Here is a 57,961-nt window from a genome sequence, read left to right on the forward strand (position 1 = left end):
TCCTCCCCCTTGGCCGACCAAACCGAGAGGGACAGAGAGAGAGCAAGAGAGAGAGAGAGAAAAAAAACCGGGCCGAGTTATCTTCTTATCGCGTCAAAAGCGGTGGTGTCTCGCTTCTTCTCTCGCGCTTTTGTGAGCGAGTCTTATCGCCGCCAGAGGGGGAGAAAAGCCGCTTCTCCGTCGTCTTCTTAGTCAACAAATATTAGACGTTTACCATCTGCTTTTTAGAAATTGGTGATTAATGCCAATGCGTGGGTGTTTTTTTTTTTTTCTTTTTCTTTTCTCGCTTCCGGTACAAGTTTCGCTGTCAATAGAGTGGGTTGCGACGCCGATCCACCGACTCTAATACGCAGCCGAGCTTTCATTTTTTTGATTTTACAAACAGTTTTGTAGGCGCAGGGGGTGATTACAATGACATTGGTAATACAAAAAAAAAAAAAAAAGAAAAAAAAAACAATTAAATTGTTACCCGGTGCGTACAGTATATAATCCGATATCATGTTTACTACAAGTACAAAGTGTCAACTTCATGCTTTATTGGTTTATCGTGCTTGTACTCACGTGTTTATGACGATTGTTTTTTCAAATCTAACGTAGAAACTAGTTGCGAGAGTAATTTACTTTTCATATTTACCTCGTTTTTGTAGGCATGAAAATTTTCAAGCGACTGATGGACGATAATTATTTTCGGTTAATCATTAATGAAGATGACAATCGTAACGTGGGAATAAAAGACATTGTCAAGTTAGTTCTCAAAATCACGGAATTGGTTCTCGGGTCAATGGAAAGCGTGGGCGAATTTGTACCCTATAATCATTAGGAATCACAGTCAATTTGGTTTACACTACATCAATTGAATAATCCGGGGCACTGAATTTTTTACTGGTATGTATCTAAAAAATAACATTAATGTTTTAACTACTAGTTTTTGTTCTCACTAGAATTTATATTAACTCTGGTTGAAAGAAAACAATAAACTGAAACTTTTAAAAGAAAATAAGCGGTCATTGGTCTCATGATCCTTCCATTCGAACAGTATTTGTTAGTACCAGTACTATATGAGAAAAAACTGAGAAACTCGAGATTTTTCTTCTAAAATAATTTCATTACTTCGTGTCAACGAACAGTAATCAATTTTTTTTTTTTTTTTTTTTTTTTAGCGCGCTACCGTAAAGGGCAAATGACATTTCGAAGATCGGATAAAGTATATCAGATAAAATATTGCACGAAAATATGGCCAGAAAAAAATTTGACTATGTAGGTATTCTAATGATCCAGAAACAAATTTGATTGCGTTTATATTTACAGAAATGATCAAGGAACTGAATTAAAACTTCCGGATTCGAATTTTTATAGATCGGAAATCGCACAAAACCTTTTGAATGTTTTTTTCAAATAAGCAATTACAACCTTTATTGAGTCATCGTGCATTAAATATGAATTTACAGTAATAATCTACTTTGGTAGATTCCTAAATCATTTGTCAAACGATTGATTGCGTGGAAAAGAAAAATTTTCCATTCACCTCCTCCAGGGACATTAATATTTTTTTTTTCTTTCAAACCCAAGTCGTTATTTACTTTGAGTGATTTTTCAAAACTAAGACGCGCATGCGAGCACGCGGTGTCAAAAATTCCACTAGAGCTTGCTGATAAGACGCGGAAACGCACGTACACCTAAATCGTCTACTAAGTATCAATTGTAAAATCACGTGAATTGGCTATAAACACTTTAATACCACTGATATAACGCGAGGTTCTTTTTCTTGTTCAGAACATTTTTTTTTTACACATTGGCTAGACCACATGTCATAGTTTTTTTTATCTACTTTGGATAAAAAGTTCTTTCGTCTTGTTTGGGTTTGTAAAATGGTTTCATTCACCGTTTGCTTTTTTCTCAGGACTGTTCCGTGGTGGTGTTTTACATCTTTGAGGGGACAAATAGTGTAACTACCCACAAGTTTATACTAGTCGTAAGATAACAAAATTTTCTAGTACATCGTAAATGTTATTTGATACTTTGATAATTATGATGTGTGTTGGATGTAGGTAATGTAATCAAGTTTCCGGCTATTTCGGGTGATTTACATCCAATTTAAAATTGGTGGACAATTTTCTTTTTATATTAGAACCTGATGTTTTATCAAAGAAAAAAGAGTTGACAAAACTTTTACATCGACTTTTACTGCTGCGATTCGAAAAAAATAAAAAGTTTTTTTTCGCTACGTCATTGTCGATGGAACTTCTACAAATATGTACTATGTGCAAAAGTTTTGAAACCTAATGAAATATACCTGTAGTTCATCAATTTTTCTCTGCAGTGTCACTCTAAAATTTTAAATGGTAAAATCATTTTTTATTTATCCAGAAAATTTTTTTACTGCCTTTTTTTTATTGGATATTTTATGACAAACGCAACAATTTTGAGTTACAAGAAATAAATAAATTTTTTTTCGGATAAAATATTATGCAGGCTGTAACTAAGTATTTACATTTTTAAAATCTAATTAATTAAAAATTCATAAATAATCCGTTGAGTCGTGTTAATTTAATTTTAATTAAAAATGTACATATTTGCCGATTGATAAACCTATTTTTTTAGAGATTTTATTTTCAGTTTGAGCTACTTTATCGAAATTGTAATGAGGAAAAAACAAAAAATACACAAATTTTCGTAAACATCGTCACCTCGAACGAGTTTTGATAGTGAGCGAGCTAATCGATGTATTAGTGACGTAGGTATTATTGAAACAAAATCAAAATCGCCAATAGATGGAAAAGTAAACAAAATCGGAGATCATGCACAGATTTTCAAAATTCACAATTCTTAGCTCAACGAATTGCGTTACGTATAGACAATAATCATAAAGTCATATAATTAGCGCGGCGTAAGATTGTGACTTGATCCCTGCAACGATACGTCGATAGGCTGTTCCGCGCGTGAGCATCTCATGATTAATACGAGTTCCACCAAGTGCACTACTCGCGGGACTTTTTTTTCTTTTTTTAATTTTTATTTTCCAAAATGAAGGAAAGAAGAAGACAAGAGGGGAAATGGCAGGAAAACTCGCGTTCGGTATCACAGAGTTCAGGAGTTTAATTGCCCAGCATGTAACGATCGTTTTTTCATCAGCGTTCAGGGAATCGTGAGTCAAGAAGTGATATAATAAAGCTAGATGGTACTTGAAAAGCAATATTGCACACGAGCGATCGGTTTTATTTTTTCTCCCTGAAAGTGGATGACAAGAATAATTTAATATTCCTCAAATATGTGGAATATAATTTTATCACTTGTGTGTCTGACACAAAAATCTCGACAAAAATGTTGACACTTTTTTAAAAAATCGAGAGAAAACAAAGCAATTTTGATATGTTTTCAAAAAAATGTTTAGACCTTGCACGGTCATAAACATGTGCTTGCAATAAACGCGTTGCCTGCTTTGATCTATTCAATATAATCTTCGTAACTGTATTATACAACTTATGAAGGAAATTAATGGGAGGAATTTTAATAATTAAAAGTATCATTAATAATAATAATAATATTAACAACAAATACTGATAAATAATAAAAAAAATTCTAAAATTAATATTGAAATTTAATTTACTGTGGGTTACGTTAGCTAGTAACCTTGGGGTTATACGCTCAAGTGTAGTTCGCCTAATTAACTAGTAGTCTGTAAAAATTAATTCGGTGCAAATGAGATTAGATACTACAGGATGAGTTAAACAAACTGACAATAATCGATTCTGAACTCTATTAAACGCTGGTGAAATCGTTATGTAGAGCGTTTGCTCTGAATATCATTGCTTACTACCTCGTATTGATAAAAAATAAAAGTCTCAGATTCCGAGTTACCAAATCTTTTTAAAAATCTGATTTTTAAACTCATCATCCAATAAAACCAGTAATTACTGGGATTGGTTTTTGAGAAGAAGGTTCGAATTTTGTTACTAATTACAGACATTTGAAACAATCAAACCTTAACGAACAGTGAACAGTAGTACGAAGACGAAAATTTTGAACGATATTTTTTATTTGATTCAAGAGCAAATTTTGGAATTCATTGGCGTTAATCGCAGATAATTACGTAAGCAAGTGTATAATTTCATCACGCGATGATTACGTAATTTGTTACAGTGTAACGGAAGCTAAACCGATGGACAAAGTTGAGAATTGTAATATCAAATAAAACAATTACATCCATTATTGTTAATTTAATGATTGGTGGTACACATTAGTATTGTGACAGATTACATTTGACGGATACGACGGAGTGCGTACTTATTTGATAATCAAACGTAATAACTATGCAAGACCATCTTAACCATAGATAACAAATAAATATGAAGCATTACAAATAAGATGTGGAATTCCAAAGTAATATTGGAATTCAAAACATTTTTTTACAACTTGACTGCACAAAAAAATCGAATAATTATTGAAAATAAAGTAATAATCATTTTGATCATACCAATGCATTTAACACGAAAAAATCAAAATCGAAAACGTAATAAGTAAATACGATGTGTGAAAAAATTTCTTTTTTTTTTAGTTACGAGTGTGTTTATCTATATTGAGATTACACTCGAGTACTTACTTGTCTGCTCAAGAGTAACGAAACGCTGCTCAACATTGAGAACGTACCTGGGAGTTTTTCCTATTGTGCTTCCTCATCGCTCTCAACAGATGATTTGTCCAAACATAAAAACTAGGACAAATATGCTGGATCTTTTATTTACCATGTTATTTTTTATGCAGAGGCACAAAAAACATTGCTCTTTGTTAAATTTACCAGAAATTAAAAAATTCAAAACTAAATGTTATTAAAACAGGTAGGTGAAGGAATGAATGAAAGTGAACGCTACTTTCACGATCGGAAATTTATGAGACATCTACGGTTCGTTTTCTACATAAATCTTGACTCATATTATATCGTAGATATTTAATTTCATGGCACTCTGCCATTAAATGATAGTTTATAAATATTCTTAAAGTCTACTGATTCACTGTTAAGAGTGAATTTCATTGTGCAGATTTTAATCACTTGGAAAAATTTGAACTAGTAATTAAATAAATAAATAAGTTTACCGTTACTTTATCACGAATGCAAAAATAAGATGAAATGTTGCTTTTACGAAATGTTTCTTTAGTTATTTGATTTGGTCAGTTTCATAAATAAAGTCTATATCCACGAAAATGGCTTAAAATATCGATAAACAGCCTTTTGTCCGCTAATGAATGACTAACTATTTTTGAATCATTTAATCCATGTCCATTTAGTACTGTTTGCAACGAAACAATATTTGTATTGTCCTTAGATTCGAAGATATTCATATATTAATAATTTTCTTTAAAAAAAAAAAATCTATAAAGTGATTACACAAATTTTTCCGATGGAAAGCTATGTGTTGCAGAAATATGATAAACGGGCGTAAATCGCAGGCGATACGAACGCCAACACAGCAAAATTCAACAAGTAAATTCCAAAAAAAATTCCGTGATTCGTAGGTGCAGTAAATTATTGGTAAGCTATTGGAAAACGCAAGTTATGCAAAATGGTATAAAACTGAAAAAACTGCACATGCAATAAAAATAACATGCTTACAACAGCTGTTCTCATGGGAATTATTATTTTTCAGACATGAGTTTCCAAAACATAACTGCCATTAATTAAAATAAAAAACAATTTTAAAAAGTTTTACATTAATTGAAATTTTTCTGGGGAAACAACACTAAACCAGCATAACTGTTGGACGATCGCCAAATTTCTTGTGAAGAAAATATTAGAACACGGTAAAGGGGAAAATCGAGATCGGAAGAAAAAGTGTGTGGGTGCAGACGTATATATACTTATTTATATTCAATACAGGAAACATACACACTATTCTCCGACCAGCTGTTAACTGTGACGTGTAACGTCATCGATTATCGTATGCGTGTAAAATGTATACGAGGTGGTAAGTATGTACGGATAAATACAACAATTTTAAAGTGTTGATTCTAACGAAAAATTGAAACGAAAATGTCGTCATGATGAATTTCAATTGTCATAAAAAAATAATAAAAACGTTATCTTCGTTAGAAATTGAAAAAAAAAAACGAGTTATAGCACATTGTTATTGTTCCCACAGCAGCGGCATTGGCTTAGAAAACACGCATAAACCTATACCCAGCGTGACATACACTCGAGAGAAAGACGGGGAAAAGGGACTAGCCGGCTTTTCGCCCCCAAAACCCCCCGTTAGCAGCTCCTGCGCGCTACACATCTCTCTTATACATTATGTCACATATCCATGCCGTTGTCGCTCGAGATTCGCTTATAAATATCCGTCTCGTCACCTTCGTAGACGAAAATAATAATAGCCCCCTCCCCCGTTTGGACAAAGAACGAGATAACACCGGCTCTCATTGCTCCGAAACGTGTACCAGACGTTGGAGTGAATCAAGAAGGTTTGAGGGAGTTAAAAGCCGAGTTGTGGTAAACGTTTATCTACGTTTTACTTACTTGCGTGTACGGGGGAAAGATTTGCGTCCACCAACTGTATGGCACTTCTTGACTGGAGCACGCCTTTGTGTTATTGTTGTTGTTGCTGTTTGCTAAACTTGATCACAAATAAAAGACGTGCAGGTGAAATATACTCGTGCCGGCTTTTGCTTTATTCGAAAATTCGCACGTGTGCCTGATAACATGGACACATGCGCGATCAATGTTTTATTTTTTTTATTTTTTTATTTTATTTTTTTTTTTCAGGTAAGTACGGCAAGTACCTACATTTTTAGTCGCGATGAGAATATGGATATTGCCACTGAGCTCCTTTAACCCTTCCCTCTTACATCGGAGTTTCCGATGTGCCAGCAGGTGAGCGACAAGTGATCATTCGCGTGCGTGACTGTGTTTAGTTTAGTATGAGCAGAGTAAGGTATAGACAGAGAAAGAACGGCGTGTATTATGTATATGGATGTGTGGGTGTTGATTGTGCGTCTCGTTCCCACACACTTCTCGAACGTTCTGCAACTCCAGCATTGCAACCGTGGCTCCCAGTTGCCCGTCCAATATTTTTTCTCATTGGGTTTCGTACCTTAAGACAGTAGCTATAGCTATTTTTTGTTTAACATGATCCTTGTTCCATCGGCAGGTTTTATCGTGTAATATGTTCCGTAGTAGGATGGATTTTTAGTAATGGTAAAAATGGTATTTTTTTGCATTCATCCAACATTATATTTTACGTTCCAATGCAACTACGTTTTGTCGTATTTTTGTCACAATGAAGAAAAAAAAGGACAATTTTGGGTTTTCCGCGGTCGAAGGGCTTAAATGTTCGTTGAGCTTCAAGATAACTTTGATTTTAAACAAATTCACGTTGGTTCTGTTGTTTAATTATTTATTTTTGTTGAAACTCGAAATGCAGATACAAAAATACGTAATAATTTATCAACATGTTAAATATAGTTTGTGGGGCGTAAAGTGACATTTTTTATTTACACGAGGACGTTTCAGATCTTATACTCCAAAATGGTTTTGTACTAGGTATCTCAATTTGAAAATAAGTAGTGAAAAAATTATGAGTTAAACTGTCTAAAATTTCACATCGAAAAATTTAATTTTTTACAGTATTTTGAAAATTTGTTCGAAACCCTACGGAAATACCTAATACTACTTAGACTTACGAACTTGTGTTCTATTCAGTACTTAAGAAAAATACTTCAACTATTGTTAAGTAAGATATACATGAAAATACACTTTGCTAATACTGAACATTGTAAATTGAACCACTTTGAGTAGTTAATCTTTCAAGAGTTATAGTAACCATCATAAAAAAAGCTTTTTATCAATAATAATGAACACAAGTTAATCAGCTCTTCCTCGTTTCTACTTATTCAAGATGCTTCTACCGTTATACCACGTAATATCAGTATCCATATGAAAAGTATAGTTTTTTCTAAATTGTACTGAAGAAATACGTAAAACCCCTACAAGTTTTTTTTAAAACCTTTTTGGCGCGATAAAAAATGCTCTCATAAAAAAGAAGTTTTATATATATTTGAAACCAATAGTTATTAAATTCTAGGGTACGCCGAAGAAACCAGTTTATCGTCATTTGCCTGTTGAACGTAAGATTGAATCCGGATTTTCTCACCTCCTAGTAGAACATCGCAGGGCTTACTTGGTCTTGCGTAGAAGCACAGTGTATAGAGAGCGAAATCGAATTCCGGTGGAGTTCCAACAAACATGGACGATAATTTTATTTTATTCATGTAGGAAAGATAGAACTTCATCACGGCTGCTTTCTGATGAACAAATAGAAGTAAAATTTTTAAAAAGTACTCGTGAACCGATCGTGAAAATTACGCCGATGAACTTACATCAGCTAGTCGTTTTATTTTTATGAATCCCAAGTAATTGGCTTTGTTGTCGTATTCCCGAGATGCGAAGAATATCCAGTTGTGCAAGCCAGTGATGTGGTGACGATTTTTCTCTACCACAAAAACGTGTTCGAAGCCAGAGCTTCCCACTGCCCTCGTAACATTAGATCTTGCATATGGGTGGAACCATATTTTCTTCAGAACATTTCTGTACACCTCGTGATTTTTTGAAAAATATTCTTTTTTAGCCAAGAAGTCCATAGTATGCATCATGAGGTCAGTTTCGAGCAAAGCATCGATAAATTGATCCTCTTCTGCTGTTTCGCTTGACGTTATGTCTTCAGCCTTCAAGGAATCAATTTCATAGTTGTCATACAATTTGCACAGTAAATCTATGGTAAGGCTCATTTTAAACAAGTCCTTCGGTGCATTAAACAACCTACAACATATGCAAAATGAAGTAACATTAACACTAACAATTGAAAAATAAGAATAGAAATGATGATAATTTATTACGGTTCTGGAGCTTCATCCTTGGCATCTGGAGCATCCCTTTTGTTTTGTACATTGATATTTGCATATCGATAGTAGTTATTGGAAAATTTATTAAATATCTCCTCCGACACTTTCCTTAGTTCTTTGGTGCTTATGTTAGTAGGATGTATTTCTTGATGATGATGACTCTTGTGACTGTTATAATGTGTACTACCTATTACAAATCATTATTTTGAAATTATTTTCAAAATTTACTAGATAAACAATAGTTGTATGATACTCGGTAGACATAAAATATAATTTATTACGTAAACAATTTTGCTTGTCTAATGAAATAACATGAAACTGTATAATAAGGATAAAGGCAATAATTACAAACCTGTCACGATATAAAATGTGAACCAGACAGAGATTAAAACCATTAATTTTATCGTGATCGTTGGCTTCATAATGGGGCCGAAAAGTTATTTTTAAAAAATTTTATATTTGTAAAAAAATGTCAACTCTCATTTTTCATGTTTGTTTTACAAGTGAAAACATACAGGACATTGAGAAAGTGGTTATGTTTGCCAAAACACAATATATTCAGCACAAAAACAAATGGCACTTTAGTTGGAGTTTAAATCCAGCTCATACATGGCTGAGGATTTGAATAAAATTAGCCCTGCCTATCGCTAGCCTTTAAAAACTGATTGTTACGTACGATATGCAGGGCATATTATCATACTGACCCCCCTTGACAACAACAGCGAGGTGATCTCAGCAGGAGACCATCGACAGGAGGGGGACGAGGTTATATATAAGGCCCAGCGAGCCTCTAATCGCGGCTCTCGGGCAGCAGTCGGGCAACCAACGATTCTGGAATAAATAATAATTAAAATTTAATTTAAAAGATTAAAAGTAAATTAATTTTTTAATTAAAATGATTTATTTTTCAAAATAAATGCTGTACAAACATTTGTGTTATTTGACATAAAAATAGTTGTAAATTTTATGAATAAGTACAATACACATGTTACCAAAAATTTACATATTTCTGAAAGTATTTGGTTTGCAACATGTACTTGAATTGTAAAATGGAATTGGAAGCCATTTTGATATAAAAATAACTTTTTTTTCTTATATTTAACTTGTAGCTTTCGTTTTACATTCATTATATTTTTCTGTAACATCGTGAGTATTCAATCAAACTATAAAACTAAAATGATTCATAAAACTTAAAAAAATAAATCAAATTTTATTTATAATACAAAATATGTGTTGTAACAAGTTTATAGTTACAATAATGATTTAATTATTTACGCCAAGTGTGAAAAAGGCGATTTCTCGCACGTGTAGTATAAGTTTCACACGAGTAGCAACGCCTATATTTACCAAAATACACTGGTATTTGTGCAAGAATAACTTGAATATTTGTAAATAACTCTGTAGATTTAAAAAATGCACTCTTACATTTGTGTGTAAATAGTATTTTACATATTTTAGTTCATACACATTAATAAACATTTTATAACTTTTTTTCATAATAAAACAGTGTTATTTAACATTATGTGATTAAAAAAATATGTTACAAGTAAATTCACATTCCACAAAACACGTAATCCAAGGTTTAAAGAATGTGAATATTTAGGCACTATTTGGACACAATTATTACTCATTTAGAAGTGCATACGTATAAACATTAATATAATTTTAGACAATTTTAAGAGTACTTTAAATAACAGTATTTAAAGGCTTATACAATAGGCATGATGTTAAAAAAAAAAAATGTTATTTCAAAATATTACGCTATGCATGCTTCAACAGTCTTTTTCACAGCGTCCCTTGCATAGGGTATATAGGATAAGGAATACCACAACATTGCCAAAGTCTGGATGATAATGAACAGTAAAGAAGTTATCGCTATTCTTCGCTGTAATAAAACAATTAAGTAATTTAAGGAAACATAATATTTTTAAACGATAAACATAAATTATGAACAATACTCACTATTAGTGCAAAATAAAGCGCTAGACCAAGAGAAACAAATACCAATATAGTTGCAATGATTCTTGTTGGCGCAAACATTTTTTTGAGTTGGTTTATTGGTCCCATTAGAAAACAAGTACTGTAAAATTAACACTACACTATGAAATTTATCTATAACAATATTCTACAGTACAAAATAGTAAAATTATTACCTAGCAATCAACAAAATGTTTCCAAACGTATAAAATATAACAAAAATTTTAACACCTCCAGGTAAGAACAGTGGAAACGAAGCAAGTATAAACAGTAGAAAGCCAATGACAAAGCATGCAACGAATCCTTTGAATCTAGTACTGTTGCTTAGTTGAAAATTGTCGGTGATCTAATAAACATAATAGTGAATTAATATTAAAATTTCTTCATTCTCAAGTTTTGTACAATAGTTTGAAATCTTACCACAAAATCCACATCAGTCTTGCATTAAAAGTTATTATAACATATTATCAAGCGCATACTATTGTATTTTTAACCGAGTATTTTAATATACAAATGAAGTTTTAAATAAAAGTTTACCAGAGTTGTTTGAAAAATCCTCAGTATTTACCTGATCGATAATTCCATTTTGTTCATCAGCAGTATCCTCTTCTCCATTAAAGAAATTCCTCAGTTTGTCCATTTTGCACACTTATTCAAAGTTCAGCAAATGAATCACGGCACAATCAACAAAACGAACCTGTCAGAAGCCACAAGTACGAATAAAGCAAAAAATATAGTTATGTTGCCATTTGCACCCATATACTTAAGTAAATCTCAGAGTACTTACCTTCTTGTTAACATATAGCACAACAGCACGTACAAGCTAGTCCAGGTTCATCCTTCAAATTAGCATTTTAGCTATCGCCCAGAGCTATTACTGACGCTGCAATCAACAAGTTGATTGATACTTTGTAGGTGCAAATATACTTACAATAGCGATTTACAGATTGTATACACTGGTTGATGTGTGACTAATCATACGATGCGTACGTACAGTTATTTTTATCACGAACAGATGTGATGAGTAACAAATGCACGTGGCAGAGTAAAGTAATACTTTGGAGGTGGATCCGGTGGGCGTTGTAAAATCGAAACGATCAACATTGCAGAAGTTGTCACACTGCACTCATTGCAAATTCCGGGGTTAGGTTGTTTTTCTGTTTTTCAGCTTTTCCTTCTTTTTTTTCTCTTCCACTTTCCACTTTGATTGTTGTTATTTGCACATACGATAGATGGCGATGCAATGCACTTTTCAAAATTTGCTTCCTCGTAAGACTCAAAAAACTTTATATTTAGCGCTCATTAGCATTGAAAATTTTTCATCGTTTGCTACTCAGCAAATTATGAGTTTCACGTTTATTTATCTAAATGATTATAGTATTTTTGAATTTCGCGGGCTTCAACATTAGTTCTACTTTTCGCCGTTTGTTTGGCAGCTGCGTTGGTATCGTTCAGTTAAAAAATGCAGTCTGCTACACTCAGCTCTCGCGTCTTCTGCTTGTGCAACAACTGCAGTTGTTGTTGTGCATTGCAGGTTTAATTGTATATTTTTAATTCAAAGCATGGCGTTGATATTGATGTTACGATGGTGAATTTATTACTCGTAAATTGTCACTTAAAATAGTTTTGACATGCTGCGATAGTGGTAAGAGCGTTTTCTTTGAATCGTGTGCACAGTTATTTCACGCAAAGCTATAATGTTGAATCTATAATTTTAGAAGATTAATTTCAACTGGGAAAAGTATGTCACCCTATTTATTAGGTTTACTGTGTTTGGAATATATAAATGGACAGAGACCCGACGCTTCGTCACATATCAGCTTACAGCATGAGGAAAATCATGATATTATGGCGGCAGAAAGTTACGTTCACAGGGAGAGAGTGTTATTTGTAAACATGTTGCTTGTATGGACCGTCCTTTATCCAGTCTATAAAAAGTGCCTTGATGTGAGTGTTTAAGTACCAAAAAAAAAAAATTGTTACTGTAAATCACTAATGTTTACGTTCGACGTGATTCTAGCATTACTTGCGCAGTGAACGCATCGCACTAATATCTAGGAGCAGATATGCTGATGGGTTATGGAGCCTTACATTTAATGCTATTAATATTTTATGCATGAAATTCCTATGGAACTCGTCACCCAAGGATAATCTGATGGAAATAATCATAAAGAGTTTTTACATTCATTACAGTGGAATCATGATACTTGTAGATAAAAATTGGTTTCAAGGGCTCTTAAATTTTTTCTTAACTTTATCCGTTTTTGGGATCAATAATAGAAGGTAAACTTATTTTACTTTACAAAAAGTTTAAGGCCTTAACTGTCATACTAATGTCAACTAAACTTTACAGTTTGCAGTCAAAAGCAATAGAAATATTTTCAGTACACGCCATTCATTTACTCTTATCGGATATCTTTAGATTAAGCTACTTGCAGTTCCTTATGCATAATAAAGAATTTAAAAAGGTTCATCCTAGATTTCCTTACTTATACTATCTTTTAGTATGGTAAAGAGTTTTACATTATCTACGCATGATTGAAAAGTTAATTGATATAAAAATAAAAAAAACTCAAGCTCATGTCAATTTACAGGTCCTTTTTATGCTTAGCACATACGCTATTACATGTGATATCAGTTCCTTTCAATCAATTGTACTTAAGATACGAAGATTTATTTTTTCCCGTCATTCTTCTTGAACTACGTTTAATTTTTGTGAGTATAAAAGAAATTTCAGTTTACCGCACGGTTTATGTTACTAAAATAAATCCAAACTGATTTTAAACACTGTTCCAGTTATTCATGGTACTAATAAAAAATGTGATATACCCACAGTCATGGGAGTTGTGGTTATTTCCCATTCCCTCATCGGAGTCGCTCCACTTGAAAAGTATTCTAAGTAATTTCAGAAATCAAAGGTACAGGCACAATTTTATTTACTACTTCAAGTCACTACTGCTAAAATAATGTGATACATTTTATGCAGGAAGACAGCTGAAAAGACGTCTCTTAAAAAACAAATATGGCAAACGCTTATTTGTTAGTAAAACGAAAAAAAAAGAAAAAACATGCATGTTACGTCATTAGTATTTTTCGTACTAAATTAACGAATAATGATTTTTGATTTCAGGTACAATGGTTATGAAAAAAAAAATTGACAGGCTAAAAAAAGCCAAACAAGCGAAAGCCGAAAATTTAAACTTATCAAACGAGCACGAAAATTCGTAATTTAAATTGTAATACATTGAAAAAAAAATGTTCAAGTTTTTTCTCTACTAATTGTTAATAATATCTAAAATCTAAATAAAATGTTGAGTATGTTTTTTACAAAAATTGGTACTACTTTTTCCTTACAATCTACTAGCTATTTTTAGTTAACAAAGTGCGTGGGTTTTAAATAATCTTGAATGAAAAACGTTACTAATATACGGTAAAAAATCTTGGGTAAATACGTGTTATTTAGTTTCTTGTATGTGTACATAAATTTTCATCCTCGTCGCGTTATCTCCCAATTAGCAATAAAAAAAACGAAACTTTGCAAATAAGCAGTGCCAAAAAAAATGTGAGAATAAGATTACAAAGTGCATCGAGTATTTTCGTGAGCGCGAAATCTCGCTCCGTTTGTCGCACGTAACTCTGCTGCAACTCTGTCGCTCAAACATTCCTGTAACTTACGTGTGTGCAGATGAAAAGTCGAGAACTGCCGCTCTCGCGGTCGATTGTGTAAAAACGAAAAAGTGTCACTTTCGCGTCTTAATTTTTTTTTTTTTTTTTACATTGAGTTTTCTGGAGATTGCGTGCTCTGCTGTTAAGCGCACGTGCGAGCGGGAGGTGAGTTTTACGGATTCGCGTTTTGTTGCATAATTTTGAAGATCAAGGTGTAGTTGCGGGTCGGGTGGAGCTGTGCTGCTGCACTTATGGAATTTTACAAAGAAAAAATCCTTCCGAAGCTGTGGAATTATTTTCGATGAATTTTTCAACACTGAGATTCTTCTGGTAAATGTTCCTACGTGACCAAATTTAATTATTCACTTCGTGCCTTAAATCTTGAGCTTGTATTCAAAGGCACAGTTGTTAATGCCATAACTGCTTAAAATTGTGTGAATAGAGCAATTAAAATTAAAGTGTTTTTTCATTTAAATGTCGCGAACTTTGTACAACCCAGAGAAACTTTTTTTTTTTTACTTTGACAAGTATTTACTGCTGTAACTTGCTACACCGTCACAAATGATTATTTTTTTCGTATTGGATATTGCAATTGCGAGAGTGAAAAAATTTATGTTCGAAATAAATAAAATTCGATCAAAATTGACAAAACTCTAGACCGAAAATTTGGAATAATAAAAAATCTTCATTCAACGTCAGTGGCATGAGGAAATTTTAATATGCAAACATAATATGTATGAACGGAAAAAACAATAAAGGGTACATAACGTTGCGCGTTCGCTCATATTTTTATTCAAGATTCCGACAGTCAATCGTAAAAATAACCACGAGGTAAGCATTAAAAAAAAAAAAAGAAAGAAAAAAAAATTGGTACAAAATTCATAATCATCATAATCCACGGTATAAATTTTTTTATTGTGCGTATATACTTGTATTCGCTACGCACATGTTCCAGCGGGTAATTTTTCGTAGCCACTGCTTTCTTTGCAAAGTTCAACCTTGGGAAGCGAGTCGACGCGCACTTTGGTTTAGCGCAATGTTGTGTAGGTACTTCGTGCGCGATGATTATCTTCATAGGCGAGAGAGAAGGGAAAAAAAAGGAGGTTGAGGCGACGAGCTATTTTCTCTTCTTACGAATACATGGGTACCTACTCTTTACACGTGCGCAAACCAATACTCTCCATTTCTTTTGTCCCGATGACATTTAAACGGCTCTTACCTTGCATTATATACTCCCCAAAGAGACAGCGGGTGATTTTAGATGCTTTCATTGGGATGACTCGCGAATCGATTGAGATATAATCGACCGCATTGCATCACTTGGCCATTTTCGAGTGCCATAATTTTTTAAGATTCATTGGGTAATGGTCGCTTCTCCCGTTCAATTTTTAGTCTCATCCATACAAGTGCACGTGAGGTAAACATACATGTAGTCTCACTAATCGTGACACGTACCGATCACATGCATTTATTACGTGTTTGAAGGTGCGAAAAAAAAAAAAAAAATGCTTTTCTTTCTGCTACATGATATCGCAAAGTGTACACAGCACTAGTAAAGCTCTCAAACTTAGTTTGCCGCTGATAAGCACAAAGTCTAGCTCTATTTCTGGACAAGTTTTTCCCAACGCCCTTGATAGTCTAATAAAAATTATTGCGATCGTTCTGGTATTACGATGGCGTTTTTTCCGTCGACAATTGAATATAAATGCAAATGAATTTTTGGGCTAATGCTTTTTTATAGACGTGTTTTTAAAATTTTTTGTAAGATGATAAGTATCGTAACCAAATAATTTTTATGGCCTAATAATACGTCATATTGAACATATTTTTGACAAGTGCAGGAACTCAATTAAAGGGTTGTAAAAATTAAGCTGTGAAATTTCCCGCCTACTCTGGCTAAGCTTCGTGTTATTATATACACCCAATATTATGATTGTTATAAATATTAATGCGGTAAATCGGCCTTGTAATAAAGAATACTTAACTTTGTATTTTTGTGACCCCCACATTACTACCATGAAACTATGCAAACAAGACGATTTTTTTTATTTTTTTTAGGAAAAACCGAGTCAGTATAATAATTAAAAAACATTTAAAATATTTCATTTGCAACGTTTACTAAAAACTAAAGTTACGCTATTCGAAAAATTGAACGGGAGAGCTTACTATGTGTCATTATTAGGTATAACCGATGGTCAACATGTGTTACGGCTACCGATTAACTTGATCGAAATATAAACCGTAAGGGATTCTCACGTGTGTTCAAATTATTAAAATGAAAGAGCTGTCTTTTCAATGTACCACTGAATTTTCAATCACCTGCAAAAATCACGACGAACCATCGAATTCAATTATTTGGATTTATGGAGGATATCATATAGAAAAATGCTAAATTAAATTTCAGACTCACGAGAAAAGCTGATTCATTTGAACTGAACATTTAATTATAAAATGCAGGATGATCGGCAACAACAAAAATTGTACACAACGCGTACGTGACTAACCGATCCAGAAACAAGGATTTCCCAAACAACTTTCGCGATTCACTCTCCTATCGCAAAAAGTCCCCGACACCGTCACAATTACACATCCACGCGCAAAAAGCAGAAAAAAAGTCCCTACTCCTGATACCTAAAAAAAAAAGGAATCGAAAAATCGGCAATGTGCACTACGTGTATATACCTATAGACTGATTTCATTGATACTCGCCACAAACGCTCGACGTCATACTTACTGTCCCTCTCGTTTCTCTCAAAGGCTACACCAACGGGGGAATGGAAGAGTCGGACAGTGCGGGACTTAATCTCGAGGCAACGCGTATTTTCCTCTTTGCGGAGATTCAACTGCGTCTATCGCGTATGCGTGTGCGTGCGTGGGACACCGCCGTCGTCGTCGGCGCTGCCGTTGGTTATATACCGCGTGCCGGCTTAAGAGCGCTTTGAGAGTCGATCGGAGTTGCACGCCGTGTTGTACTTTGGTTTTTTTTTTTTTTTATCGAGGGCTTCGATTGGTTAGAATTTTTTGTTGGAAAAAAAAAATATATATATTACATGTGACGGTGAATAGATTTTGTTTTTGTGCCGTTTTTTTTTTTTTTTGGAAAAACTTGATGTACGTGTAGTGAATACATAAAATCAAATAAAACTGCTAGAGACGGTATTTCGTTTAATTTTTAGTGACACATTTTGACAAGTGATTGAAAGTTGATCGGGTGAATTTTCATACTTTGCATATCAACACGATGGGCGGAAAGTTGTTCTTTTTCTTGCTGCTTCAGATAATTTTCGCTCGACAGAGTCAATCGAGTAAGTATTTTTTTTTTTTTTTTTTCACACGAACACCATAGAAAAGTGCGTAATCAATAATTATTAGAAAAATTAAATTTGCATTAAGAAAAATAATAATGAAAAAAAAAAAAAAATGTTATTCCTCCTCGATCAATAAGTATTAAGGGACAAGTATTAACAGACAGTTTGAGAGAGCAAGAGAGCTTAGGTAAACTTCATAATGAGTATTATCAGTTGATCGGCAAAGGTATACATTAATAATTTTATCAATATTTACAGATTTAAAGATTAAAACTGTAAACTTTATGATTTTCGTTCAATTGAATGAAGTATGATAAATGCATCTGCAAAAGATTACCATTTTATTGTGCAAAACTTACAACTGTGCGTACAAATCGATGAAAATTAATGTAATATTGTCAATAAACTTGTGAACATTTCTCGAGAACAGGTGTACAATTGTCTAAAATACCAAAGCTACACGAATTTAACGAAACCCAACAGTTATTATTAATTAACTAACCGATCGAATGAATATCGTAAATTTTATTGCATAGCTGATTAAAGAAAAACGTGTATTAAATTTTTTTTTTGAATTGACCGAATATAATGAAATAAATGCACATACTTTATCGAGTAAAATTAAAACGAGCACATACCAGAAGGTTGATAGTCTTTATTTACTCCAAAGAGGATAACGCGAGATTCCAGGCTTTCCCTTGTATATCATATGACAGAAAAAAGCATCTGGGGAAAAAAAAAAAACAAAACCATCTATTGCCCACAGAAACGGTAGTGGTGGAGCACCACGAGTACAACGTAAAGCCCTTTTGGTCGGAAGAGGTGAGCGAGGACAACGCGGACATGATAGACTGGTCGAAGCACCCGTGCCGGCGCGCCTGCGGGGACAACCAGCCGGCCATGAAATGCCGGTACACCTTCCGCGTCGAGCACTACCACACAATGAGCAAGGCTTGCTACGACTGCCCCAACAACGCCACCGACTGCTTCAGGCCCCACTGCATACCCGCCGACGGGATCAAACGGCCACTAGTCGCCGTCAATAGACAGATGCCCGGGCCCTCCATCGAAGTTAGTAATCGTGTACTCGCATCCTTGAATTTTTTCCTTCTTTTTTTTTTTTTTTTTTTTTTTTTTTTTTTTTTTTTTTTTTTCTAGAGCTAATAACGAATTTGCGATTTTTTTAACGACAACGGACACTCCCGCGCGAGCTGATCAACATATTCCCGATGCTGATTTGCAAGTTGGCACAATATACTTGTGTTTCCTGCAGCTATATTTTCTCAATTTTATCAAACGAAGATCCAACCGTGACTTTTCAATTTTCCATTAGGTATATTTCTCTCTTCGTCGCGATCGAGATTGATGCAAATGATCGTGCCGAACTGACGAGCATTGCGTAAAGACGTAAAGAAAAATAGCTTTGCTTACGAGTCAGTGACCTCAATTGGTTCGTACCGAGTAATTTTTTTTGCTTTTGCACGACAAGTTACATGAAAAGAAGAAGAAAAAGAGCACCCAAATGATTAACTTAGCATAAAAAAAAAAATTCGATTCTACGCGTGTAACCGTAATAGGAATTTTTTTTCCTTCTCCTTTTAATCGCCTGCACCGCAAGTAAGTGCGTAAATCACATCTCGACGTTTTTCCGTCTGTCGCGTATCTATGAGTATATTTCAATTAATTAGATCCGCGTGACGTGAATCACGAGCCAACCGATCGAGCCCGCCCCAACCCTTTGTATCGCGAGTCCGATATCGATCTATCGGACGGTCTCAATAAATGCGCTGACTCCGTAATCCGGTGAATCAACTTGTGAATGAAAAAAGGGTAAAAATCACGTCAAACCCATAAATTTTCATCGTTTCGCGGGCGCACGAGCAATATAAAATCATACGCTGGTTGCTGGCAAAGCAATTATCTGTCACTCGACAAAGACACGTATCCGCGGTACTCTTGTCTTGTCTCTGTACGTGCGAAAACAGAAATCAACGAAATTGCCATATACGCACCTGCAGCAGTGCGAACAATGTCTCAGCAACCAGTTCACACACATATATATGTGTGTATGCAAAACTCTGTATTGTAGACAAGCGTCGTTAAGGCCGAGTTTTAGAGCGCGCGAAAACTAAGTAAGGCACACGACCCTCCGAAGGCCTCTCGACAGATCGTGCACGTACGTATGTGTATGTGTGTGTGTCCGCGTGACGCCAACGATGTATTTTTTTCACGGACAAAGCTTTTTTGCATCCATGACGGTTTTTTTCTTTTTTTTTTTTTTTTATAATTTCCATTGTAATGGAGTTTCAATTTTGCGGTGAAGCACCGTTACGTTGATCGACTTTTTTTTTTTTTTTTTTTTTTTTACTCCAAAGGATTACGTAAAAACGAGTAAATAAGTACTCGTTCATCCTTCGAAACGCTCGAGATCAACTGTACGGACGTGATTACGCATGAGAAATTAAAAACCACATAGCGATTCAAGCTGTTGTCTAAGCTAATTCAAGCATTTGAAATATAAAAATTATTGATTACTTATTATTTCGTTTAGAAGGAAGACTTATACAAAAGTGATGCTATAAATTGCACGATCTGATAAAACAAACAACTTATGATTTTGGTCCTCGCGTTTTAGTTTTGTGATTCGCGTATCCATTTGTAATTTTAAATATATTAAAAAATGTCTTTTTTTTTTTTTTTAGAAAATTTCAAATACTTTTAGTACATCGTCAATCGTGTTTGCATGATTTTTTTCTTTTTTTTTTTTTTTTTTTTCTTACGAAACAAGCGATAATATACAACAATGCGACATTTTCTTGCTCAATATTACGTAGGCCAATTCATGCATTATAGATAAACAAATATTTATCACTTCCTCCTCCTGCACTGTGCAACACTCGCGTCACATTATTTCAATGCTCCAACTAATTGTCATTGTGGTTACAATGAAAAAACTCGATTAATTTCCCCAAGTTTGCATAATACCGCGACGCGCTACAATTTTATACAAAGTTGAGGTGCGTCGCCCGCATCATGTATCGATGTTTGATTAGATCTATCTTGCCATACATATATTATACATATATATTCGCATGGTTGCATCAATAAAACTAAATTGCACCGTGTGTTGTATACTTTAATTTTTTTTTTTTTTTTTTTTCAACACATCATCAAGACTCTATTGAGAATCCCGCGTCCTTCGATGACGACGCTTGTTCCGGGATCTCACGTATGCACAGCCTCTCTTATGGGATTTTTTTTTTTTTCATATAATTGTGCGTACTTGCGAGAGCGTCCATTAACGTCACGGCGATTATAATATCGCGATGACGGTGGCGGTGGTGATGTAACGAGTTCGCGGAATTGTATCTTAAAACTTTATACTGCTTTTAAACGAGTCGTCGACGGGTATGGGTAATAAGAAAGCGTCAATCAGGTAAATCGGGGCATTTTAATTCGGAAGGTCGTCAATCCCAATAAAACGCATTGAGGGTTATATATACCCTTTTCGTACATCCTTACTTACCTAAAAAATTTCATCATCAAACAAATATAGTTATAGAATAAGAAAAGCAAACACGAGGAAAACAAATGCAGTATAAATTCACTGCATATATAATGACAAGTAGGTGGTTAATTACTATGAGAAAAAAAAACTCGTGCATTCGCCGATGAATCTTTTTCAAGTGGGTGTAATGATTTTTTCTTTTTTTTTTCTTACTTCATTATTATACACATTATGTTGCATCCGCTGAACTAGACTGTTATACGTGCGTCATATTTGCCGATTCCAATTATTCGAAACGAATAAAGGTTTTGATGCTATACGTGGAGTAAAAAAAAAAAAAAAAAAAAAAAAATGAGAAAAACTCGGTTTTTATGAACATAATCGTCGAGTTCCTTTTTTTTATACTCGCGGAAAATGAATATTCATGGCTAAATAAATCACCCGACGGATCTCAAAGTTTTTACACCACAGATGAGCATCCCGTAGCTTTTGCGCGTACATGAAAATAAACATATTTATCGTTCACGCCGATTTTAATTGCGATCGATTAATCGCAAGTATCTGTATACAATAGCTGCGTGAAAGATACGTGATATAAGCACACGTGGGTCGTAACGTGCCTGTACACCTACATATTTATACACTGTTGCGTGACGCATGTAGGGCCGACAAGTGGAAACAGTCGGTGTACCGGTCAGACGCCGATGAATCAACGACAGAGGCTAATTTAAACAAAAAAAATTTTTGTGATTTTCGTCGAAATGCAGGTGTGCGAGGGTGACCGGGTAATCGTCGACGTGATAAACATGCTACACGCCGATAGCACGACGATCCACTGGCACGGACAACACCTCCGGCAAAACCCGTACATGGACGGTACCCCTTTCATCAGCCAGTGCCCGATACTACCCGGCGAGACGTTTCGCTACGATTTCATCGCAGCCACTCCCGGCAGTCATTTCTGGCACTCGCACATTGGTAAGTTTTTTTTTATTTTTACACCCCTCCAACATCTCGCTCGACGACAACAAGATATTAAAAAAAGGAAAGGAAAGTACAATATACGGCGCACGCGCGTCATTTATGGAAAAATCATTGAAAAAAAAAAGGCAATCGAGAGTCACATGTTTGCACCGAGTGCATGATTGGATAATAACGCCGAGTTTCTCCGAGTACAAGCGGTGGGATGTGTATATATTATGTTTAATTATGCTATCACCGGTGTGTATCCCCTTTTTAGCGCCGAGATTCCGTAACGATGTGCGCACAAGACTCGGATGAAACGCAGGAGGAGAGAGAAAGCGTTACGCGTCACGGCTCGGTTACGTTGTAGTTTATCGTGAGCGCGGTATATCCGGCGCATCGTTCGGGAATTTTGCGTTTTGGATTTGGCATCCATGCAAGACTCGCTCGGTATTTTGTTGATGAAAAACAAAAATTAGTTTTGCAAAACTAAATGATTGGAAAGGAGTATTTTTGTGACAATAATACGATACGTGAAAATAAATCAGTGCATACAATATAGGTACGATTTGGTGCAAGATGATGCAAATCCATGCCTGCGATGCTTTCGGATGAAAGAATGCGCGATCGTTTTGTTTTCAGGTTTCCAACGCGGCGACGGTCTGTTCGGGGCGTTGATAGTGCGCCGGGCGCCGAAAGTCGATCAGTTGCGCAACCTGTACGATTACGACGAGCACCACATGATCGTGTCCGACTGGGACCACGAGATGGGCTTGGTCAAGTTTTTGGGCCATTACCACGGCAACGGCGACAACAAGCCCCCCAACGTAATCATCAACGGGCTGGGCCGCTTTGGGAATCGCACGCAGAGAGAGGGACCGCTCAATCACATGCTCACGGCCACGTTCAATGTCAAGAAGGTATGAGGATACGGATATATACATTACGTTTCTAAGGATCGCTGAATTTCTTTCCTTCCCCCCCCCCAATGGCAAACGTCAGACTGTTGTTTTGGGGGTCATTAGAGTGTCGAAAGTCAGTTTTGACGAACGTCACATAGGTACATATTTGTGGTGGGCCAGTGGGTATTTTCGTATGCGTATATTGAGGATAAAGGTCAGTTGGCGTTTTTATACACAGATTGACAGTTATTTTTATCAGGAACAAGTATGATTAATCGGCTACGGTGACACAGTTGCCGTATTATGTTTCGAACACTTGAAAAAATATTTGCGAATGCAATCGCTTTTTGTTATTTATTGAAGCTTGCGAGTAGATATGTGTATGTATATTAAAAAATGTAAAAACTACGTTTTACGTAAAAAAACAATCAATTATTCTGATAAATCGAGTTTACAATTGTTTTGAGGAATTTTTTTTTTAAAACTAAATAAACGATAAGAAAAAGTCAAACGACATAAAAATAAGGATTTTTTTTTTTTCATCTGAGAGAAATATGCAAAGCAAATCAGAAATGTGTATATTACTGAATAGGTTTTAAATTGGGGATAAATTGTACAGCCGCCAATTACAAAAATACGGCGTAATCAATCCAGTTCCGAAAAAATAAATCTTGTTGAGCAACGAGAGCCTCGATTAAACGCCAATCATCTCAATCTCATTATGCAACGCGCAACTACTCGAATTCCAAACACCGCATTTGGCCTTTTTTTCGAGCATACCTGAACGTTCGACAACTTCCCCGCAGGTTTAATTGGGATATACTTACCTTTACCCATTCGCTCATTTTGAAGCAACTCCTGATGCACGTTAATTACTGCAGGACCAAGAAAAAACAACCCGAATTTTTTTCCAAGGGAGAAAAAATAGTTTTCGTATCGAAGATCGACGCGCGAACAAGTTTTTATCCCCAATGTTTCTCAAACCACTTGGATCTCCACACAGACAATATAGGCCATAAAGCTAATGCCGGTAACGCAAGGGCCATAAATGTTTACAACATATATTATAACTGCAAACGCCAGACTACACTCGTCAGAGTGTAGTTACGGAATTTTCACTTTACAATACGCCCGTTACACAATTTTTAAAATCATTATACGCGTATATTATACGACACGTGTGTAACTCCAATGAGTCAGTAGCTCATATTTGTTTTAATGTTTTTTCTTTTTTTTTTTTTTTTTTTCTGCTGCCGTACGAAGAATTACAGGTACCGGCTGCGCATCATCAACGCCGAGTTTCTCAACTGTCCGATCGAAATGTCCATAGACAACCACACCATGTTGGTCGCGAGCTCAGACGGCAAAGACGTGGATCCGATCGAAGGTACAAAGATCTCGTTGCATATAGTATATATACACCACGTAAAAATAATAATAATGATAATTGGTCGGTTGGATATAAATTACCCTCGATTCAGCCGATTCGCTGGTCACTTACGCCGGAGAGCGATTCGACGTGATTGTAGAAATGAACCAGGAGATCGGCAACTACTGGATTAGATTCAGAGGGTTGCTCGATTGCGCGCCCAAATTCACAAAGGCCTACCAGGTGGCGATACTCAGGTACGAGGGTGCACCTCACGAGGATCCAAAAGCCGACGTTGCCTACGAAATACCCTACAACGAGGACATAACGAAAGTAAGTGGACTTGCGATTAGGCATGACGATGTGTGAATCGATGATGAATCGTTGCGTTTCATTAGCAAGTAAATCCATTCAACAAAGGAACCGAGGCCGAGGACTCGGTGAGCATACCGCACCTGCAGGCTCTCGACAAGAACAGCGAGGCCAATGTCGAAAGGGATCCCGACTATCAGTTTTACATCTCCTACGATTTTTACGGAAAGGACAGTGACGATTACCACCGCAAGGGCCTGTACGGGTATCGGGAAGGTATGTATATCCACCGCACCTGTTGCATTACCTATGTTTACCTATACGCGTTTGTCAATATTGTGGTACATGTGTGTTTTGATGAACTTGTTTGTTCGAATTAGCCAAGCACAAGACGGGCATGCCGCAGCTGAACCACATATCGATGAAGATGCCAACGTTCCCGCTTATGTCGCAGACCGGCATGATAGACTCTCGGCACTTTTGCAACGACAGCACGGTCAAGGGTTGCGACACCGAGTATTGCGCCTGTCCGCACGTGTTACAGGTCAAACTCAACAGTTTGGTCGAACTGGTTCTCGTTGACGAAGGTACGTCCAAGTGTTTTCCTTCTTTCGCGTTTATTCCGCGAACACGTCCAATTTAAGATCGGCGCGTGGAAAATGCTGCTGGAAAGTATAATTTTGCCGTCCGGTTGATCGGAGAAAGATTCGGTCGAGCGTCTCCTGCACCCGCGAAAGCGTGTCATTATATCCATGTATACACTTGTAGGATTTTTGGCGAAGCAGAGTAAGTATTCGAACGAATGGCCAAGGTTACACGGACGCCCTGTCCATCTTCATTTTTCGATCTTTTTACATACTTACATCACACACGCGTTAACAAAAACGTCAAGGAAAACTACTATGGTTCAACAAGATGATGAGTAATATACCTCCGTTGTGCGCGTGTATGTATAAAACGGGGGTATCTTTATTGTGCGCTGTTTTTATTTCTCAAAGAGTACCTATATACAGCGAGTAATGTTACGAAAAACCGTCGTGCGTACTACATGATCGGCCTCGAGAGTTTTGCATGTTACATACCAGGGCCGCAGGTGATACGTACCTATAGATGAACGAACGTGTGCCACGTACCGCGTATTTACACAAGTATGTGTATAATACACGTAAAAAAGAGATGAAACAATATCGCAATTGCTCCGATAAATGAGGGAGAGACCGATGTTTCTTGGTATATATATACGCACGAGAGGCGCGTGTTGCTCGTGCACCGTTGCATTAGATTATACATACGTGTAACTGCGCGCGTGTGTATAATTACATTGTGTGATGTTACGTGGAAAATGTCACACATCGCGATGACCTGTTTTTCTCTCGATCGCTGAGCTTTTCGCGTCACGTGCGGGTATTAATTTATTTTTATTTACTTTTTTACGATTAATCCTTATCGCGCCCGCTCGTTCTATTTCTCCAATTTTATCCTGTCTTTTACATTTAAAGCTCAAATGACGAATGACAAGTTGGGTCGAAATTACATTGTAATTGGCTCTCAATCACATTATTTCTCAATGACACGTATAGGTATATGTCGTTGTAGCGCACAATATCAAGATAAAATGACGCGTAAAAAGAAGGACGATAATTCACACATCGGTTAATCGATCCACGAGCATCAGCGTGTAACAGCAGCGGGAGAAGCTGCACGCAACAACCTACGTACGCTCGTACTATGTGCTCATTGGGTGTAAAAAAAAAAAAAAAAAAAAAAAAACAAGTTCGACGAACCTCACGTGTATGTAGGTATATTGTAGAGACGCGTGTCGCGCAATAAAAGAGTATATATATACACACGTTGTCGTACACACCAACAAATTATCGCATTTACCTATACATTACCCAAGCGGGTACTCACGCCGTATTGTTATGTAACACGAGAGAGTGCGATTTCTCATGTATAGGCGTGCCGTACGACGCAAACCACCCGTTTCATCTTCACGGCCACGATTTCCGCGTGATGGCCATACAGAGGCTGGGCAGCAATACCACGGCCGAGGATGTGAGAAGAGCCGATCGCGAGGGCCGCATCAAAAGGAGGTTCGACAGGGCCCCCATCAAAGACACGGTCACCGTACCCGACGGCGGCTTCACCATCATCCGGTTTCACGCCAGTAATCCAGGTAGGATATCCCCATTTTTCGTTTTCATTACAATCATAGTCGACTCGTTGCCATAATATATAGTATCATTTTGCGGACCGAGGACAGGTGGCTAAGAGATTTGCAAATTAATTTGTTTGTTTTTGTTTTTTTTTCGTACAGGCTACTGGCTGTTCCACTGTCACATAGAGTTCCACTCGGAGGTGGGTATGTCTTTGGTCTTCAAGGTGGGCGAGCACGAGGACTTTGCTCAGGTGCCCGAGGGATTTCCGCGTTGCGGCAACTACAAGCCGTCGAAGGACAATCGATCGAAAATTAAAACGACAACGACTACGATGGCGAGCGGTAGTTTAGACGACAGGGTCGGGGAAAACGAGGTGGAGGACCACCGGGTGGACGAGAAGGTGCGTAGCTCGATCGCCAACTGGTTGCCGCTCATCCTTAACGAGCTGCGGGCTGCCAGCTCGGCTGCGCCCGTGGTTGAGGTGACGTTGGCCTGCATGTGCGTGATGGCTTTTGCTTTTGTCTCGGTTTTGTGATTTCTGTTTTTTTTTTTTTTTTTTCTTTTCATTTGTTGTCACGTTTGATTTTGCGACCAAGTACTGTGAGATACTTGTGAAGCCGAATGTTGTACCACAGGTATTATACTTGTGGACGAGTGCAAAAGGTACATTTTTCTTCGTCAACTGATAAAGAAAGTTGCTTTTTTCGTAACTATGGACTATTGAGTGGACGTGCATTTCCTGACTAAAATGAGGATAGCAAGTTTTTCATGATTGCGTATTTTTTATTCGATGATAATAATGGACGAGCACGTGTGTATCGAGTATTATTATTATTATTATAGCTTTAGTATATTCAAGTATTAACGTCAATCATTGTTTTTAGCTTGTATTTCTTGAACGTACTTTAAAAACAAAGTGCTAAAATCAACGGTTTCTCGCACTCGGAATTATGGGAGATCGTTGAAAAATAACAAAACCAGCTTTAAAATTATTGTCATGAATCAGTGAAAAAAAAAAAAAAAAAAAGAAAAAATTGTGATACTTATGCTTTTACAGTCCATGTCAGCTTCGACATTATTACTAATTTTAAAATCATCGTCATACCATTATATAATTAACAAGTCGTTGTAATCACGTTTACATCGGGAATCGAACTGTGATATATGGATTAAACTTTTGTGTGAAGAAAGTTCATTTTACTTAGTTTAAGTTAGTATTATCAAGTTTTGTCATTTGTAATGTAATTTGTAATTTTATATTGTAATATTCACGAGAAATATAGTACGTAAGTATTATGTATTTAACATTGCTAAGTGAGTGAAATTATTTGATTGATTTAGAAAGTTGAATTTTTTAAAGCAAACATTTGTTTTGTGTTGGCTTCAAGCTATAAAAGAAAAAATTAAAAAATTAAAAATTACTCTGATTTTTCAACAGGAGCAAAAAATAAAAACATTTATTGGACAGATTAAACAGCATTTATTGGACACGTGGAGGATGTACCACGAAGAGTAGATATCATTTTATATGTTAATGCGTTAAAATAAATATATTACACGTACAGTAGTATTTATGTAAAACTTCTTGTATTGCAAAGATCTATTTGTGTATAGAAATTTTTGTACAGTAAAGTCATTAAAACAAATTTGAATTGATCTACCGATTACAGAACAAGTTTTATTTTAACAAGCAAATAATGATGTATGTAAAAAATGTTTATTAAATTGATAAAACTTGTTTGATCAAAATTTTGTGCAAGAATGTAAAATTGATGTGTTCAAATAAGTATAAAAATTTTACAGCATACACCGTGGGACCAACATTATTATGTGTTCAATATTATTTGGACACATTAAAAAAAGTTATACTGTAAGGGGGCCTAGAGAGATATTTTTTTTCTGAAAAAGTTATGTAAAACAATCATTCTAAACATTGATGATCGAAAGGGGCCCCGACCTCGCCCCTTTCAGTGAAGCCCAGCCAAGCTTTTGTTTTAAACTTTTCCCATAAAAACAGTGAAAAGTCTAAATGGCTCCTCCTTTTGGTAATATAGGTCCTTAAACAATTTGTTTATTTCAAATTATGAAAGGCCCAAATAGCTAGTAAGATATTCGTATTTACGTGTAAAAACGTAATATCAAACTAAAGTTCCTAGTAAAGTTAAAAAATGAATAAATTACAAAATTTTACACGTATTGGAGACACAAAATACAACTTTACTTCTTGGACATTTGCCATCGTTGCCTTAAACTCAAGTTATACCTAGAAGGAAAGTGGTATCTTCCTATCTCGGTACCATACTAATTCATCAATTTGGCACAGAAACACTATTTAGATTTTTCAATAAATTTTTTTTTAATTTGATACTAAAAAAACAATATTTTAAAAAATGACAAGTTTTACCTAAAAATTTTGGAAGAGACAAGAAGTACATGGATATTTACAATTATGGAATTACTTTACACATGATAAACATTTGAGATATATAAATTTTACTTACACTGAGAAAACTGTAGAAAGACTTGAAGTTGTAGTGAAATAAAATGTGTCAAGTAGATATACAACAAAAGTGATACTTAAAAAACACTAAACTGCACTGTTATTCAAAAAACACTTTTTTTGCTCGAGAAGTTATAAAAAACGCAATAGTAATAAAATTTAAACTTAAGAACAGGGTAAATCAAACCCAGAAAATTATGAGTGAAAAAAAGGCATTATATAAAATAAATGTAAAATTTAGAGGATAATGGGGGTTTTATAATACGGATAATTCAATATATTTGTCTGAAAAAGAGAAACTGAAACAGAAAAGGTTTGTTATGATAATATTAACATGTAGAAAGCATTTATATACATATTATTGGCATTTTAAGCATATAGTAGGAGGTATTTGTTATTATTAAATATTTTACAGATAAAAAAAGCTGAAACAAAAAAATTAACAATTTTCTTATTGATATAATAGGTGAGTTTTTAAAGAATATTTATAACATGAATGTATTATTATAAAAAAATTCATCTGAAACAGAAAAATGAACAATTTTCTTAACTAAATATTTCACGGTATGATAGGTACATTTATAAAGGATATATGTAATACGAATGTATTATTAGAAAAAAATACAGCTGAAACAGAAAATCTTTAAAACATTTTACACATTTTTTATTATTATTGTGGCATATTAAATATCTAAACGTTACATTATTACTAAAGCTGAAAATTAATAAACACTCAAGTACATGAAAATATATTATACGTAATATAAATGCAATACCTCTATAAACCCTCAAAAAAATATACGAAAAATAGCATCATCGCAGAACAATAAGAAAATAATAATAATAATAATAAAACAGTAATAAGAATATGTAATGATGATAGAAACAATAGTATAAGAGTAACAAATAATAATAGTTAAACATGGCAAGATTGTCATGGACATAAAATATTGACTGATCAATTTGTAAGCATAATAGGATGCAGAATCTAATAAACGGTCACTCACCTTGTCGATGACTGAGAATTTTCGGTGTCAATTTTCCAAAGCTTACCTGTTGACAAAAAAAAGCAAAAATGCTGTAAAAAACGGTATAAAAAAAAAAAAAAAAAAAAAAAAAAAAAAAAAAATTAAAGTCAGATTACAGTTAGGTAAACGGAAACTAACAATTTTTTTTTTGAACAATGAATGGTCTCATGCTATTGCAGTTGTTAAAAGAAAGTTAAAAACAAAAAAAAACTGCTTTATTGACTAAGAGTGCGCATTTTACCGATTATTTACACGAAATTCCCGTTATGGTGATTTATTCTCAGAATCCGAGAGCGTTGGGTTCCGAACAACACAGTCAGCGCCAAATATAAAAATCTTTCAAAACCTTTTTATAAGTATGGGGCTCTCTCATCTGTTGTTCGAATCCCAATACGTTGAAAAGATTGAAAAAGTGAAAAGACTACTAAATTTCATAGACTTGTAGAATCCGAGAATGTTGGCGCCAACGATTTTGTTATGAATATATAGGTATAAAAAAGCAAGGCGTGCATCGATTTCACGGAATTTCAAAACGCTCGAGCCAACAGCTTTTTTGCCCCGTATATTATTGTAGTACAAAATTACGCTGATCAAGTATCGACAAGGATTCGGAATTAGAAAAAAAAAAGCTTCAAACCTTATCGAAGACGTCCTAGAGCCCAGCATAGTCCTTGTCGACTCGTCGCCGTTGGCTGGATAATCTTGCCGATGATGAAGCCCACCGCCCGCAACCGCCATTACGTGCCGGGAAACATGTTTCATGTGTAAAAAAACCTATCCACTATCCACATCTGCATGCTCTCTGCACCTCTTAACTTGCGTTTCGAGCAAAAAAAAAAAAAAAAATCACTCCCGCCACCCGCGATTGCGAACACAATCTCTTGTCGTTCCGATCAAAAAAATTGAGAACGCTGTATCAGTTTAAACAAAAACACTACACACTATGACACTATTCCGGGGGAAATCGAGCGATCTCATCTACTTATTTCTTTCTCAAATTAATTTTTTGTTTTTACATTTATCACTCGCGACTATTCACCAAACGTAAGTTATCAGCTTACAGGTACTTACGTAGATACACTTAAGAGACGACGGCGGCCACAACGAAACAAAATTCACAATCTTACGAGAAAAAAAGTGCGAACGTTCCGACGTAGTCTACGGACTCATTTTACGGTAAGTATAAAGTCCGATACTCAAGCTACTACTTAATAGACTGAAACTCAATTTCGCTGAAGGAACCAAAGGAACCCGCCGACCCGCCCTTTTGGTCGTTGTTCAGGTTAGGGCAGGTCACGTCAGGGCAAGTGTAGAGAGTGGAGAAGGGGTAAAGCGGCCGCCGGCCTGTATACGGAGTACGAATCTGTTGTAGGTATGTAAGAGAGTTTTGTTCATTAATTAATAATGTATAAAGTAAGTGCAAATTCTATTTATTTATATTATATAAGTACGTGTAGAAGTAAAACTTTCAGAATAACTACACACTTTTAGCAAGGCTTTTGTTCGATCTCAACGAATGTGTTTTCTTTCAGCTTGTCGCTTACGAAAAATTATTTTTTCTCATTTCAAACTGAATTGTTAGATGGGTAACTACGAAAAAAAGATACAGCCGAATTTTGTTGAATGCCATGACTATACGGTACTTTCAAGAAATTAACTCGTATCATACTTATATCGTTGAAAGTTTCTTTGGTAAACGTATACACTCAACAAAAAATTTACAGTAAAAAAAATTATATAATACGTGCATTCGAAAATTAAACGAGCCTCGCATGTAAAATACCGTGTAATTTATCTTTACTTCCTTATTCAATAAAAAAAAAAAATTTGAATTAATCGAAAAATTAATACTTAGAAGGGGCAAGATAAACCTACCAATCTTGAATAAAAATTGAATTGAATTTTTACAGCTTTTCTCGTTATTATGTAAGGTTTTGATCATAATATAGACAATATGTAAATCATACAATAAAATAAATTCTGGTGAAAAATTTTGTATTTTATTTTATTTACTTTATGAATACATTTAAAAAATTCATATTATTAATATGTACAAAACGTGACACTTTTATCCCTAGAAGTTTTATTTTGCACGGTATTAAATGCTGAAAATGCGTTAGCAGTATTATTTATTTCTTGTGTTTTCTAGGTTCATTAGGATTCCTTCTCATCCAATATTTTATAGGATCACCAGGTTTAATGCCCAGCATTGCTGCTCTAGAGTTGACATCTCGCATAACAAACGGTGAATAACCAGCTGTATAGTCCTCATTAAGCGGATCATTCTTTGTGCGGCCCAGTTTTGTTGGTCTCTGATCAGGCCTTGGCTGATCCTCCGAAAGTATTGGATTGCAGGCATGTTTACCACCTTTGAACGTTGGAAGTGAAAACTGAAATGCAAAATTTATGCAAGTTTTTTTGATAAGACAAATTAATTTTTTTTTTTCTATATTTACAAATAGATTACCTTTTTGCCTCGGGATGATAATGGTTTTTTAAAGTTGATGTGAATTATCTGCTTCCCTTCGTCATTTAAGGAAACAGCAACTTTTTTCAACGACTTGTTTCCACATTTGGGGCAAAAAACTTTTGTAACAATGCCAGTTGTTTTGAAACATAAGTAACAACGTAAAATGAAAGTTCGCATTTGTTTGATAACTTTGCCCTCTAATGATGCCACATTAAGTCCTATTTGCATTAAAACGTTTTGCATAGCATAATCCATCGTCAAACATGCTACAGTGGCTGGCTTTTCTTTGATAACACCAGAATCCATCTTTTTTCTTACATCTTTCAGATTCCCTGAAAAATTAAAATTAATTTAAGTTGAGTAAAAAAAAAAAAAAAAAAAAAAAAAACATTCACTCGCGATACTAACTTGGAGTGATCCATCCACTATCATCATCACTGTCTTCATCGTAATCTTCTTCTTCTTCTTCTTCATCATCTTCATTTTCACTTTCTGAATCATGAATTCCTTCATCTACTTTCTTGGTGTCATATTTAATAGGTTTGAGGATGTCATCAATTGTAAAATCATTTTCACACTCTAATTTCAAATCTTCTGGATCACAGTCAAGTTTACGAAATTTCTCACTTAAATCATCAATTTTTTTATTTTCTTCATCAGATGGAGCTGTATCATACTCTTCATTATCAGATGTTCCACGGCTTTCGTCAGTCATGTCACTGGCAGTTACTAATTCGTCACTTTCCACATTGGATTCTTCATTTTTTTTCATTTCAATATTCATTACATTTCTTCTGGCTTTGTTGGGATTTAACTTTTCAGTTTTGTTTTCACATACTTTCTCTTTGTCTTCACTTTCAGATGTTTCTTCATCACTCTCTTCACAATCATTTTCTTGATCATCTTCCTGTGAATCAGTTTCAAATGTTATAAAATTTCCTTGGTGTACTTATTAAATTAATTAAGCTAGCTGCACTTACATCTTTATCTGGCATATAAAATCCTAACAGCTGATTATGATCTTCAGGCTTTTTAATACTACTATCAACAATTTCTTTGTTCACCAGGGGCTCTTTTCTCAAGTGATCTGAGCCAACTCTTTCTTTTTCATACCGGTATGTAAGAGCAATAACTTTGATATCAGTTGCAGAGAGACTTGGATAATCGCCAGTTTTTTTGGAAAACGCAGTTACTGTAAGAATAAAATTAAGCACGAGTAATGATATTAATTATCAAAAAAAAAACCATAATTACCAAATTTAATGTCTTCTGGGGAAGCTTCTTTAACCTCCAGATCATATGGAAGCACTACCAATCTCCTGAGCTGTCTTTTGCTTTTTATTTCATTGACGACACCAGGCTCGGTGATAATTTTATTACCAATGTCCTAAAAATGTTTTGAATTATTACGCTGTTAAAATAATAGAACGTCAACTAATAGTTATAATTTTGTTTTATAACTTGAGCCATGACAAAAAACAGTTTTTCTTATGTTGAAAAAAATTACCTGCAAGGCTGCATTTTTGATAAACGCACTTGTATCGACAATGAGGTATTCGACTTTTGATTCACTGCTCATTTTTATTTTAGTTAGCTAACACCTGCAGTCAACAATTGGAGAGAAAAAAATCACAACAGACGAGGCGACGCATGCATATTTGACAATCCACGTGCAATATTGCTCCGACTCCCGGAGAGTTGTAAGAAAGGTAAGTATCAAATCTACCTTATCAACTATTGTAAAAGTAATCACCTATAGTTCGTCTTACATCAAAGTCAACGAAAAAAAATTAAAACATAATGCGCGCGTTTCAGGTACTCGTGTTAAATTAAATACAAGGAAAGGAACAAAAGCAAATAAAAAAGGCGTCGAATACGCGACGTCACGACATTTTTTAAAAGTATTTATCTATATATATACACATACGGCGGTTAAGCCATCATCATTAGGGCAGTAGCCGTCTGCACGGCTCAGTGTAGTCGTGTTGTTGACGTAATTGTTGTTTTCGGTCATTATTATATATACGTGTTACTATTATTTTTATCTGATGGTTAGTGTTTCATCTTATAACAATTTGTAAACTTTGGATTGGATGCATAAGTGAAATTACGTTTACGGTTATATGTTGAAGACTTTCGTTGGAAATTTTTCTCAGCGCTAATATAAGTATACAACAGAGTGAGTAGGTATAACATGTTAGTGTTTTCATTAAGTATCGACAAGAGAATGAATGATGCGGGCTGAATTTGTCATTACCAAGAGAACTCCCTGGATGGATGTGTATTAAGTAGTAAAGAATAAATAGGATTTTTTTCACCATCTGTTCATTCCGTGTAATTGCGTATGTGGTGCAAGAGTACAGTATAGGCGAGCGTGGGAGGAGGAAGGAAGAGCGAGCCAGCCTATTATTATCTACTTGTCGAATTCGCTTGTGTATAGATACAGGCTATAAACGTTGTGAGCTTGTGGTTATTTTGTGTTATCTCGTGTGCAATTGTTTTACATGGTTGTCGTAAGTGGTGTTGTGTTATGTTGTCCATTTACTTACTTTGTGTTTTTCTTTTTTATTACGGCGCGGTGTAAGTATATAGTTAATATTTATTTAGGAGCAGTGTAGTGTTGACGAACAAGGCTTATGCTTACTGTACGTGTGTCAATTTATTTCATTGTGTGTGCATACAATCTTCGTGTGTGATGATAACATGTCATTTTTCTTCATCGCAAACGTTTATTTTTCACCTCGAATCGGAGTTTCAGAGCGCTTTGTTTTTTTTTTTTTCTTTTATCCCTCGTCCTCTCAGCTCTTGATATCGCATGAGCTGGATACGCTTAAATTAATCGAACCAAATGATAATTCGATGTGTTGAATCGTTGAATGTCGTGGTGGGCATAGGAAGGGCAAGAGAGGAGTCCGTCTGAAAAGCAAGGAAGAGAGAGAGGGAACAAAAAAAAAAAAAAGGAGAAATAGCAAACGGCAAAGTGAATTGTAAATTGCGGTCAATCGCTCCGTTATGTGTGTTACGTACGCGAGACTACTGTGCGTTTTGTCGTATTCGATGGACTATAGGGGCGTCATTTTTCATTGCTGAGTGTTTGTGTGTCTCTCATATGATAATTTATTGATAATAATAAGATGGATGTATGTATTTGTGTGTGTGTCGTTCTTTGGGAATGTAATTGAAATGCAGCCAGCAGATGAGTTGATAAGTGATAAAATTCTTGGGTGTGTATTTCAGGTAGTGGTGCAGCAAATTGCAAGGACAAAAATGTTATAAGCTGAAGAGTTTAGCAAGGAAGCTCAGTGCAGCAATTGCCTGGTCAACACAATTTTACAATGTCCAATTGTGAAGAGGAGTCAGCTGCAATAGGCTTCCATCAGCTCAGCATCACAAGTAAGCTTGTACCATTTTTTTTGCTGTATTTAAAAATTTTTATTTCTTGATGGTAGAACTTTGTCGTTGTATTAAATTTATGCATTTGAAATCTAGACATTTTTCAAAATATTATAAGCAATTATAAGGAATAAACAATATGTTGTGTATGGTTATTTATTTATTTATTTTTTTTCTTTTAAAGAGCTATCTCAATAAGTTTGTTAATTCGGTTAGTTTAAATTGCAAATAAGATTCTATTAGTTGTATGACTTAAGATAAAAATAACTTAATTAGATTTGGTTGGAAATTATTGTTGGTTCAAGTTTCTGACCATACTATTACTTTTAACAGTATTTTTTAAAAGCCACATTTACTGTAAAGTAAATTTCACAGTCTATGTTCGTTTCATAATTCATGCACACAATTTTTATTTAATAATTAATGTGCTTGAAATTATTCATTTGTAGTATAGTCGTATCACTCAACTAATTGATTTATTACATCACATTTTTTTAAATACAATGAAAGTAATATCTAATTTTAACATAGTGATGTATGTATTGCACACTGCTATAAAATTGGAGTAACAATTTCTGTTTAGTATCGAAAAGTTTTTTTTTTATTAAGAATCAACCCGTAATTAATAAGAAAAATGATATAAAATCTTTGAAAAAAATTGAATCTTTTTTTTACAGTTGAGGCAGCAGCTTTAAAAAATTCATCTTTCTTGAAACCAAATCCTTATGTCGAGTTTTTGGTTGATGACAAATGTCCAAGAAAAACAGAAGTAACTAAGTCAACGTTACTGCCAAAATGGAACGAAGAATTCACGGTATTGGTAACTCCATACTCTCAGTTGCACTTTCGTCTTTTGGACCACAGCTCGTTTCGTAAAGATACTTTGATCGGAGAAAAAAAAATCAACCTCTACAATATCCTTGCTCATTATAATGGCAAGTTGGAAAACTTGGAGCTTACTCTGGATCTGTTATCTGGCAGCAAACATGATTGGGCGCACGCCAAAGTTGGTGATTTAATCACTGTGTTTGATAGACTCAAAGTTGATATGAAAACGGTTGCTCCGCCAAGCATACCGAGACCAGAACATGCAACACCAAACAATGTCAGACAAATGGTACTGCCACCAGCCAATAACACAATTACGGTACCTTTAGGTAAGCTAGAAAGAAATTTCTTTACAGTACTATAATTTTCTTGAAACAGTATAATTAATATCGAAAACATAAACGCTCATAGGGGCGATGAACAGCGATGGTGTGAATAATCACAGCATTCTAAGTGGTGGCGTGCGCGCTCGCATGCGATCCCAAGGTGCTGAAAACACGGCACCGATGTCCTCGTTAACGGCATCACCTTCATCGCATCATCAGTCACTGATGCATTGCAACTCATCCACATCACAGGAGTTAAGCAGTAATGGCGTCCAGTCAACGGCAGACAATGGTACCGAAGCCAATAACTGTAGAACCGTCGCTGTTTACACGCCTTTTTCTCCTACCGGTACAACTAGCAGTTACGCAAGTGTGGCACCTGGTGTCACTTTGTCTGAACAACCGAATTACTCACATTTGGCTCATCTGAGCGCCATGCAGCCCTGTCCAACTGTAACGCCCGAACAGATGAATAACATGCAGCCAGAGGAGCCCTTGCCCGCTGGTTGGGAGATGCGGTATGATGTTTATGGTAGGAGGTATTATGTCGATCACAACACTCGTAGCACATCCTGGGAACGACCGCAACCCCTGCCACTAGGCTGGGAGGTGCGTCGAGATGCTCGAGGGCGAATATACTACGTGGACCATAATACTCGAAGCACCACCTGGCAAAGACCAAACACAGAAAGATTGCAACATTTCCAACAGTGGCAAGGGGAAAGGCAGTATGTTATTCAGCAGGGCAACCAGAGGTTCCTCTATCCACAGGTACTTGGTCATTTTTGTTTTCATTATTTCTCTGCGACTATTATTTTACGCATTACATAACTAAGAAAATGGCATTGTTGCAGCCCCATCAAGCCGTAATGTCCGGTCCGTCAACATCAACGGCCGAGGAAGATGATGGATTGGGTCCTTTGCCACCTGACTGGGAAAGAAGAGTGCACCCAGAAGGCCGCGTTTATTACGTGAACCATCGGAATCGCACTACCCAATGGGAAGATCCTCGAACGCAGGGTCAAGAGACAATGGATGAACCACCCCTGCCTGATGGATGGGAAATTAGGTTGACCGAGGACGGCGTGCGGTACTTTGTCGACCACAATACACGGACAACAACGTTTCAAGACCCGAGGCCAGGTGCTCCAAAAGGGTATAAATTGCTTTTTTTTTCACTTTTGCAAACTTACTGTAACCATATTTCCAAGTTCAGTGTAATCATAATTCGTATTTCAGGCCCAAAGGAATGTGTAGAGTACCCAGAGCGTACGAGCGGTCGTTTCGTTGGAAGCTGTCACAATTTCGTTTCTTGTGTCAGACAAATGCTCTGCCAAATCATATCAAAATTACTGTTAGCCGGCAAACGCTCTTTGAAGATTCCTATCACCAAATAATGAATGCCGAGGCTTTCGCTCTCAGACGCAGACTGTACATAATTTTCAAAGGAGAAGAAGGTTTGGATTATGGTGGTGTATCAAGGCAAGTTTTTCATGCTTATTAAATATTCAAATTAAACGAATACAATTTAATTATTAATGGATTATCTTCGTTACAGAGAGTGGTTTTTCCTCCTAAGCCACGAAGTTCTCAATCCGATGTATTGTCTTTTTGAGTACGCAAATAAAAGCAATTACAGTTTACAAATAAATCCTGCATCGTATGTTAATCCAGATCACTTGAACTATTTTAAATTTATTGGAAGATTTATCGCAATGGTTAGTACTTTCACACGTTACTGTCAGTCTTCTTAAAAATGCTGAAGTTATGATTGCAAACAATTTAATACATTTTCAGGCCCTGTACCACGGAAGATTCATTTATAGTGGATTCACAATGCCTTTTTATAAACGCATGCTAAACAAAAAATTAATAATGAAGGATATCGAATCTATTGATCCCGAATTTTACAAGTCGCTCGTTTGGATAAAAGATAATAACATTGACGAATGTGGTCTCGAACTATATTACAGCGTTGACTTTGAGATTCTTGGTCAAGTAATACACCATGAGCTGAAAGAAGGTGGCGACAAAATTAAAGTTGTTGAAGAAAATAAGGAAGAATATATTAGGTACATAATGCAGTTGACTTATGTTTGTTCAACGAAATGAATCATACAAACAGTCTTGAAAAATAAAAATAAAAATCCTCAACAGGTTAATGACGGAGTGGCGAATGACAAGAGGCATTGAAGAACAAACCAAAGCATTTTTAGAAGGATTCAATTCTGTCGTTCCACTAGAGTGGCTGAAGTATTTTGACGAAAGAGAACTTGAGCTTATGTTGTGTGGTATGCAGGAAATCGATGTAGACGATTGGCAGAGAAACACTATTTACAGGCATTATACTCGTAATAGCAAACAAGTTGTATGGTTTTGGCAGGTGCGTTAAGATTTGCAGATAATGTAACATTACAGAGCCCCTCTTTTTATTAAATATGGTTGCTAAAATTTAATATTTTAGTTCGTACGTGCCGCAGATAATGAAAAACGAGCAAGGCTGTTACAGTTTGTTACTGGAACTTGCAGAGTTCCTGTTGGTGGATTTGCAGAGCTCATGGGTGAGTTTTTTTTTTTTTATTTATCGATCACTAATCACTTTTCCATCATAATATAACGTCAATTATAAACATGTTATTTTTATTATTTTATTATTTACATAATATCTGGAAACTTCTCGTTTGCTATGACGTCATTAGATTATCACCGAGTTAATAAATAAAAATAAAATTTAATTTTTTTATATCATCACCCCTTACTCCAAGCAACACCGTATCATCATCTGACGCCATAGTCAGTTATATAATAAAATTTCACTATCGCCACGATTTCAATTTCAATTTCTCTAAAACAACAGGGAGTAACGGCCCCCAGAGGTTTTGCATTGAAAAGGTCGGCAAGGATACGTGGCTGCCGCGTTCACACACGTGCTTCAACCGGCTAGACTTGCCACCCTACAAGAGTTATGACCAAATGGTGGAAAAACTCACCTACGCGATCGAAGAAACGGAAGGTTTTGCTCAAGAATAAATCGTTATTCTTAGTTATCTTTTTTTTTTTTTTTTTTTTTTTTTGTTTTTTTCAATGCCAATTGTCTGTCGCTATTTTTGAGTCAACGTGCAAACGCGAAACAGTTTGTTGGACTGAAAGGCCACTCTTTGGAGTCAATTAAAATTCTACTTCAAAGTGGTATTGTGTGCTGTGTTTATAAAATATTTTTATTTAGTGCATTTTAAGTTGTTTCTTACCATGAAAAATTTGTATATTAATCAATGCCTCTACTTTTACTTGTTTTTTAGAGAAAATTTTTTTTATTTATTAATTTATTATATTGTATCAACTATTTGCAATCCCGTCTATTATAAGTAAAACCCACAAATTTTTTATTTTTGTTTTGATTCGTTAAAAATACTTTATTAATGCACTTTTTATTTAAAAAAACTATTGAACAGCAAAATGAAAATAGTTTTTTTTTTAACAATCAATCATTGTACACTAAAATGCACAAAAACATTCCTATCTTGATATGTATAATATATTATTGTACATTGAAAATAAAATTAAATATTATAAGCTTGTAATTATGCTTTAAGGAAATCAAGTTTAGAAATATTTTTCTAATCAGTATATATTTTAATTTTACTAATTACACTTTTTATTGCTCACAAGAATCTATTGATGGTCGTTATATATTGTTCTCCATTTTAATTGCACAGTGTAAAAAGTGTATACGCTCTGCATAATTTTATTCGACATAGATGTATTGTAATTATTTACTTATATTTTAATGATGATATTTATTTATCTGTTTATACTTTACCAAAAGAGCGGCATAACTTCGTTACGTTCAAAGTTGAAGTCAGTCCAGCAAATCACTTGAGGACCGATAATTCGAGTTTTACAAAAAAAAGTGTAATATTCGGCATGATATAGAAAAACATTTACAAAAAAAAAAAAAAAATTCAGAGTGTAAGAAAGCATAGCTGACAATAAGCAATCGCTTCTTTTCTTACCTTGATATGCATAGATGCATGTATTTGAAGGATAGCGCAGCTTTAATCATCTTCTTTACTATTATTTCTTGTTGAAGATAAATAGATAGAACATAAAGAATATCGACTGTCGCTATGAGGAGTACAAAGCCTGAGTTTATAGTCGAATCCAACAGAATTGATATCCCTTAATTAAGTCCTTGATTCGACTATGAATTCGTCCTTAACTACGGCTAATGGATTTTATTACAAACACATTGGACGGATTTTATTTTTAATATCGTTATTTAATGAAAGAGGTACGTTTATTTGTTTTTTACTGATGTGTCGAAGTTGTTTGTGTACAAAAGAATATATTAAATGTATTTTTTGATTGTAACGGAATACTAATAAATTTGAGGTATTCATATATTGCATATTTGTTGTAAATCATAAAACATAATCTCTCGATTATTCAGTGTATAAATTATGTAAAAAATTGTGCAAAGCATATTTTTTCTAGGATAAGTAGAAAAACGATGAATTTCATATTTTTTATGCTTGTCTTTAAATTTTTTAGGAACAGATGATTTTCATTGTTTTATTTAAACAATATAAACTAAAAAAACGCAATATGACTACAAATAGTACAGTTTTTCAAAGTTTTATTTACAATTAATTACAAGTTGTTAAATTTTACATGCATAATAATTTATTTTCAACACAGAACAACAAAATGCGCAGCGAAGTAACGTGCAGCTGTCTCACTATTCTGTTATGAACAATCAGTAGATGAAACAATTTTCCTAATTTCAGCTATATAATTCCTTTGGGTACGCATTTTTGGTCGGTCGGTTCCATGCCTCAAGAAAGTACATCTATATTCACTATGCATGTAGATATATATACTAAAGGAATCAAAACGATGACCGACCGATTACACTAAAAACGTATCCTTCATAGCGATTAATTTCTTTAATTTTTCTTGTATGCATAAAATCAAAGAATACGCATCTTGAAGAAATCAGCAGTTGCAATTTAAACAGACGCTAGCAGGGTGAAAAATTTTGTTTGATTATTTCTAAGAAGAAAAAAAAATAATAATCAGGTATTACATAATAAAAGAAAGAAAAGTTATACATATGTATGATGTACGTATAGTGCTTCATTGACAGCTTAAAAAGAAAGTCGATTCAGTAGCAGAATAAAGGAAGCATAAAAATCATCGAAAGTGGTTGCGTTCTAAAGAAAAGAGTTTATATCTCGTATACCTGTGTTACTTTCGCCAATATGTATACAAATGCATATAAATAAAACAAAAATCATCTTGTAAATATAAATTAAAAATTTTCGCGCTTCAAGCGCACTTTTGTTGTACATAATAAGATATACTTATTACATGAAACGATCATATATGAAAATTATCAACATATACATGCCTGTGCTTTTATTTATGAGATCATTGTTGAAATATGTTGCTTTTTATTGAATAAGTACTATACATGAATTTTTTTTGTCGATTTTCTTTTAGACAGTGTTAAATTCCGATTGAAGTATGTACATATTTGAGTGTAAACAGTATTTTTTTTTTCGAGGTAAAAACAATGAAATATTTTTAATTCTCTCAAAAGTATCAATTTTTTTTGGTCAACATGGAAATTTCCAAAGATTAATTAAAATTATGTAAATATTTGAATAAACTAAATAAATTACTCTTCATCTCATTTTTGAACCAGGTATGCTGATACGTCGTCCCACAGTACAATTTTTTAGCTAAATTTTTTTTCGTCAAAATATATTTATGATGATATCTTTATGATTCAGACAGTCCCCGCACAACTTCTTTTGAGTTAAAAATAAAATCAAATAAAAATTATAGTTTTGATTTTTCTGTCTTATTTGCAAAGTACTTATACTAACGCAAAAATATATGACGTTTACGCGAATTACGCGCGCGTTAAGAACTAAATTTAATTTTTTTGGAGGTTCCAAGTGTCTTGACAGCTGTAACAAAAATCCCTACCTTACCAATCTACCTCAGGTAAATCATATACTAGCTTACCTACAATAACAGGTGCACCGACAACAAACCGAACAACCCTCGACCTGCACCCTCAACCCTCAACCCTTACCTCAAAACCAAAACAGTCGTCTGCTTTGCCTTGCTTTTTATCGAGCTGACGTGTGCTATATGTGTTTTGTGCGTGCCCCCCTTCTATAAATACCCTATATATAAGTATAGGTAAGTTATCCGAGATTCGAGTTCGAGCTCCTGCGCAAAATGTAAGCGTGTTTAGTGTAGTTGCAGTAATCTCTGGTTAGACATAGACTCTGGAAGGGTCCTGATTATTGCGAATATTATCAAGGGCGTCATTTCGGAGGTGTGTAAACTTGGGTATCAGGTGCAGAACCGGTAAATATTGCTCGCAAAGATGCTGATGCTGTGATATCGAGCACCTGTTCCTGAGCTGCCTGGCAGCTAGAAGTGCGCGCCAAGAAGTCGGCCCTCATCTCGTGGTACAGGCCTCTCGTCTCGGATTTCTCGGAGGGGCCGGATCGTGCGAGAGTTGTCAAAAATAGGGCGAAAATGGCGGAACAAACCGAGAGGAATCAATTACCACCCGGTTGGGAGTGCAGATACGACGGAAAAAGCGGCCGCGCGTTAGTATATGTATATTTATACACTTGCATGGATCATCTATTTCGATATCCATCGGCTCTTTTTATAGACGCCATTGAGCGCTCCGACAATACCTATGTACAATCATTGCCACCTGCGTTCCCACTTGTTAGCCCTTGACACCTGTACTATATATTTGTAGCTAAATCTGGAATACTTTCAAGTACCTACGCCGAGGCTGGATTTAAACGTGACGTTTGTTTTCTTTTTTTTTTTTTTCTTACATCAGGTATTTCATTAATCATTTCAACCGATCAACAACTTGGGAAGACCCGCGAGTGCGTTATTGGCAGTATGCGCAGTACTTACAGTCGCAAAATTCAACAACTCCAAGCTCTGGGATTACTGATCATCCGAGTGATTCCATACCTCTTCAGGTGACTTTGAATTTCGTGCATAATATACCCTACATTGTTTTTTTTTTTTTTTTTTTTTTTTTAACGTTATGTTTTTTTTTTTCCTTTTATTTTATACTTTTGAGTATGTAAACAGTATACATCCTAATCCAATGTCTTTTAACTTTTCTACCTATAAAAGTGCCCCTCAATGAATTCAACTTGCATGTTTATTTTTTTTCAAGTGTATGCTTCTTTTTTAAGTATCATGTACAATAAAATGCTCAACTATTATGCACATATGTATATAAAACACTACTAATATGTCTCTTTGGGGAAAAAAAAAATCTCTTTGATCACTCCTAAAATTTGCACGCTGCATTTCTGTGGAATTATCGTATTTAATAATATGATAACAGACAAGTGGAAATAGCACAACTGGACATATAGTCTATTCTGGAGCTCACAGAGCTCCACAAGTCTACCCAACTCCTTCCTACTGTAACCCACAGCCTGCATTTTTACCTCCAAATTGGCAGGTGGGTTTGAGGCTACTTTGTAAATAATCTTATTTCCATGATAATAAAAGTATCTGGTTGTATGTGTTTGAAGAAAAGTATTTCAATCAAAGCATATTTTAAATCATGATGTTATTTTTTATAGGACCTTAAAACACCGTTATCAACTACGAGATCCGTAAGTGGCTTGACAAACAGACTTGGCGACATGACCATTGGATCTCCTACTCCTATTAGAAATTTTGAATCTAGCTTGATGCAAAACAATGATGTAGAGTTACAGGTGGCTAAAATTAACGCCATTTTTCCTACAGTATCTGATACACACATTAGGCTGCTGTTAAAAAAGTAAGTACTCAATTTCCTAGTATATCTGAAACTTAGTTTCGATTAATACTAACAAAAATAGAGCTTATGCAATTTTTCTAATCTGTCTTCTGGTGACTACTTTTTGCTTCAATTAAGTATTTAATGTTTGAGTTATAACATTTTTTTTTTTTTTTTTTTTTCCTCGTGTCAAGTAAATAAATGTAATTTTGAGCTTCTTACCTTCAATTGCACATCAAAAGTTAGGAATAGGTAATTTTTTTCACTTCTGAAAAATCAATACTCATTTAATTACTTTTCTCAAGGAAAAAAATTTTGAAAAACAAATACGTGGTTTTCGATTTATTTTTTATGATTGCAAAGAAAATTTCAGTCCCCCCTGCCATGTGCTAAGCTTTCAGCTGATCTATTTCAGATACCATAACAGACCAGCTCTGGTTGTGAGTGCACTACAAGTTGAGAAGAATCCTCTTTGTCAACCAGGACCCTGTACACCAATAGGTGTTTACTCAAGTTATGCGATACCAAGATGGAGACTTCCTCATCATGCGCTTCATGCAGCACTCACACTGAGTCCACCTAGGGGCATACGACCAGCCCCACACTCCCCAAAAATGAAACTTAGGTTCACTTTATTCTTAACAAGTGTCAAAACTAGTAGTTGGATGCTAGATGTTGAAATTGCATATATTATCTTTACTTGAAAGAAATGAAGTAATTAAATTAGTAGGTAATGTTTTCTGATAAAAAAAAAAGAAAAGGTTTTCGTGATTTTGTCAAAAAAATCATGAAAATGAATTAACATATCGAAAAACATTTTACAGTAACAAAGATACATTGGGAAAAATATTTAATCATAGTCCCAATTTGGTATACTCAAAAGAGAATGCATTGATATTTTAAAATTTAGAAATTATAATCTACAACTATGCATGTTTATCGTTTATAAGATCTTTATTTATAAAATATTGTACCTATGTTGATTGAATTCCTTTGATATTTTATTTATGTTGGTTATCCATCTTCATTTCTTCTTAAAAAAATAAAAACTTTTTATACAATTATTGTTTTTCACTTGTGTATATCAATGATACTACTTGAATACTTTTGACTTTAAAATGATTTTAGTTGTCAATTAAAATTTAGAGCGATTCATAAAATACAATATTTTAAATTGTAGCTTTCAGAGAAAAGAAAACCTAAAATTTAAGTTACCCACATTTACTTCAATCTCCATAGATTGCAAGAAAAATTTTATTTTTACGTTTACCTAATTTATTTTATTTTCACCCCCATCTTTTTCAGTTTCATCCCGGTTTTCAATACCTTACATGTCATGTCGTGTTGAGTGGTATCAATTACTGAAATTGTAGATAGGTTAGTTGATGCCCTTATGTTTACAAGAGTGCCTTAATGAATTGATTCTTAGAGAAACATTTTTTTTTTTTTTTTTCCATCACGCATTCTTCACTTTTGCACAAGCTTGCTGGTGTATGTGTAAGGTCTATATAGAAGTATATTGTATGACAGTATTTAACATTAAATATAATCCGAGTTTGACTTGCAAAATTAATTTATAAATGCCATTCTGCATAAATCGTGCTCGTGAAATAATGAATGCATTGATTTTGCAGGTACCTGAAAAATGTGTTTCCTACAGTCGACGAGTATATACTTCTCGATAACTTGGAACAGTGCGAAAATAACGTCCAAAAGGCAACTGATAAGCTGCTTGAGCTTGGATACGAAAAGCGTTGTCCAACTGCGCCGTCCAGATCGTCAATTAAGAAAAAAGAAGTGGATGAGGAAGAAAAAGTGATAAAAATTAAAGAGCACGTTTTATGCTCTTGTTCGAACGTAGCAATGAATTACGTTATTTGTTTCAGATTCAAATAACTCCACCTGCTCCTACTCCACCGCCGCGAATGAAAAGTATGGAAGAAAAAAATAAAAGTAAAATTTGATATGATAGGTCATTGATAATTTAAACTTGTTATTTTCAACAAAATAATTTACTATATATTATCAACAGTGAAACTACATCTGATGGACAAGTTTAAAGAAGTGCCAGAAAAAGTTATTTTGTTAGCTATGGATAGCGTCGATTATGATGAAGAGCGTGCAGCACATATTTTAGACATAATGGTTGCAGAGGAAGCTATAAAGCCACTTAGAACGTCCAGTAGTCAAAGGTTTGCATACATTTTTTACATATTATTGCTAAACGACAAAATGAATTTTGTTTATTACTGTTGTTTCTCACGTATATGTCGCTACCGTTACAGTAGTACTAAAAGTGAAGATAGAAAAGACAGCCCTCCAGTAACAGAAGCACTTAAATTAAGTTATTCTCCTATTAAACGAATGGCCAAAGAATCGGATATTGAAAAATCTAAACGGCCGAAAACTAAAAGCGACGTTCCGAAGTAAGTTTGATGATATTTTAAATAAATTTTCAATTGAAGGAGCATGTCATATTTGAAGCTTATTTAATTGAACGATATTTTCAGAGTATCACGAGGCACGAGTACTGCTGAAGACAATGATCACAAATCAATTTATTTAACAAGGCCAACGGGCCCCAATGCAGACTTGCCAAAAGGTGCCAATAACGAGTTGCTATTGTAAGTTCTTTATTTGCAAAACTTTCTTTATTTTACATCCTTATTTGAAAATTCTTTATGATAACGATATTTTGTACTTGATAAATTACAACTACTATTATACTTGCAGACCTGATTACGCACCATGGTCAGGACCAGATCCATCATTGTTAGTTAAAAATATATATGGTAAAATTTTAACCGCAGGGCGTAACCCATCTTTAGTCAGAGGTAGTTTGAATCTTGCAAAGGGCCCAAATTTGGAACTCCGTAAAGGTCCTCTTAGGGGATTAGCTCAAGGTTCAATTTACTCTCAACGAAATATTACTGCTATTGAATGTCGAGGAAAATGAAACAGGTGCAGTTGTTTTTTCTAGTTGATGAGTTTTTTTTAATTTTTTTATTATTTTTGTTTAGTTTTAGCAAATAAAAATATTTTTCCTCCTTTCGGGCGGAAAGTGAGGGCCGAAAGTACTTTCAGTGCCTATTTCACGGGCGGAAAGTGGAACCTCCCGCCCTAGGGCGGAAAGTACATTCCTGCCCTAGGGCGGAAAGTACATTCCCGCCCGCAAATAAGAAAAATTAGTAAATTTTGTAGTTGGTGCTGTACATTATCAATATGTTATATGCGACATCTATCAAATATCTTTCTTTATACATCTTCAAAACAAGACTTGATTATTTTATGAAATTCTATTATAAGTATATTTTGTGTATAATTTCTTAAGAAAAAATATAATATTACAATAAGGGAGTATTATATCTCTGATTGCCATTTTTTGATACTCATACTCTCATTCCACCAAGTTTTTTTTTTTTCGGGAGATTAGATTAATTTAATTTATTTTTTTTTTTTTGGGAAATGGTTGTAAATTTTTTTTAATCGAACGATCAATTGATTTTTTGGACGAGGGGGGGGGGCTTTGCCCCCCCTACCCCCCACCGGGGGCTCCGCCCCCTGGACCCCCGCCGGGGGCTTTGCCCCCTGGTCCCCCACCAGGGGCTGCCGCCCCTGGACCCCGCACAACCTTTGATGCGAACTTTCGTTTATTAACAATTAACTCTTACTTATTTTAAAAAATTCCCTACCTTACCGACTACTTTTTTAGACTTATTATTTTATAAAAATAAAATCATACTCAATTTTAAATAATTGATGCAAAATACGAGTTACCGTTCTTCTTCATGACATCTCAATCAATAAACATAGTTTTATATATACAACACAATTTATAAATAGGGAAGTTCACTAATATCTACACTGCAGTCAAGATATTCTAGCATACCAGCTTTAAGTTTTTGTTCGTACTCAACTATTCTAGTCAATACACTATTCGAAACACCTCCGTTATTTTTTAACAGAGGTTGCAATATCTTAGAATTCATTTAAATTTACCGCTGTGAATCAACTCATTAAATTATAAAAAACCGTTTCTTGCTACAGCGCCACTACTGCAGTACTAATCAAATTGCTCCGTTCTCTTGATACAGGCCGCGCGCGCATTCCTTTATTTATAAAATCTTAACTTGCACTGTTCTTGTTTTTCAACACTAATTTGATGTAAGTATCAGTTATTTTCACAAAACTTATAAGTATTAGAATACTAAACATTAACTAACGCTTTTTTGTCAGCAGAAGCTTTTATTCTTACTGACACAAACATCGGATGAACTCATCAGACTATAGTTAAATTCAGTGATACAGCGACATTAGATAGACATTGAATAAATATTTTTCATTTTTAATCCTGTAGTTAAATTTCTATTGAAGTGATCATTAACCAGACAAAATACGTTCTCACTTTGCGCCCTTAAGGAGAAAAATAGGATACGCGACTCGGGCGGAGGCCTTCCCGCCCTTGAGCGCACTTTCCGCCCTTCGAGTACTTTCGGCCCTCGGGCGGAAAGAATATTCCCGCCCTGCGGGCGGGAATCATCTTTCCGCCCTTGGGCCGAAAGTACTCGGCGGGCGGAAAGTGCGCCCGCGGGCGGGAAGAAGCACTTTCCGCCCTAGTGGCGTAATATACTATTTTATATGTTTTTGTTGAATTTAAATTGTTGTGATTAATTTTAAAATTTTTAAAGCTGAATTTTTTTGTACTATTCAGTTTACAGAATCAAGATAATTCTTACTGAAATTGAATTATTCCACTGAAACAGTATTATCAAGTATTGTGATTGTAAAGTTTGAAAATTCAATATTATTTCGTAATAATATTGGATTGTTCTTAAGAAAAATTTGTTCTCAATTAGATAATTGTGGTTACCTATTCATGTAATGGTAAGAACTTGAAATCGATTCAGTCGATTAAACTCTTCCTTTGCGATTCTTAAAAACATATCTCATTAACGATTGCAATTATTTCCAAGGTTGATGTTTTTTTATAGATATTTTAAAAATATATTGGAATTAACATTAAACTTTGACTTTTGATGCATTTTTATACGTGAAATTTTCGTAATGTACTTAAATTAATGTATATTATATAATTATGGTAATGTATTTTTAAGTATATGTATATTACTTTGAAGTACTAAATTTTATTATAATCGCTCACCAAATAAGTTTTTTGGTTATAAAGAAAAAAAATTTGGCTGAAATCACATTGAAAATTATTAAAATTTTAAGTTGACTTTTACTGAATTGAGAATTAATTTAAAAAATTGTTTTTTTTTTTTTTAATTTTACACCATAAATTAATTATAACGCACGCATTATCGTTTCTATTTTACAAAAATTACTATCATAATACTAATGAAGTGACGGTAATAAAAAACAGTATTAAGGAAGGTTGGACATTAGTATTGTGCAGCGGCCAAACTCAATTTTTTAGAACACATTATAGTGAATGTGTCTGTTTGTTTCATTTCGAAGTAATTAGATATGATAAATTTATAGGTTAAAAATAAAGTTAGAAAATATTTTTCTTACAAAGTAATGTTTAACAGGGGGGGGAAAGTAATAAAAACTTGGAAATGGATTTTTTCTGTGAAAAGTTACTCTGTGTATCTGAAAATCATTAACCTGTTACAGAAAACACTTAGTTTTTATTTCTTTGGAAGTTTAGTTTTACTAAAATAAAATACAAGTTACAGCCACTATTTTTGCAAAATGAGCATGACCATCCCAAGAATCAAACTACATTAATACAAAAATATTTCACTTGCTTTAAGAAAGAAATCAATTCTTTTGGTAAATTCCACATTCTGCATACAAACAGCAATTAATTTGAATAAACCTTTTGGTTTATATGTGTAAATACCGTAATATATGGTAATCAAAATGAAGTTTTTTTTTCACCTACAACATGAAATTAAAGATGTACTTATGCATCTCCTGTAAAAAATAAATAATTGTGTATGCCATTTGTAAATTTAGTACAGAAATATTTTCATATAGCTTCAGAAATAATCCTGCCTTTAAAGTAAGTTTATGATAAATGTGAATAATGAGAAAAAAATAAAAGAATAGGCTGTGGTTAATGAGATGAGTTATTTTTATAGCTTTTTAACTCTCGAAATAACTCAGAAGGATAAAAATATATATATATATATATTTTGACAACATTTTGAAACTAGAGATTTGCAATTGCAAGTGATCAGATGCGTCCATTGAAAAATTTTTCCTATATACTCAGTTACTGTAGTAGTAGCAGCAGAAAATACATTTAAAATCATATAGCTGAATTTTCAACTCATCCAACTTCTTAAACCAAACGGATCACAAGTTGATTGGTTTAATGTAACAATCTGAAAAATATTGAAGCTTTGTATCGTCTCATTCAACAAAATTAGAATTAAGACACCTTGTGTTCAATTGTCATTTGGAAGAAGTTGTGTAGGGATAGTTAATGTAATTAATCCAAAGTTGAGGAACAAATTATTTTTATGTATAACCATAGTACAGGTAACAAAAGTTAAACTAAAATAAATTCCTAGACAGTAAAATTTTAGCTAGTAAAAAAGCAGCTACAATCGTTCCATATTATTAGCAATAAATTCAGCGTGCATTGGAAACCTACTATATAATGTGTATGACTTATACATAATGTAACTTAATGTGCAATAAATTACCCTTTACATAAATGTAGTTATTACTTACAAAAACAATTTTTTAAAATCAAATTTCATACATATCCAGTCTACTTCATGTCTATATCTATTCCTGTGACAATACCCTCATCCTTATTTATTTTTTTACTGCCATTCATTTCGATGCAGTTGAGCACGAAGTACACGTTCAATAACGACTTGTATGCTAACTTAAATAATTTCCGCAAAGGCGCCGTGGACGCCAGAGTCCTGCCTCCCACCGCAATTTTGCGATACGAAGTTTAAAAAAAAAAAAAAATTAGTAATGCCTGTAATAATACATTTCCGCAGTATAGCACTAGATGAAAAAAAAAACAGATGTTTACAACATATTTTACAGTTATTATTAAAAATCATACACAATTCATCGCCTTCATTAAATTTAAATACATAAACTGCACTAAATAATGTATTTTTTACACTTTACTCTAATAGAAAAAATATACAACCTCAGTTCCATCGTTTTTTAGATGACTAATGTCTCAAGTTATTAAATTTGTCTGGTCAAAAAAACTCATAATAATTGAGAATAACGAAAGTTATTTAATAAATGGATAATGACATAAAGAAACGTATTTTCAACATTAAAAATACCATGACTATTTCCCTACACTTCATTTTCATTTAAAAGCATGTTTGGGATACCATCATTAATGGGAAACTTCCTTCCTGACTCTGGACAAAGCAAATCACCAGTCATAATTTCAATTTCAAGCAATGCATGGTGAAGTTTTTTCAAAAATTCTTCATTCGTTTCATAATCTTCAACTAGTTGTGGTGGTAAATCACCAGCATGCCCAATCTATCAATTTAATTGTTAAGTTAATATTAATATCAATGTTACATGTTATATATGATCAAAAAATAAAGCATGAAACTTACACTCTCAGCAGCTTTGTACAAAGCTGAGTAATCAAGTTTTGGAACAATTCTGGCAATGAACTCAGAATTAAAGTCTATTTCAGAAACTTGGATATCCTTTGCCTGGAAATAAAGAAAAAATTCACATAAGGTAAAACATTATCGCGTGCAAAAGATTATAACATGACAAAAAATAGGAACCTGCATTACCTCGATTCTTAAAGGATATCCTGTAGTAACTCCTTTCAAGCATTTTGAAGTCAACATGTTGTGAGTTAAAAGCTTCATTTTATTTAGGAAAATTTACTTTTTGTACGGTATTTACAAATCTTTAACACACGTTGGTGTGTGACGTATACTATAGTTTAGGTTAAGCGGCGACAGAATTAATATTTAGTTAAAGACTGACGACTTGTCAGGACAAAACAATTATATGGATCCGTTAAAAAAATTTGCCGTATACTCTGATTGCAAATAATCATAAAACAACAAAGAATAACTACCTAAATTAAAATTAATTCTGTGGATCACAACAAACCAAGATCATGTCAATAATAATACACTCTACCATTTTCACTAACCTAACGTGAATAACTGATGGGCCTCTCGAAAAAGGTGGCGCGCATCTTACAGTGAGGTTTTCGGTTTTCGAACAGATCATGACTCAGAACTCAAACACACACATTTTCGTTTTGTATTTTGTTGAAACAAGTGGTTTAACAAGATTGTAAAATGATTAATTTATTCCTCGTTTCAAACTTTTTTTCTAGTAAGTATGTGGTTAAATTTTGGAAAACATGAATGATCATTCTGATTTTAAAGAAAATACATCCACTCCTGAAAGGAAAAAACAATTTGTTCAGTACTGGTTGGAAGGCAACTTGTTAAACTATTACAATAGCAATGTAGAAAAAGCGCAAAGTGTATCTAGATTGAACGAAAAATGCCAATCGTATTCTGTACAGCTAAATTCACCACCAAGAGTACAGAATCCACAAGTTCCATCATGTACAACAGAAGTTTCACCTGTACTTGGAGGAAAAAGATTGGCATCACCAGTGATTGGAGGTCACAGAAAAGTATGGAAACGCATAAAACTAGAGAAAGAATTTACGACAAATGAGACAAAGGAAGTTAAACTTTCTGGCATTAAGTTAGAGACGACAAGTGTAGCAGAGACATGGGAAAAATGCAATAAAGATGATATCAAGAAGTCAGAGTACAAAATTGAAGTAGATGATTTTTTTCCTTCAGAGTCTTTAGAAATATTTAACGAAAGCGATGACAGTAGTCCAAAGTTACCCAAAACAACTGAACATCCGACTTCCCAGCTCATTGAGTCTGTATCCAGTGCAGATAAAAGTCACAATCATTCTCAAGTAGTTAAACAAGAAATTCTCAGTGTAAGTGACAACACAGAAAGTGATCTCATAGAAGAATTAAGTACACACTTGGTTTTAGATACTTCTTGTCGTGACAGACATGTGATATTATCACAAAATATTTCAAGTCCATCATCTGATTCAATGGTTGAAGAAAATTGTGTTGACACAAATAAGATAACTGCAACCAGCATAAAACAGTCTCCTATAGAGACTTTAACTTCTACGGATCCCATAGACTCAGTGAGCACATTTGAATCAAAACCAGATTTTGGAAAAACATCTTACATTTTACACTATGCTGAAGAGAAGCTAAAAAAAAAGAAAATTCCTAAAAAGTAAGACTATTAATTTAGGGTTCTGAGATAATTTCTAATGATTATTAAGTAGAAGATTTTAATTTTAAAGTATTTTGTTTTCATATTTCCAGGGGTAGTTTATTAGAAGTATTAACAACAGCTATGGCCAAAGAAAGATCAAGTGTCAATTTACTGCGACATCAGTTGCAAAAAAAAATAAATATTGTTCCTGACAAATCATTTGTTCTTTTTCAAATTATAAAGCATTTACCAATGAACAATGGCAATCAGTATTTCAAATGTTCAGTGATTAACGATAATATGGGTGTTTTAAATGGTTTACTACCAAGTAAAACCAATTGTTTGATAACAGTTATGAATGTGCCTGAAATCTCATCTCTGGTGAATGTCAATGAAAAACCTATATTGAAAGTTTATGAACCTTTGATCGTTTTAGATCCTAATCAAATGTTGTTACATATTACAAAATTCATTGCTATACCATCGGAAGACTTGGAAATTTTAAACCTCACTGACCAGAACGCGCAAGGGAATAATTTAAAAATGATCAAGAAATTCGAGTGTCCATGTATGGATGAAAAAGTGCTCTCCCTTAAGTGTAAATCAAAATATTCTGATACTTCCAATAATATAATAAGAATGTTATTCGTTCACCACTAAGTGGTGATTTCATTGTTAATTGGTTCCTATGTGCATATATGTATTTTTTTTTTTTTTTAATGTTTTTATTTATTTGTTTGTAAAAATCATTAAAAATAATACTTAAAGGTACAAAAACTAATGTTTATAAATAACATTTGTTATTTAAATTATACGCGATATGTTGTCAATTTATAATTTATTAGAATAAATTTTTATGAAACTCATGCAGAACAAATTTTATGAACTGTTTTATTGTCATCAATCGCCTTTATGTTTTTTTTTGTTTTGTTTAAACATCAGTATCAGTGATTGATACAGAGATACCCAAACGTTAGGTAGGTATATCACTAACAAGAGTGTAGAAGCGAGCAAGCGCTGTTATTGGCTGAATTCCGAAACAGTTGCAGTTATGTTAATCAATTGACTAATCACAGCTGTTATTTATACATTCACAAATCAGCTGTTTTGACAATACAAGTGTCTGCTATAAATCCAAGCCAAACTGTGTTGTAAACGTACCCTAATCGAATGAAGTATAGGTGCGGTTCAGTATTGTTACAAATATAACATTTGTTATTTTTTTAGGCAGGTATACTTTATCGGTCACTACACATATATTTATACTCATTGAGTGTGTTGTCCATTTTGCGTCTTATTTTTTTTTGTTAGTTACTCAAGTGACTTGTGAGTGACCTCGCAGTATTGAAATTATAAAAAAAATTATAATTCACTCTGATTTTTGCCATCTCGTATATACTTTAATACTTTATTACTTTTATTTGTCGTGAAAAAGGATAATCCAACATTTACAGTAATCTAACAGTAAAATCATCTTGAATACTTTTAATATTTTATCCAACATTTGACTAAATTTTATTGAAACATATCAAGTTCTTTCATTGTGTTAACGTACAGTAGTATATAAATAGTATGATGTCATTGAGTTTCATGAAATTGTCCAAGACCTAACCTTGTTTTGGTTTGACAGCTAAACAACTTTCTGTTATTTGTAGACAATGTCAGCCCCACAGGATCGCCCTGAACTTTATGAAGAAGTAAAGTTATACAAAAATGCTAGAGAGCGTGAAAAATATGACAATCAAGCTGACTTGTATGCTGTTGTAAATACCTTGCAACATTTGGAAAAAGCATACATCAGAGATTGCGTTACGCCCAAAGAATACACTGCAGCATGCAGTAAATTGTTGGTGCAGTACAGAGCAGCATTCAAACAGGTAATTTTTTTTTTTTTTATGGTAGCGTTACTTTATCTTGGTACGAATAATATGTAGTTTGTTGAATTTTCTTGTGCACCGAATGATCCTTTTTTTTTTTTATATACATAAGGTTCAGAGCGACCAGTACCCTACTATTGATGCCTTTGCAAGAGCATTTCGATTAGACTGTCCAGCAGCATTGGAAAGAATCAAAGAAGACAGACCTATAACTATAAAAGATGATAAGGGCAATACGTCAAAGTGCATTGCCGACATTGTTTCCTTATTCATAACGATTATGGATAAATTGCGATTAGAAATCAAAGCGATGGATCAGCTACATCCAGATCTCAGAGATTTAATGGATACCATGAACAGACTGAGCATATTACCAAGTGACTTTGATGGAAAGCAGAAAGTTGCAGAGTGGCTTCAGACGCTGAATAATATGTCAGCATCCGATGAACTGTCCGATACTCAAGTTAGGCAGCTCATATTTGACTTGGAAGCGTCTTATAATGCTTTTAACAAAGTGCTTCATAATTCCTAATGATAAAAAAAAAAAACTTGAATAATGTTAAACATAGACCTTAGAAAAAAATATTATTTTAGTATTTATCATATTAAAATTTTCTACAAAAACAGTTTTTTTACTTTTGGACCTTTTTTTTTTACCGTCAAGTGAAAAACTATAAAATATCAGTTAAAATTATTCCACCTGTGATTTCTATTGAGTATCGAATACTTTGAAAATGAAATTTTTATTAAACTTACAGCTAAAAAAACGTTATTGTTATTATTACTTACTTGATATTGAAAAATATTTTTTTTAGCAACACTCAAAACACTTAATATGTATGTGTATATAAATGTTTTTAATGCGTTTTGTAAAAATTTTATCGCCACGCTAGCAAAATAAACGACAGAGGTCATAACAATAATACACTCAATTGGTTTTTATTGGAACAAATGGCACGCGTCCAGTGCCGCGTATTTAATACAATTTTTCTCCACAAAGCACTTTAAACGTGTCAAAACTTGATTTTCTTCGTTCTACCTATGTATAGTTTTCTTAGGTAGTTTCAATGAGCCAGAAACCAGAACACGAATATTTTAAAGAAAAAATTTTACCAGTCACGCAAAGATAAATAATCATCGACGCGTTTGGCATCCATACAAATGTAAACGTCCTGTTTGCGAGAGTCTGGGAGCTCCAAGTATGGCGGTACCTTTTTGTTTTCTTATCTAAATTAAAATTGTAGTGTATTAATAAGGTGTTGATATTTACTTAACAATCAAGAGAATGCTTTAATTGTAACTCACTCCTTTTTTTTTTTTTTTTTTTTTTTAATCACTGAAAATGACAAAAAAAATGAATACCCAAGAGGTAGTAAAGTAAAATTATATAGCAATCA

The 57,961-nt window shown here is 34.3% G+C and overlaps 10 protein-coding genes across 22 annotated transcripts; 6 read left to right on the forward strand and 4 right to left on the reverse strand.

Annotated features, from left to right (window-relative positions):
* Positions 1 to 7,815: 7,815 nt before the first annotated feature.
* Positions 7,816 to 9,632, reverse strand: LOC106642801 (endoribonuclease Arlr). The gene is made up of 4 exons (XM_014357676.2): positions 9,242 to 9,632; positions 8,884 to 9,076; positions 8,368 to 8,806; positions 7,816 to 8,292 (listed from the first exon to the last, which is right to left on the reverse strand). Exons 1-4 carry the CDS (start codon positions 9,309 to 9,311, stop codon positions 8,062 to 8,064), a joined length of 933 nt encoding a protein of 310 aa, XP_014213162.2. The 5' UTR covers positions 9,312 to 9,632; the 3' UTR covers positions 7,816 to 8,061.
* Positions 9,633 to 9,775: 143 nt separating this feature from the next.
* Positions 9,776 to 12,018, reverse strand: LOC106642797 (vesicle transport protein SFT2A). 2 transcript variants are annotated; one of them, XM_023390161.2, is made up of 7 exons: positions 11,861 to 12,018; positions 11,654 to 11,749; positions 11,435 to 11,563; positions 11,287 to 11,304; positions 11,043 to 11,212; positions 10,852 to 10,969; positions 9,776 to 10,774 (listed from the first exon to the last, which is right to left on the reverse strand). In XM_023390161.2, exons 3-7 carry the CDS (start codon positions 11,504 to 11,506, stop codon positions 10,646 to 10,648), a joined length of 507 nt encoding a protein of 168 aa, XP_023245929.2. In that variant the 5' UTR covers positions 11,507 to 11,563; positions 11,654 to 11,749; positions 11,861 to 12,018; the 3' UTR covers positions 9,776 to 10,645. The 2 variants fall into 2 exon arrangements, with proteins under 2 accessions (XP_023245929.2, XP_014213154.2); XM_014357668.2 differs by lacking the exon at positions 11,287 to 11,304 and having other exon boundaries at positions 9,779 to 10,774.
* A 383-nt stretch (positions 12,019 to 12,401) lies between these two features.
* Positions 12,402 to 14,134, forward strand: LOC106642773 (uncharacterized). Of its 3 annotated transcripts, none has more exons than XM_089591814.1 (8): positions 12,402 to 12,511; positions 12,585 to 12,813; positions 12,887 to 13,149; positions 13,220 to 13,375; positions 13,461 to 13,581; positions 13,663 to 13,784; positions 13,853 to 13,905; positions 13,997 to 14,134. In XM_089591814.1, exons 2-8 carry the CDS (start codon positions 12,610 to 12,612, stop codon positions 14,092 to 14,094), a joined length of 1,017 nt encoding a protein of 338 aa, XP_089447940.1. In that variant the 5' UTR covers positions 12,402 to 12,511; positions 12,585 to 12,609; the 3' UTR covers positions 14,095 to 14,134. The 3 variants fall into 3 exon arrangements, with proteins under 3 accessions (XP_089447940.1, XP_014213124.2, XP_089447947.1); XM_014357638.2 differs by having other exon boundaries at positions 13,702 to 13,784; XM_089591821.1 differs by lacking the exon at positions 13,853 to 13,905 and having other exon boundaries at positions 13,997 to 14,087.
* Positions 14,135 to 17,411: 3,277 nt separating this feature from the next.
* LOC106642785 (multicopper oxidase 3) lies at positions 17,412 to 28,309 on the forward strand. 2 transcript variants are annotated; one of them, XM_089588905.1, is made up of 11 exons: positions 17,617 to 17,643; positions 17,709 to 17,837; positions 18,607 to 18,911; positions 22,116 to 22,326; positions 22,954 to 23,231; positions 24,477 to 24,600; positions 24,695 to 24,915; positions 24,981 to 25,170; positions 25,275 to 25,481; positions 26,852 to 27,070; positions 27,212 to 28,309. In XM_089588905.1, exons 2-11 carry the CDS (start codon positions 17,774 to 17,776, stop codon positions 27,586 to 27,588), a joined length of 2,196 nt encoding a protein of 731 aa, XP_089445031.1. In that variant the 5' UTR covers positions 17,617 to 17,643; positions 17,709 to 17,773; the 3' UTR covers positions 27,589 to 28,309. The 2 variants fall into 2 exon arrangements, with proteins under 2 accessions (XP_089445025.1, XP_089445031.1); XM_089588899.1 differs by having other exon boundaries at positions 17,412 to 17,837.
* A 4,250-nt stretch (positions 28,310 to 32,559) lies between these two features.
* On the reverse strand, positions 32,560 to 34,706 carry LOC106642798 (RNA-binding protein NOB1). Of its 2 annotated transcripts, none has more exons than XM_089589834.1 (6): positions 34,559 to 34,706; positions 34,306 to 34,438; positions 34,032 to 34,243; positions 33,460 to 33,928; positions 33,049 to 33,383; positions 32,560 to 32,971 (listed from the first exon to the last, which is right to left on the reverse strand). In XM_089589834.1, the coding sequence occupies exons 1-6, from the start codon at positions 34,628 to 34,630 to the stop codon at positions 32,711 to 32,713; spliced, it is 1,482 nt and encodes a 493-aa protein (XP_089445960.1). In that variant the 5' UTR covers positions 34,631 to 34,706; the 3' UTR covers positions 32,560 to 32,710. The 2 variants fall into 2 exon arrangements, with proteins under 2 accessions (XP_089445960.1, XP_014213155.2); XM_014357669.2 differs by having other exon boundaries at positions 33,460 to 33,958.
* Positions 34,707 to 35,017: 311 nt separating this feature from the next.
* Su(dx) (Suppressor of deltex) lies at positions 35,018 to 42,339 on the forward strand. Its single transcript, XM_089598363.1, has 11 exons — positions 35,018 to 35,230; positions 36,289 to 36,444; positions 37,122 to 37,601; positions 37,684 to 38,369; positions 38,453 to 38,754; positions 38,838 to 39,084; positions 39,161 to 39,316; positions 39,396 to 39,670; positions 39,756 to 39,981; positions 40,063 to 40,159; positions 40,456 to 42,339. The coding sequence occupies exons 2-11, from the start codon at positions 36,387 to 36,389 to the stop codon at positions 40,626 to 40,628; spliced, it is 2,700 nt and encodes an 899-aa protein (XP_089454489.1). The 5' UTR covers positions 35,018 to 35,230; positions 36,289 to 36,386; the 3' UTR covers positions 40,629 to 42,339.
* Positions 42,340 to 43,882: 1,543 nt separating this feature from the next.
* On the forward strand, positions 43,883 to 48,466 carry LOC106642789 (uncharacterized). 3 transcript variants are annotated; one of them, XM_014357657.3, is made up of 11 exons: positions 43,883 to 44,230; positions 44,479 to 44,626; positions 45,004 to 45,123; positions 45,248 to 45,450; positions 45,845 to 46,054; positions 47,064 to 47,244; positions 47,316 to 47,382; positions 47,462 to 47,621; positions 47,715 to 47,855; positions 47,940 to 48,053; positions 48,163 to 48,466. In XM_014357657.3, the coding sequence occupies exons 1-11, from the start codon at positions 44,157 to 44,159 to the stop codon at positions 48,383 to 48,385; spliced, it is 1,641 nt and encodes a 546-aa protein (XP_014213143.2). In that variant the 5' UTR covers positions 43,883 to 44,156; the 3' UTR covers positions 48,386 to 48,466. The 3 variants fall into 3 exon arrangements, with proteins under 3 accessions (XP_014213143.2, XP_014213145.2, XP_014213144.2); XM_014357659.3 differs by lacking the exon at positions 45,845 to 46,054; XM_014357658.3 differs by lacking the exon at positions 45,004 to 45,123.
* Positions 48,467 to 52,445: 3,979 nt separating this feature from the next.
* Positions 52,446 to 53,617, reverse strand: Trmt112 (tRNA methyltransferase subunit 11-2). Its single transcript, XM_014357655.2, has 3 exons — positions 53,196 to 53,617; positions 53,007 to 53,108; positions 52,446 to 52,926 (listed from the first exon to the last, which is right to left on the reverse strand). The coding sequence occupies exons 1-3, from the start codon at positions 53,271 to 53,273 to the stop codon at positions 52,732 to 52,734; spliced, it is 375 nt and encodes a 124-aa protein (XP_014213141.2). The 5' UTR covers positions 53,274 to 53,617; the 3' UTR covers positions 52,446 to 52,731.
* A 54-nt stretch (positions 53,618 to 53,671) lies between these two features.
* Positions 53,672 to 55,375, forward strand: LOC106642772 (uncharacterized). Its single transcript, XM_014357637.2, has 2 exons — positions 53,672 to 54,705; positions 54,798 to 55,375. Exons 1-2 carry the CDS (start codon positions 53,783 to 53,785, stop codon positions 55,345 to 55,347), a joined length of 1,473 nt encoding a protein of 490 aa, XP_014213123.2. The 5' UTR covers positions 53,672 to 53,782; the 3' UTR covers positions 55,348 to 55,375.
* A 410-nt stretch (positions 55,376 to 55,785) lies between these two features.
* LOC106642800 (vacuolar protein sorting 28) lies at positions 55,786 to 57,487 on the forward strand. 6 transcript variants are annotated; one of them, XM_014357673.2, is made up of 3 exons: positions 55,786 to 55,862; positions 56,343 to 56,564; positions 56,677 to 57,487. In XM_014357673.2, the coding sequence occupies exons 2-3, from the start codon at positions 56,346 to 56,348 to the stop codon at positions 57,094 to 57,096; spliced, it is 639 nt and encodes a 212-aa protein (XP_014213159.1). In that variant the 5' UTR covers positions 55,786 to 55,862; positions 56,343 to 56,345; the 3' UTR covers positions 57,097 to 57,487. The 6 variants fall into 6 exon arrangements, with proteins under 6 accessions (XP_014213159.1, XP_089446763.1, XP_089446767.1 ...); XM_089590637.1 differs by having other exon boundaries at positions 55,787 to 55,868; XM_089590641.1 differs by lacking the exon at positions 55,786 to 55,862 and adding an exon at positions 55,868 to 55,918.
* Positions 57,488 to 57,961: the final 474 nt, after the last annotated feature.

This window comes from Copidosoma floridanum, unplaced genomic scaffold (assembly GCF_036245765.1).
Source record: "Copidosoma floridanum isolate Cflo_tuat_1 unplaced genomic scaffold, Cflo_Japanese_pri ptg000001l, whole genome shotgun sequence".
Lineage (NCBI taxonomy): Eukaryota > Metazoa > Arthropoda > Insecta > Hymenoptera > Encyrtidae > Copidosoma > Copidosoma floridanum.

What these genes read in the sequence shown, in the direction of transcription:
- LOC106642801 (XM_014357676.2), bottom strand. Translation starts at nt 9,311, where the DNA reads ATGAAGCCAACGATCACGATAAAATTAATGGTTTTAATCTCTGTCTGG. An exon ending in AAGGATGAAGCTCCAGAACC is followed by an intron (nt 8,807 to 8,883) that starts GTAATAAATTAT and finishes CATATGTTGTAG; the next exon opens with GTTGTTTAATGCACCGAAGG. An exon ending in AAATAAAACGACTAGCTGAT is followed by an intron (nt 8,293 to 8,367) that starts GTAAGTTCATCG and finishes TTTGTTCATCAG; the next exon opens with AAAGCAGCCGTGATGAAGTT.
- LOC106642800 (XM_014357673.2), top strand. Translation starts at nt 56,346, where the DNA reads ATGTCAGCCCCACAGGATCGCCCTGAACTTTATGAAGAAGTAAAGTTA. An exon ending in ACAGAGCAGCATTCAAACAG is followed by an intron (nt 56,565 to 56,676) that starts GTAATTTTTTTT and finishes TATATACATAAG; the next exon opens with GTTCAGAGCGACCAGTACCC.
- LOC106642773 (XM_089591814.1), top strand. Translation starts at nt 12,610, where the DNA reads ATGTCACCCTATTTATTAGGTTTACTGTGTTTGGAATATATAAATGGA. An exon ending in TTTGGGATCAATAATAGAAG is followed by an intron (nt 13,150 to 13,219) that starts GTAAACTTATTT and finishes TAAACTTTACAG; the next exon opens with TTTGCAGTCAAAAGCAATAG. An exon ending in TTGAACTACGTTTAATTTTT is followed by an intron (nt 13,582 to 13,662) that starts GTGAGTATAAAA and finishes ACACTGTTCCAG; the next exon opens with TTATTCATGGTACTAATAAA.
- LOC106642785 (XM_089588899.1), top strand. Translation starts at nt 17,774, where the DNA reads ATGGGCGGAAAGTTGTTCTTTTTCTTGCTGCTTCAGATAATTTTCGCT. An exon ending in ACAACGAGGACATAACGAAA is followed by an intron (nt 24,916 to 24,980) that starts GTAAGTGGACTT and finishes GCGTTTCATTAG; the next exon opens with CAAGTAAATCCATTCAACAA. An exon ending in GTTTCACGCCAGTAATCCAG is followed by an intron (nt 27,071 to 27,211) that starts GTAGGATATCCC and finishes TTTTTCGTACAG; the next exon opens with GCTACTGGCTGTTCCACTGT.
- Trmt112 (XM_014357655.2), bottom strand. Translation starts at nt 53,273, where the DNA reads ATGAAGCTTTTAACTCACAACATGTTGACTTCAAAATGCTTGAAAGGA. An exon ending in GATATCCTTTAAGAATCGAG is followed by an intron (nt 53,109 to 53,195) that starts GTAATGCAGGTT and finishes CTTTATTTCCAG; the next exon opens with GCAAAGGATATCCAAGTTTC. An exon ending in TGTACAAAGCTGCTGAGAGT is followed by an intron (nt 52,927 to 53,006) that starts GTAAGTTTCATG and finishes TTAAATTGATAG; the next exon opens with ATTGGGCATGCTGGTGATTT.
- LOC106642798 (XM_014357669.2), bottom strand. Translation starts at nt 34,630, where the DNA reads ATGAGCAGTGAATCAAAAGTCGAATACCTCATTGTCGATACAAGTGCG. An exon ending in TCAAAAATGCAGCCTTGCAG is followed by an intron (nt 34,439 to 34,558) that starts GTAATTTTTTTC and finishes AAACATTTTTAG; the next exon opens with GACATTGGTAATAAAATTAT. An exon ending in CCCAGAAGACATTAAATTTG is followed by an intron (nt 34,244 to 34,305) that starts GTAATTATGGTT and finishes TTATTCTTACAG; the next exon opens with TAACTGCGTTTTCCAAAAAA.
- LOC106642772 (XM_014357637.2), top strand. Translation starts at nt 53,783, where the DNA reads ATGAATGATCATTCTGATTTTAAAGAAAATACATCCACTCCTGAAAGG. An exon ending in AAAAAGAAAATTCCTAAAAA is followed by an intron (nt 54,706 to 54,797) that starts GTAAGACTATTA and finishes TCATATTTCCAG; the next exon opens with GGGTAGTTTATTAGAAGTAT.
- LOC106642797 (XM_023390161.2), bottom strand. Translation starts at nt 11,506, where the DNA reads ATGGACAAACTGAGGAATTTCTTTAATGGAGAAGAGGATACTGCTGAT. An exon ending in AACATTTTGTTGATTGCTAG is followed by an intron (nt 10,970 to 11,042) that starts GTAATAATTTTA and finishes TTAATTTTACAG; the next exon opens with TACTTGTTTTCTAATGGGAC. An exon ending in CGCTTTATTTTGCACTAATA is followed by an intron (nt 10,775 to 10,851) that starts GTGAGTATTGTT and finishes GTTTTATTACAG; the next exon opens with CGAAGAATAGCGATAACTTC.
- LOC106642789 (XM_014357657.3), top strand. Translation starts at nt 44,157, where the DNA reads ATGGCGGAACAAACCGAGAGGAATCAATTACCACCCGGTTGGGAGTGC. An exon ending in ATTAGGCTGCTGTTAAAAAA is followed by an intron (nt 45,451 to 45,844) that starts GTAAGTACTCAA and finishes GATCTATTTCAG; the next exon opens with ATACCATAACAGACCAGCTC. An exon ending in TATGGAAGAAAAAAATAAAA is followed by an intron (nt 47,383 to 47,461) that starts GTAAAATTTGAT and finishes TATTATCAACAG; the next exon opens with TGAAACTACATCTGATGGAC.